Here is a 72089-nt window from a genome sequence, read left to right on the forward strand (position 1 = left end):
CCACCACCCTCTTAGCAACAGGATGTGGATCTTCGGAGGACCTAACCCTCTTAACGCATTCCTGCGCAGATGTCCTCGAAGATCCACCCTGTTTTGAGGTCGATGGGCCATCCCTCGAACCCGCCACATGTAACTTCGCCGTGTCAGCCCTGTGCCACGCTCCATCTTTCCTTCCTCCAGAAGAATGAGGTCTGACAGTTGCAGACGATTTTGCAATGGTCTGTTGACCAGACCTTTGCACAACTAGTTCGTTCCGAAACTACACAACTCTACTTCCAGCAACCACAGAATATTTTGTGGTTGCCTGATGACTGGCAAAAATGAGCGGCCACACTATGAAGCATCCGATTATTTTTTTTTTTTTTTTTTTGGATTTGTCTGCTGCTGCAGTTGTCAAGTGGTTGGTTGACTACCCGAAGTAATCATATCCACGACTGGTTATTTGGTAACTTGTCTATTTATACAGACTAAAGTGTGTTGTGACTGGGTTGATAGATCAGATGTTTTAGAGTGTGATTTTTGCGTGATGTATGAATTTGCATAGTTCTTCTAATTCAGTAGTTGATCTGTTGAGGAGTAACTCAGTTAGGTTGTCATATTTGTTGAAGATGGAAAAGTTGTTCCTTTCAGTGTTGTGTTTGCTGCATTGGAAGATTACGTGGTTATCCGTTTCAGTGGTGTTGCACGATTCACAAAGATTTGACGAGGCAACTTTTATTCTATGCAGGTAAGTTTTTCCATAAGTGTGGCCTGTAAGTAGCCTGTTTATTAACTTTATATTTTCAGGTGACAGTGATAATCCTGAGTGCCAGTGGGATTTTGGAAGCTCAGGGAAAAATTTATTGAAAAAAATTCCTTTGGATCTCGATATTTCTTTGTAGCTGGTTTCCCATTCTCTCCAGAGCTCTTGATAGATGGCAGTCAGACCGTCCTTTACTGCTAGATGTGACGGTATTGTGCAGCCAAAGTCTGCGGCAAATTTGGCATAGTAGTCAGCCCGTTCGTTAGCAGTTATGCCTATGTGAGATGGAATCCAAATAAATGTAAGTGAAGTAACTGAAGAATTATTGATTTTGTGAACAATTTCATTAGCTAGATAGTTGTGTGTTGTGTTGTTCTTAAGCAGAAGTAGGGCATTTTTACTGTCCGTTAGAATCACGGCTTTTTCAATGCCATCATCTATAATGATTTCAATTGATTTGTATATTGCATGCAGTTCACCCATGAGTGATGATAGTTTGGAGTTGATTTTAAATAAAAAGTTGTTATTGCTTGAGATATTGCATACAGCACACCCCGTGCTTCTTGAGGAGACAGAGGCATCTGTGGCCCAAATGGAAGTTCCATCGCATCTGAAATCGTGTAGCTTTTCTTGAACGATGCTTCTAAAGTACTCGTTGGGATACGAGTTTTTTTTACTATCAAAGATATCCAATAGGAATGTTATTTTGTTGGTTGGTACTGCAGCTTGATTGATGACAATGTCATCAAACAGATGTTTAAATTTAATGTATACTTTTCCCAGACTAGTTTTCGATGAGGGATTCGATGTAATTTTCCTGTATATACAATTGTGATTTTGAATTTTATCAGCTCCTTGGAGGCCAGGTATTGTGATCTTTGCTCAGGAGGCAATGTTAGCGATAGCGCATATATGATGTGGACTGGTGTAGACGGAGTCAAACCCAAGCTTCTTCTTAATGTTTAATTTTGGAAACTTGTGATTTTGCGGTTGATGTATGTAGGCATGTGAGCCATGGATGATATTGAATACTCTGTTTTGGAGAATACTAGCGACTTTGATAACGAAATTGCGGTTTTTGGATGGATTCCTTGTTTGATTGAATTGATCATTTTGAGTGCATTTAAAGTTGTGCTGCATGATGAAAGAACTTCTTGATAGTGATCTTTAACGGTTAAACTATTTTTGATGTGTCTGCCGAGAAATTTAACTGTATTTACGGCTTGAATTGTGATGCCTTGAATACTAATTTGTGGAATTTTCCTTGCACCTTTTGCAACGTACATTACAGCGGTCTTCTCTGTGTTTGGCTTAAGATTTAGCTGCGATAAGACGCTATGAAATTTGTTGAGTTTCATTTGTAGATTATGGTTGGCAGAGTCAAAGTCTTTGTGTGTAGATATAATGATGAAATCATCAGCAAATTGAAAAGTGTAAGTTCTTTCGTCGTTAATTGCATGTAGACCTAGAGTGTATATGTTGAATAGAGTGGGACTCAAACAGCTTCCTTGAGGTAGCCCATTGTATATTTCCATTTGGTTAGTTCCCATAACCAGAACACACCGACTTAAAAAATTTATGATCCACTGCACTAAATCATTTGGACATCCAAGTTCTTGCATTATTTTGTGTAAAGTGTCTATTCTGACGCAGTCATACGCCTTGGCTACATCCAGGGACAGAAGAATAACTTTTTCTCCCTTTTCTTTGTGGAAGTTTATTGTGTGCAAAATGTCGTTAATACACATCGAAGCCGAGAGGTGTTTTCGGTAGGCATACGTGTTGGAAGGTAGTATATGATTTTCATCTAAGAATATTTGTAGACGATCTTTTATCATAAGGTTGATAATTTTTGCAAAAACAGAAATCAATGCTATTGGTCTGAAATTTGATATTACATCAAGGTTCTTGTTTTTCTTTGGAATGGGAACAATTTTGATTCTGCGCCATTCCTCTTTAATGTTGCAATTCATCCATTCAGCATTTATGGCTTTGAGAAGGTTGGTTTTAGAGAAGTCTGAGAGGTGACTTACCATTTCATAGGTTACCCCATCAATACCGGCAGCAGATGCTTTAGTTTTATGTTTTAAGACCTTAGAGAATTCTCCATATGTAAATTCCTTGGTAACTTGAAAGGGTGACAGGTCGATATTCACTGGTGTGTTGTCTGGAACCTGATCTCTGAGGTGTACTAGAAAATCGTTGTCATTATCAGATGACCATTTACCTTGCGTTGAGCAGGAGAGTGAGTTTTTACACCCGCGAACAATTCTAAAGAGCGATTTTGAACTCGGAGCGTTACTTAGGGTTGAAATGGTATTTTTAAAAGAATGTTTTTTTGCATATTTTACCGCGTTTCTAAAGTTTTTAATAGCATCGCTCAATTTTTTGGCATTTGTTCTATTATTATCGCGATCGAAAGTCTTCTGAGCGGCAAGTTGTAACCTGTAGGTTTTTTCTACAAACGGGTCCCACCAGTCCTTTGGTATTGCATTGTCAGTAATTGTGTAAGTAGAGTTTCTAAGCTCATCTTTAAAGATGGCATTAATGCTCTCAAAAGATGGCCCCAGATAAACACTGTTTAGGTTGGACAATAGCTTTTTCTTCGCCAGAAATTTCCTTGGTTTTATCGAGACAGAGGATACATTTATAATGATCGGGTAGTGATGGCTTCCACCAATCGTAGTTGGATGGACACTCCATGTTACATTGAGAGCTGTATTGCTAAAGGTTAGATCTAGTACTGAGCCTGTAGATTCACTAAGACATTTCTTAAATGTCAGTTGACCGTTGTTCAAACATCGAAAGGGTGAAATATCAAAAACAGTTTTTATGAGTTTGCCACGTTGCGAGTCAAACACGTCTCCGTAGGAAGAGTGACGAGCATTGAAATCTCCACATATTAATACATTTTGTTTTGTTTCAAGAAATGAAAAAAGCTTTTCAAGTTTTATTTTTATGTCTTTACACTTAAGTGAGTGTGGGAGATAAACGGATACTAAGGTAATATTTGACGAAAGGCCCGTAGTTTCACATATTAAAATGTCAAATTGGGTAGAAAACGATATTTTTTTGAATTTTATACTTTTATGTATGACAAAGGCAACACCGCCATAGTTGTCTTGTCGTTTTTTTGAGATAACGTTGTAATTTTGTATGGAGCTTGAGTTTTTGCTTTCATCGATGTTGAATATTTCACTTAAAACACATATATCGATGTTTAGTTTTTTTAAGTAAATTTCTAAAAAACTTTTGTTTTTGTTGAGACTTTGGATATTATATTGTAAAATGTTCATTGATTATTTATTAAAAAGAAAATTAATTATTTTTATTTATGTGATTCTGTTTTGTTTTTGATTAGTATTATGTTGGAGCTTCAGAATGTTCTGGTTCACTAGCTGGTTCGTTGTTGTTTTGACTTGGATTATTGCTGGAACTGACTGATTGCTGGAACTTTTGAAGGATATCAAGGCCTTCCTGTAGTGCGATTCTCTAACTCATTTTTTGAGTTACCGACAAATATCGGTAAAATTAAAACGCAAAATTATGAATGAAAAGTTTAAATAAAAGTTGACAGCACTCTTGTTACCGGTAGAACTTTACGACTGCTTTTTATTGGTCGCTAACTTATAGAAAAACATTGGTAATTACCGAAATTATAAGCATTTTAATTTTACCGACAATTGTCGGTAACTCAAAAAATGAGTTAGAGAATCGCACTACTGAGAATTTAAAGAGGTAAGTAGATTGGACATTTGTTTTGCAAATAATGACATGGCTTTTTCCAGATCTGATACTTTTGAGAAACGAGGGTACTGATAGACAGGTTTTGGAGTAATCTGCATTGGACTTGCTATGGGCAAATTGTTTTTGATCTGCTGTGCTGCCACCTTGCTGTATTTCGTTTTTGTAATTCGCTTATTTATTTCTTCATGTATATTTCTTTTTGTTGTTGTAGAAGTATTCTTGTTATTTTTGTTAATTTGTGGAAATGAATTGCTATATTCATCATCCGCCAGGATTTGGTAATAATTTTGTACACCTGTGTATTTTTCTATAACTTCTTTCTTCGAAAGATTGGATAAAGCCATTATGCTTTTAATATTTCTTTCTTCTTCCCAAACAGGGCATTTGTTGGTTTCAGATGAGGTGTGCCCTCCACTGTTGCAGAGAATGCATCTCGGGATGCCACACCCAGTTTTGCATGATGTTGTTGACAGGCAGTCTACGCATTTTTCCATTTTACACTGTTATGTAACTAGCTTGGAGTGTAAAGGGGGAATGAGGCATACCAAGATGTCGCTGGTATACACTTGCCATTGAAGAAATTCGGCCTAGCTCAGTGGCCACTCCTGACTAGCCATAAACAAAATTGATTCATTATTAATCCACAATCACAAACAGGATGCTTTATTTAAAAAATGATATGATGTTGTTGTTGTTGATTTGGGTACCCAAGGTGTTTGTTGGGTTACCTTGCCCTCCCAATGGATTTCTACACAAATCCCCAATGAGCCTCATCAATGATGATGACTCCCAAAAATTTCCGTAGGCTGACCCTTTCCTTCTACCTTACCTTTACCGGAAGCTTTTTAGCACATCATAATGCTCAAGAATTATTTTCGTATAACATTTCACTTATCCATTTATTCAGAGGATAATAACAAAGCATAAGAGAAAATTTCTTACATATAAGAAACTAGATCAACAATAAATTCTGAGAATATTGATTACTTAAGTACGACGTAAATAGCTGACAATTTGTTTGTTAGGTGTAAATATGCATACACCGGATAACTAAAAATGATTCAAAATGAACGGATGTCCATCCCAGTTTGTTGTGCCATTGTGCACTATTCTTTTAGAAAATCGAAAGGTATTAATAAGTATATCTATAATTTTGAATCCTGATGTCTAATTGAGCTTAACCTAGATTTCAGAATACTAGATCAATTCAGTTAAAAATTCAGGAAAAAGTATTATTAATAGTCTGGGATAGACATTAACAAATTTAAAAAAAAAAAAATCATATGGAATGATAAACTAGTATATAGCTAATAATAAAAGGATTGGGGGTAACAGAGGTGGTTTATATACATTTATCAAATATTGAATTTGTTGGAAAACAATTACCTCGTCTCCAAAATTCTTAAAAAAATGAGATTTTGAAAACAGGTGCTACTGTTTGATCAGTACAATTATGATTAACAAAATTCAGTCAGATGCGTAGAAAATTCGGAATTTGAAATATGTAAAATTAATCACCCATATGGTGATCCCATCTCTGCATTTGAGTGCCACTATGCACATAAAAGATGAATAACTTTTAACCCTTCCCTTCCTAACGAGCTCGTTTGAATGCGGGGTCTGTTATGAAAACACTACTGTTATTAAGCAGATGGGACTAACATCGGATGTTAACAGAAATTTGATAGTTATCCACTGCTTAATACTAGATAACAAAAATTATCTAATATGCCTAGAAATATGCTTCAGTTCTTATCTGAACGGAATGGTGAATAAAATCGAGTTTATCTGAACTATTCACAATGATATTTGCACACAGTGCAGAAATTTAATAATTAAAGGCAATATGACTTATGACGTATTGGATATAATTAATGCGTTAATAAATTCGGTAGTATAAATGGCAAAAAAAAAATTATTATCTCTTATAATTGTCAACAATTTTAAATAAAGCTGAAATAGAATTGATTAGCATGATAACATATTTGGGTTATGAGGCAAAACGAATACTGAGCTACAATTCTATTTAATCTCTACAATCTTTGACTTACTGTCTGAATGCCCTCTCATGGGGTTTGTCTACTTGCAAGGTATTTTGTCTTGTCAGCTGTTGATGACTAATTTCATTTTTTGTGATGATGAGAATGTTCTGATGATAATTCCTTAAATACTGAAGTGACGTAGACAAAGACTGGAATAAAATCAGGTTCCTAGCTGCAAATGGTGATGGTGGATGTCGTCGATAGGCCATGAGGTGGGTTGAGATTGGTAAAAGAGAATTCGGTGCTATTGGCAGGTGATTATGACGATACCAGGCTGAAAAATCCCGGTCTGCTACAATAGAATGATGATGTTGAAAAGTTCAGTACTATTATTGAAGGGATGATTGATAAAATGATGATGGTTGGTGATGATAAGTTTCGGCTATTGAGGGATGATGATTGAGGCTGAAAAGTTGCGGTCTTTTGTCAGGTGATGATGTTGGAGGTCACGGACTATGAGAGTATAATGATGGTAGTTGATGATATTCACTGATTTGGGCAGATGTTTAATAACCTGGACGGCGTTGAAGGCTATTAAATGTGAGGCTATTGTGGTGTAGAGGGCTGCCGAGTACGGACTATTGACAGATGGTATCTGGTGGTTGGGGCTGAAAAGTTTCGGACTTCTCACAGGTTTATCGGCACTGTCGATTCAAAAATTGATATACGCATCCATGGTGATGTCTCTGAACAGATGAGTGCGATGGTATAGGCTGAACCGTTCCGGGCCTGCGGTAGATTTCATCACAGAGGATTTTATATGATTTCGATGGCTTTGATAGGATGGTATCACTCGTTTGGTACAGACGAACTATCAAGGGTTGTTGCGTGGCGAACGTTTTGCTGAGGTCACTTGTGAAGCAGCGCGGTACAGCTGGACACATGGGCAGTTAAGGCACGTTTCCGTACGGATTTTTATCCGATCACGCGTAATGATTTTTTCGCAAAATTATTGTAGATGATTGATATGGGGCTATTTCGTTTGTTTGAGGCGTATTGTGCAATATTGCGGATGGTGGTGTAACCTGGCTATGGACAGCGTTAGGTGGAGGTTATGTGGCGTAAGTTTATGATGACATCATTGTATGGCAGCAGTCGATCTTTGTGGCCATTTTGGATTTACTGGAAACTGTCATGGATAAACGTTGTTGCACTTCTTGGACCTTAACTGCATGTCCATTGACGGGTACCAATGATGATGGTGACACGAGGGAGTACCGTTATCATTCCCTCGTGCTATGGTCTGCAATGGAAATTTCCATAAATTTCTGTTTTTTTTTTCCAATTGCAATTTTCTTGTTTGCAGCAAAGGAAAACTTACCCCGATGTAATTTATGGTTTGTTTTATTTAATCCAAAGAGCAAAACAAGCAATTACTTGCAAAAATAAAATTGCACTCGCACGTGACTCGGCGGTTTGTTAAAACGGGCAGTGCTAGTTGTTATGTCCAGATTACAATTTTTTTTGCAAGTTTCTTTTGTTGTCTATTCGCTGCTACTGCATCCACAAGAAAAGATCGTGTTCCCTTCGGTTGCAACTGAAGTTGGTTGCAGTTCATGTGCCACGTCATTTAGCAACAATGTTGCCACCTTGCAGAAAACGTTTGTCAATTTAAGGGTGAAATAGATGTAATGCGTCGCATGGATTGTAGAGGGCGCAACGAGGGTGACATAACAAACCCGAACATGTTGTCGGAGGCCTGCCGAAGACTACTGATTCGGGAAGTCAACCGTATTAGTCGTGGGGAAGAACCGCGACCCTGATATACATGTTCATCAGTTATGGTATATATAAGTATATATATAAAAATCACAAATAAAAGCCGGGCAGTTACTTTGTTGGCACCATGTGCTGTAAATCTTTCGCGTGATAAACGCCTATTTTCCTTCCCTGAAGGTCTTCAATTTCATACAAGGAGTTTCCTACACATCTGGCAACTCTGCACTTTACAAACTTTTGACATAACTTAGAGTTAAGATGGCGCGAAGCGTCACTCAAAATGAAGTTTCTTCTAAGTATTTCCTGTCCCGGTTTGAAACTGACGTCGCGAGTCCTAGTGTTATACCGAGCCGCAGATTTTTCAAAAGAATCGTGGATTTTCGTTTTAATCTTCTCGCGGACTAAATTCAAAATATCGTGTTTCGGAACTATTTCAACCAAACCGTCTTCTAAAACTCCTAGTTTGTGTGCCAAATCATATGTGCTCGCGTGTGTAACCATGTGGGTGCCGAATAATGCGAAATACGGTGAACAACCAAGTGTCGTGTGAAAAGTGGACCTCAAAGAACATTCTATGGACGATATATTTCGGTCCCAATCGCGTTGATCTTCCGAAACATAAGTCCGGATCGCCGCGATTATGGTCCTATTTACGCGTTCCGATGCATTCGCCTGTGGCGAATACACGGCATTTCTAATCGGTCGACATCCATATTTATTTAAGAATGAAGAAAATTCTGAGGAAGTGAATTGCTTTCCGTTATCGGAATGAACAATCTGTGGCACGCCGTATTTGTGAAATACCTCGGATTCTAAGAATTTGATAACGTTTTTCGAGTTCGCCTTGGCTAGTGGTTTCAACAGAACAAATTTTGTCAAGTGATCTAACACAATAAAGATATACGTGTTTCCTAACCTTGACCTCGGAAAAGGTCCAATGAAATCGATAAAAATCTTTTGGAAAGGCCTATCGGTTACGGTTTCGTTTCCCATCTTGGGTCTTAAAATGTGATTTGGGGCCTTGGTTTGTCTACAAACAATGCAGTGATTAATAAAATTTCGGACTTGTTGAGCCATCTTAGGCCAGTAAAAATATTGCCTCAGTGCCGCGATCGTACGTCCTATACCACAATGACAATTTACAGCAGAAGTGTGTGTTTTTTCGATAAGTGAATCGGTTAAAGAACTCGGAACCCATAGCTTCCAAATAAAATTTTCATGTACCGGAGTACCATCTGACGGGAGTGTCTTTTTGTAAACAAACGAATCGCTAATTTTCAAATCCGGTAAACTGTCCTGATTTTCCTGCACCATGGAGACTAATTGTGTATATTCTTCACCTTTAAACTCGGGTGAATCTAAGTCAACAAGAGGCCTTTCGTCAACAAACATATTGACTTCGTCCAGGTGAACGCGAGAAAGAGTATCGGCTACGACATTTTGTGATCCCTTGCGGTGCTGGATTTCAAAATTAAAGGCTTGGAGTTTTAAACTCCATCTTGCCAACCGACCACTGAGGTCCTTCTGCCCCATCAGCCATTTCAACGCGCTGTGATCCGTCACGACAGTGAATGGCATCATTTCGATAAACGGGCGAAATTTCTTTATCGCACTGATGACTGCCAAACACTCCCGCTCCGTCACACTATAGTTCTGCTCAGCCTTGGAGAGCTGCGCAGAATGAAAGGCGATGGGGCGTTCCAGACCAACAGCGTCCAGTTGGTACAAGACCGCACCTAGGCCAATGTTTGAGGCGTCACACTGGACGTAGAAACGTTTGTCAAAAACCGGATGGTGAAGAACCGGGCTAGTAGTCAATGCTACTTTCAATTTATTAAAAGCTTCTATCGCCTGATCATCAAAGGAGAATGGTTTACCTTTCTTTAAAGTCCTAGTGAGAGGTGCTGTAATTTCGGCATAGTTCTGAATGAACCGCCTGAACCATGAAGCCATTCCTAAAAATCGTCTAACTTCCCGAGCTGTCTTGGGGATTGGTATGTCGGTGATCGAATCTATTTTGGACGGATCCGGCTTAAGTTTTCCTTCACCCACTATATATCCGAGGTACCTTAATTGACGCCTGCAGAATTTTGACTTTTTCAAGTTGATCGTGAGATTGGCCCTAGACAGCATTTCCCCTACTTGACGAAGCAGTACCACATGAGATTCAAAGTCGGGTGAGACTACCAAAAGATCGTCAAGATAAACGAAGACTTTGTTTTTCAGTTCCGGTGAGATCACACTATCCATTAACCGACATAACCGTTGGGCTGCATTGCACAACCCGAACGGCATGACGGTAAATTGATAGTGTGGTCTCCCCGGCACTGTAAACGCGGTCTTCGGACGACTGTCTACCGATAAGGGCACCTGCCAAAAGGCGTCTTTAAGATCAATACTAGAAATAAAATAGGTGTCTTGGAGACGACCCAGTAATGCGTCTATAAACGGCAGAGGATACGCGTCTTTGATGGTGACCTCATTCAACTTGCGTGCATCTAGGCACAACCTATTCTTTTCACCCCTACGGACCAAGGTGACTGGAGAGTTCCACGGTGACGTACTGGGCTCAATAACCCCCAAACTCAGCATGCGATCGAGTTCTTTATAGATGAGAGATTCTATGGCGGGAGACACGGGATAATGACGCTGTTTAATCGGGACCGCATCCCCGGTATCAATCACGTGCTCCTCTAAATGCGTCTTCCCAAGACCATGCTTCTCGAAATCCATAAAACTCTCTTTAGCTTTCTCAAGCTGGACTACCTGATCATCCGATAAAATGTGCATATCAGAATCTTCACCTATAGAACCGATCTCGAGACTGCTTATGAGTTTGGGTGCTACGCTAAACTCTTTCCAAAAATCGACGCCGCAGTACATCAAATTTTCAAGGCCCGGAATCAAGTAAACCTCCATAGATCTGGTTAAACCATTAAAACTAAGCTGAACTTTAACTTTGCCTGCACAAGATACACGCTGTCCGCTCGCAGTACCAACGCTGCACTTAAAAACTGGAATAATTTTCAACTTCAATTTGTCAACAAAGGATAAACAATCTTTGCCTAAGCACGTCACCGTAGCTCCACTATCAAACAAGGCTAATACAGACATACCATTCACTAAGACTTCTCGAAAAGGACGAGGGTCTTTGGATCTAAAATCCGAAAAAGTGGAAGAAGAAACAGAAAGTCTATTAAGGCGTCTCAATTTATAACGTGCGCGAGCTTTAAGGATTCGTCTGGAAACAAAAACATCAGATTTGCAAGAAATTTCGGAGTTGAAAATGCGCTCTCTAGTCTTCAAGTAATTGGCCATGCGGATATGAAAAGGCAAAGTCAAATCAGGTTTGGTTTTGACTAAGTCATTGGAAAGTCTGGGTATTACTCTACATGGATCAGAAAGAAATGGATCTGTAGAAGTGGAAACATCAGTAGAGGCTAGTCAATCCACAGTCTGAGTAGCTATGGATTCTGATTTAGAAGGATTAGAAGGACGACTAACTTGTTTGCATTGGTTGCATTGTGGAGTAGTAACCCCTGGTGATCCACAACGGAAACAAAAGACTGAACGATGAGAACTAGTGCAATTCTTAAAAATGTGGCCATTGCTACCGCAATTCCAACATCTTGAAGTCTCATTTTTGGAAACACCAGGTGCCTTCGGCCGAAGCCTCAGCTCCTCAACATCATGTACAAAATCATCAAAATCAGAATCGTTAATTTCATTTATCATTCGAGAGGGTTGGCCAGTCCTAAATCTCAATGACGATTCCCTTTCAAGAAACTCTTCAGCTTTCCTAACTTCATTTCGGAATTGTTCAACAGAATAAAAGGTGCCACTGAAAGTTAAATGGGCAAGTCGGGGTTTTAATCCCGCTTTGAGAATGTCTATAACTTCAAAATCTTTCAAAGGTTCCCTTAATTGAGTACGCAGATTATTTATAGCATCTATATATTGTGTAGCAGACTCATCTCTCCCCTGCTTCCTGTCCATAATCTGCCTCATCACATCAAGATTTGATTGAAAACGCTGGAATTCCCTAATTATACACAGCTTTAACATCTCCCAGTTCAAATTTGGATATTGACGGATCAGACCCCAGTACCACTGACAAGGACGGCCTTCCAGTAAATGATGAAATTCATCAACCAATTCTTGTTCTGGGCAGCCATAACTATTTCGAAGCCTTTCTACTCGAAAGATGAAATCTTCGACATTTGGTGTCTTTGGGGTAGCATCAAACTTGATGCCCCACTTACTAAGATATGGATACCTGGGCCTACTAAAATCTTCCCTATTTCGATTTGGAACTTCCTGGTTTCTACTACCCGAACCTGCATGTCTGGTATCGGTTTGTGGTGGTGGCAAATCATGAGGCCAATCAATGCTTTGAGAATGTGGTTCTTGTCTGTTAATAGGATTAGCTGGAGGAACGGAAGATTGAGAAAAAGCAGCTTGAACTGCAGCAGCAACCGCTTTCTGCATTTCCTTTTTCATGGTTTCAACCATTGATGCTTGGGTGGACTCTAAGGCGGACTGAACTACCTCAAGAACTCCTGTGCTACTAAGCCTGTCAACCTGATCTTCATCATTGCCGCGAATAGTCAAAGGGCTAAAAGAAGGTCTAGTAATTGTGCTTGGTTGCTCATTTACTTGCGAAAGAGTAGGTGGACTTGCAAATTCGTTTGGTGTAGGCAGATCATTGCCATCAGCGCTAGCGGGGATGCCCGATTCGGTACCTGGTTCTGTTCCAGCAGCTTCTCCTACTGCTTGGCTTGTCGACCTGGTAATAATGCCGTAAGTTTTAGGCTTAGCCCCCGTAGCAGGCTGCATGTTGTCCCACAAATCAACAAAATTTACAACAAAAAAAAAAGTCCTTGTACTACTCAGTCTAACCAGAAATTTCAATAAAAAGCTCAAAATCCAAAAATGTCTTCTCTAATGACCGACAGGTTTTCAAAAAGGTAGGTATGATACCATAAATTAAAAAAAAATACCAAAGATATATAGATGAAACAGTCAATCACGGTCACTGCCTTAAGGTTCCGAAAAGTCCAATATTGAAAATTTCATACGCAACAAAACTCGATATGAAAATTGAATGGTTCCAACGGGTCAGGTATTTTCGAAATGAATCGAATCAAAAATCAAAAAATCTTACAAAATATCTCGAAACCAGAACAAATGCTCAGAAATTCTGTAAAACAGAATAAATCGAGGTAATAGATTATTTTCTCTAGGCTGTGGTAGATCAGTATAAATATTTGTAAGTCCGGGTAAAATTAATTCGAAAAATATTCGAATCAGAAAAAGAAAGGTCTTAGCTGGTGAAAAAAAAATAATAATAGGACTTCGATAGGCTCTTCAGTCCTCTTCGCCTACCCCTATTGTTCTATGGGGTAAACTGTTCAAAACGTAGGAGTGATTGTTGCCGGTTAGAATTTCCTCAAAGAGTTTCTCGAGGTCTCTTCAGTGTATCTTTAGTTAAGCATAGAACGGCTTTCTAAAGATACACTGGGAAATCGACAACCAGACAACAAGCAGTCCTACGGAAAATGCTCCAACTCAAGGTTGAGCGCTGCCGTCCGAAGGCTCTCCAGACTAACCGCCCCTACAACCTTAAGGTACTTCAGCTGACCTCGAGTCGAACTGAAGACCAGTCTTCGGAAACAGTTAGTCCAGTTCTGTGTACACCCTGTGTGTACGTGAAACCAAAACAAAAATATATTACTACTTACCCCCAGTTTTTGTAAAAATTTTTATTCTTCTCACACGAATTGTCAAATTTTGTAGATTGATTTACTCGCTTTAACGCAAATGTAGAGCGCTGATTTTTAGATGAGGAATTCTTAACGATATGTGGAACGGGTATACAAAAAATTCTATGTGTATGTTTTCTGGGGGCTGTGCTATGGATGCCTAAATTCTTACGAATATAGACGAACGAACAAAAATAAGTTACAAAAACAGGGGGTAAAAGCTTATATATTTTAAAAGTAAGAACTAGCAATCAGTAGTTTGAGCCTATCAAACCCCTCCTGCAGTCTTTTAATAGAAATAAAAAAAAACAACAAATGTCTTGAGGGCGACGACCCTATGCCTCACGCAATCGGAAATAGAATGGTAACTACCACGGAAAATGTAAGCAAAGTGAATAGTAATTAACTATCGCAAAGTAACAAAAAAAACCGGAAAAAACTAACACCCAAAGAATCTCAACTAAAATCCGAAAGGTTTCAGCACCTTCCACGACGACGCTCTATATTCAAATCTCAAACCAGAAACAGGAAAAAAATGCCAAAAGAAACTCTTAAGTCCTTATCAGTGCAGGTGCCAGATAATTACGAAAACTAATATGTCTTAAATGTGCCAACAATCGAACAAAAATCAATAATTTAATTTCCAAAAAAACAAATTCCAGAAAAATTTCCAATAATCTCGGGTCAAAATTATTTCATAAAATGTATAAGGTAATTGGTAGAAGGTTAAGGTATCAGCCAGGATAAAAAAAAAAAAATAATCAACAACAACAAACAATCTTCATACTCTTCCAAAAGCGTGGTCAAAATTTTCCCCAAAAATTTCAATTCTAATAAATCAATATATTAAAGCATCTATAATATCGCAAATCATGCAAATGATCATAAATAATCAACTGCCGATGACAATATATTATAAAGCTTTAAAGAAAGTCGAAGTATGAATCTCGAAATGTAGAAGCTTTGTCACAAATTGCAGCTTGACATAAACTCAGGCTTGCAAGACGACTAAAACACTTTTCCTTTAAGATGACATTCAAGAAATGATGTTAAAATTTAATTGACCTTAAGTCGCAATTGGTATGTTGTAATATAACAACAACTCAAGACATACTGAAAACCAATCAAACAAAAATTCATACACCTAATGTTCAGGAACAGTTCCCATTGATGGGAGTTGAACCCAAGACATTGGCTTATACGTTGGGCGCCATTGTTATGTAACTAGCTTGGAGTGTAAAGGGGGAATGAGGCATACCAAGATGTCGCTGGTATACACTTGCCATTGAAGAAATTCGGCCTAGCTCAGTGGCCACTCCTGACTAGCCATAAACAAAATTGATTCATTATTAATCCACAATCACAAACAGGATGCTTTATTTAAAAAATGATATGATGTTGTTGTTGTTGTTGATTTGGGTACCCAAGGTGTTTGTTGGGTTACCTTGCCCTCCCAATGGATTTCTACACAAATCCCCAATGAGCCTCATCAATGATGATGACTCCCAAAAATTTCCGTAGGCTGACCCTTTCCTTCTACCTTACCTTTACCGGAAGCTTTTTAGCACATCATAATGCTCAAGAATTATTTTCGTATAACATTTCACTTATCCATTTATTCAGAGGATAATAACAAAGCATAAGAGAAAATTTCTTACATATAAGAAACTAGATCAACAATAAATTCTGAGAATATTGATTACTTAAGTACGACGTAAATAGCTGACAATTTGTTTGTTAGGTGTAAATATGCATACACCGGATAACTAAAAATGATTCAAAATGAACGGATGTCCATCCCAGTTTGTTGTGCCATTGTGCACTATTCTTTTAGAAAATCGAAAGGTATTAATAAGTATATCTATAATTTTGAATCCTGATGTCTAATTGAGCTTAACCTAGATTTCAGAATACTAGATCAATTCAGTTAAAAATTCAGGAAAAAGTATTATTAATAGTCTGGGATAGACATTAACAAATTTAAAAAAAAAAAAATCATATGGAATGATAAACTAGTATATAGCTAATAATAAAAGGATTGGGGGTAACAGAGGTGGTTTATATACATTTATCAAATATTGAATTTGTTGGAAAACAATTACCTCGTCTCCAAAATTCTTAAAAAAATGAGATTTTGAAAACAGGTGCTACTGTTTGATCAGTACAATTATGATTAACAAAATTCAGTCAGATGCGTAGAAAATTCGGAATTTGAAATATGTAAAATTAATCACCCATATGGTGATCCCATCTCTGCATTTGAGTGCCACTATGCACATAAAAGATGAATAACTTTTAACCCTTCCCTTCCTAACGAGCTCGTTTGAATGCGGGGTCTGTTATGAAAACACTACTGTTATTAAGCAGATGGGACTAACATCGGATGTTAACAGAAATTTGATAGTTATCCACTGCTTAATACTAGATAACAAAAATTATCTAATATGCCTAGAAATATGCTTCAGTTCTTATCTGAACGGAATGGTGAATAAAATCGAGTTTATCTGAACTATTCACAATGATATTTGCACACAGTGCAGAAATTTAATAATTAAAGGCAATATGACTTATGACGTATTGGATATAATTAATGCGTTAATAAATTCGGTAGTATAAATGGCAAAAAAAAAATTATTATCTCTTATAATTGTCAACAATTTTAAATAAAGCTGAAATAGAATTGATTAGCATGATAACATATTTGGGTTATGAGGCAAAACGAATACTGAGCTACAATTCTATTTAATCTCTACAATCTTTGACTTACTGTCTGAATGCCCTCTCATGGGGTTTGTCTACTTGCAAGGTATTTTGTCTTGTCAGCTGTTGATGACTAATTTCATTTTTTGTGATGATGAGAATGTTCTGATGATAATTCCTTAAATACTGAAGTGACGTAGACAAAGACTGGAATAAAATCAGGTTCCTAGCTGCAAATGGTGATGGTGGATGTCGTCGATAGGCCATGAGGTGGGTTGAGATTGGTAAAAGAAAATTCGGTGCTATTGGCAGGTGATTATGACGATACCAGGCTGAAAAATCCCGGTCTGCTACAATAGAATGATGATGTTGAAAAGTTCAGTACTATTATTGAAGGGATGATTGATAAAATGATGATGGTTGGTGATGATAAGTTTCGGCTATTGAGGGATGATGATTGAGGCTGAAAAGTTGCGGTCTTTTGTCAGGTGATGATGTTGGAGGTCACGGACTATGAGAGTATAATGATGGTAGTTGATGATATTCACTGATTTGGGCAGATGTTTAATAACCTGGACGGCGTTGAAGGCTATTAAATGTGAGGCTATTGTGGTGTAGAGGGCTGCCGAGTACGGACTATTGACAGATGGTATCTGGTGGTTGGGGCTGAAAAGTTTCGGACTTCTCACAGGTTTATCGGCACTGTCGATTCAAAAATTGATATACGCATCCATGGTGATGTCTCTGAACAGATGAGTGCGATGGTATAGGCTGAACCGTTCCGGGCCTGCGGTAGATTTCATCACAGAGGATTTTATATGATTTCGATGGCTTTGATAGGATGGTATCACTCGTTTGGTACAGACGAACTATCAAGGGTTGTTGCGTGGCGAACGTTTTGCTGAGGTCACTTGTGAAGCAGCGCGGTACAGCTGGACACATGGGCAGTTAAGGCACGTTTCCGTACGGATTTTTATCCGATCACGCGTAATGATTTTTTCGCAAAATTATTGTAGATGATTGATATGGGGCTATTTCGTTTGTTTGAGGCGTATTGTGCAATATTGCGGATGGTGGTGTAACCTGGCTATGGACAGCGTTAGGTGGAGGTTATGTGGCGTAAGTTTATGATGACATCATTGTATGGCAGCAGTCGATCTTTGTGGCCATTTTGGATTTACTGGAAACTGTCATGGATAAACGTTGTTGCACTTCTTGGACCTTAACTGCATGTCCATTGACGGGTACCAATGATGATGGTGACACGAGGGAGTACCGTTATCATTCCCTCGTGCTATGGTCTGCAATGGAAATTTCCATAAATTTCTGTTTTTTTTTTCCAATTGCAATTTTCTTGTTTGCAGCAAAGGAAAACTTACCCCGATGTAATTTATGGTTTGTTTCATTTAATCCAAAGAGCAAAACAAGCAATTACTTGCAAAAATAAAATTGCACTCGCACGTGACTCGGCGGTTTGTTAAAACGGGCAGTGCTAGTTGTTATGTCCAGATTACAATTTTTTTTCGCAAGTTTCTTTTGTTGTCTATTCGGTGCTACTGCATCCACAAGAAAAGATCGTGTTCCCTTCGGTTGCAACTGAAGTTGGTTGCAGTTCATGTGCCACGTCATTTAACAACAATGTTGCCACCTTGCAGAAAACGTTTGTCAATTTAAGGGTGAAATAGATGTAATGCGTCGCATGGATTGTAGAGGGCGCAACGAGGGTGACATAACAACACTCATTTGGACAAATAAGAGTTTTGCCACATTTTAAGCATCGTTTTTTCGATCTACAGCGCATTGCAATGTGGCCAAGACGACCACAGTTTTTGCATTGGCGGATTGGAGGGATATACAGGTCGGGGATAATTCTAGCACCACACATCAAAATTTCTTGTGGTACACCATCACATATAATACCTATTTTCACCGTTTCAGTCGGTACGCTTTGACCTTGTTCATTTTTCCTCAGGAAGCGGTATACTGAAATGACATCAATGTCATTGTTGCTTGTAATGGATTCTTTTATAGTAAGACCCATAATCGATGTTGGAACATTTTTAATGACATAATATTTTTGAACAAATCTTTCAGGAATTTCGGCTTTCAAACCGATAGTCGAAAGATTTTGGTTTTGTGAGAAACTATTGGCAGAGCCATAGTTGTTGAATGTTAGGCGAAAGGTGTTAAAACCAATGCATTTACATACATAATTGTCCTCAATATTTATTGATTCCAATTTGGCAAAAACATGAAGTTCGCAGTTTTTCCTGCGTGAGCTGACTGGGGTTTCCGATGTTACCAGTACATGGAAAGGTCCCGGATGATGTTTTGGATATTGCAATGCAGTATTACTTTGTGCATTGTAGTTATAGCGATCTAGAGTGGGGCTATTATTAATTTTTTCTTTTGGAGCAGATGAAGGTTCTTGTTCTGCCGTTCCTGAGGCTTGCGGAATGTCTATAATCGATAGCGGTTGAGATTCAGTTGAGTTCTGGTTTGCAAAGTAGGATGGTATAAGATATGAGGCAGGTGCCAACCGAGGAGTTGTCTGTGTAGCCGGAATTGATGGTGGAAATGTTAAAGTGGAAGCATTTTCTTGAGTTGCCAATGGGGCAGGTTGCGAAGGCACTGCAGCTGAGAATTTAAAAGATTTATTATTATTGGGTGCTTCATGACTTGTTTTGAATGACTTTTTATCACTGGATAATCGTGGTGCTTTCCTTTTGTTTGAATCCCCAGGAAGGGGAGGAGGAGGTGGAAGCGGGGGTGGTTTGTCGACCCCGCTCATTTTTTTTAAGCGGAACACAATCCAAGATATAATAATATCCCTTTGTAAAAAAAAAAAATTCAGCAAAAGAATAATTAAAGAGACATGCAAAACAAAAGAATTGCCGGTTTGCAGTTTGTTTATGTTTTGCTCTATATGTTTGTTGTTGTTTGCTAAAAAGAATACGAAAGAAAACGCAGTCGAAAAGAGCGGTCTAATATCAACCAGGGTTGAGTAGCGACTGGCATCCGATTATTTGAGCAAAGCTGTTAGTCAAAACTGATCGTGTGTACCCCGCTTTACTTTCTTACACACATAACCGAAAAAGCAGCGAAATTTCTATTTATTTCTATGGATTTCAGGTTAGAGGGCCATCCCTCGAACCCGCCACATGTAACTTCGCCGTGTCAGCCCTGTGCCACGCTCCATCTTTCCTTCCTCCAGAAGAATGAGGTCTGACAGTTGCAGACGATTTTGCAATGGTCTGTTGACCAGACCTTTGCACAACTAGTTCGTTTCGAAACTACACAACTCTACTTCCAACAACCACAGAATATTTTGTGGTTGCCTGATGACTGGCAAAAATGAGCGGCCACACTATCAAGCATCCGATTATCTGAGCAAAGCTGTTAGTCAAAACTCATCGTGTGTACCCCGCTTTACTTTCTTACACACATAACCGAAAAGCAGCGAAATTTCTATTTATTTCTATGGATTTCAGGTTAGAGGTTTTTATTCCGGTAATATCGATAGGCAAAACTATCTATCGATATTGAATTTTTAAATAATAATCGATAGTGGCATCTAGAGTAGAGCTGGCAAAAAATCGATGGCACTATCGATAATATCGATTGTTATTTAAAAATTCAATATCGATAGATAGTTTTGCCATAGCTCAAACGTCAAATGAAATCTCATCTGGATTTCATTTGACGTTTAACGTATGGATTTGACAGTTGAAATCGAGTGGATTTCGTAAATGTAAACCAAGCATAAGTCCGTAGTCACACGTACACATTTTTCGGTAAAATAAAATGTATTTTTTTACATTTTTTTTAAAATAAAAGCAGTTCTTTATTCTCTGCGAACTACTATTGCATAATTTCAAGAAAATCATTTAATGGCGATGGCAATTTAAAGATAATATCGATAGCAGTCCATATTTTAAAACATTATATCGCAAATATCTAATGTTGGGAATATCGATGGTTTGCCAGCTCTAGTGTGTACCCAGCCTAAATTGTTGTTGTTGGGAAATTGTTAAAATCTATAGATCCTTCTGGCACCGTCATTTTCGACCTACAGACCCATCTGCCATCCTCATTCTGTTTGTTTTGGTTACTGATTTTTATCGGTGATTTTCTTTTATCGTCTTGTTTGTATCTCATCTCCAACAACGTAAACGTTTTCTGCCGGCGTGTTCTCCCAGTAAATACCCCCAAACCAAACTAAAGTAAAGTAAAACTTGTTCATTGGCATTTAGTTTAATCCACCATTAAGTATCCAGGAAGTTATATAGTGAACATAAACGATAACATCCAAATTAAAATCTCGAATGATTAAATAAAGTATTTTGAGGAGTTCTGTCTGTAAACGATTTGGTACTTAGTTGGTTTCGTTTGGCTGAATTCCACTTGTCCCATTGCTATTAAATTGTATAAAAGATAAATGTATATAGAATATAACTGATATAAATATAAATAAATATAACCGTCAAAATGTCCAATGACAAACGTACTGTTTACGTCGGTTCATTGGCTGATGAAGTCAATGAGAAACTTTTGAATGATGCCTTCATACCGTTTGGAGACATTGCTGACATACAAATGCCAGTAGATTATGAAACACAGAAGCACAGAGGCTTTGCTTTCATAGAATACGAATCTCCAGAAGATGCAGCTGCGGCGATTGACAATATGGTACGTCGTAAAATATGTATTTTGTAGACCAGTAATTATACTTTTCTGTATCTGTTCTAATTTAGAATGATGCCGAGCTTTGTGGACGAACAATTCGTGTTAATTTGGCTAAACCTGTACGCATTAAAGAAGGTAGTTTCAAACCAGTTTGGGCTGATGATGATTGGCTACAGAAGCATGCCGGAGCAACATTAGCAGAAAAGACCGAGGCGGAAAACGGTAATGGAGAAACAAACACAGAAGAACCACAAACACCATCCAGCGCTCCTGCTGTCATTGAAAAAAGTGAAAAGCGCAATCCACAAGTATATTTTGATATACGGATAGCAGGCAATGATGTGGGTCGCATTGTCATGTTGCTTAGAGCCGATGTGGTTCCCAAAACAGCTGAGAATTTCCGTGCTTTATGTACACATGAACATGGGTTTGGCTATAAAGGAAGTTCTTTCCATCGGATTATACCAGAATTTGTAAGTAGGCTATTTACATATTGCAGAAATTTATTCAAAATATTTGTTTTATTTCAGATGTGCCAGGGAGGAGATTTCACAAACAATAATGGCACGGGTGGCAAATCGATATACGGTAAAAAGTTTGCCGATGAAAATTTTACTTTAAAACATAACGGCTTTGGAACATTATCTATGGCAAATTCGGGTCCAAACACAAATGGTTCACAATTCTTTATCTGCACTACAAAGTAAGTTATCTAAATGTTTATAAATTGTGTAGACATTTATGCAATTGTGCTTCGCGTGGAGAGTCATATACTTATGCATTTTACGTTCTCACTTGAGAAAATAACTTACTGCAATGTTTCGTATTTTTAGAACAGATTGGCTGGACAATAAGCATGTGGTATTTGGACATGTTATAAGTGGCGCAGATGTAGTAAGGAAAATTGAACGAGTCGGTTCAAAAACTGGTGCGACATCCAGCAAAGTTGTAATATATGCATGTGGTGAATTGAAATAACTTAAAGGAAGGTACAAAATATACATACATATGTAAATATATGGTTGGTTTAATTTATTAATAAGTACTCATTATATAGGCGGCTGTCTTTCTTACTTAAGTCATTTCTGTAGGCCTATTCTGTAAGTTTTGTCGATTGAAAAGTTGTTAAAATTTCTTTTGCTTTTGTAACAACTACAAAACAAACAAATGAAATTGTTGTAAAATAAACAATGAGTAAAGTTGTTAAAAAATTACAGAATAGGCCCCCAGGGTACCTATTCTGTAAGTTTTTAACAACTTTACTCATTGTTTATTTTACAACAATTTCATTTGTTTGTTTTGTAGTTGTTACAAAAACAAAAGAAATTTTAACAACTTTTCAATCGATAAAAGTTACAGAATAGGCCTACTGGTAAGACTATAAAGTCTCGCGGGCTGATTTTCTTGCTCCGCTTAATTTCTGATAAAAGGAGGCCCTCTTGCATGTCTTTTTGTAGGAACTATTCCGGACAAATAACTATTGGAACTATATCCCGCCCTTGCATTCATATAATCCGTGTTTATTCGTCCAAATTGGAATGGAAAATTTTCTTCTCAATTTCTTTTAAAATTTCCTTGTAGTTTAGACCAGTGCCGCTGGTTACGAAGATTATCGGCAATTCACACACATACGATCCGAACGCAAAGAAAGAGCATGCAAAAAATAGCAAATGTTTTTATTTTTTCTTGTTTTGTAGCTTGCGGGCGTACAATCTTATTAACACACTGTCATAAATTTTAAATACACTAATAGCTCGATTTGCGTTAATAATTGGTTCCGGCAAACTTCAAAGCAATGCGAAACAACGCAAATCGAAACACATGTTTGTGTGAAGAATTTTTTAATTGGTTCCAAAATTGTTTTCTAGAATCTTTTTTCTAAATTTTGCACTAAAAATTCATGCGAATGTGGTTTTTAATCTTTAATGATACCAATGCCATTATTGCTCTGTTCCAGAACCTGCATGAATCTACTATTTTTTACTACGATAACAATTTTTCCTTTATGTTATCGAAGAAAATAGTAAAAAATTGTAGATTCTTGCAGTTCTGGAACAGACCAAAAAATTATATTATTATTTGCTCTGTTCCAGAACCTGCAAGAAGTTACTATTTTTTACTACGATAACAATTTTCTCTTTATGTTATCGAAAAAAATAGTACAAATTAGTAGATTCTTGCAATTCTGGAACAGACCAATTACTAGCATGTAAGGAACATCAACATTAGTCCATTTACGAAAAACTTAACTAAAGCGGGCCATAAACTATCAAATTGGCTTGTCCATCCGATGAACTCCTTCTGTACGTGTGTGCTTGATAAGTGTGTAGGAAAGCATTCAATCAGCCTTCAACCAGCAACCGAAATCTTCAAATTTTCCTCTAAAAAACGAATGAACTCAATTTTTTTATTTCTTCCCAAACACAATGTTTTCTTTTTTCAAAATTTCTTTTTGACAATTTTGAAAATAAACCATATTCATCGGATTGATTGGGTTTCATTTTGAAAAGCAAAACTGTTTTGATTTTCCTCAATCCATAAAATACACACACACATTCTCACATTTTGAAAAATGTACACATACTACTACGAATGTTGACATCAAAATTTTATAGTGTATGGGGCGCTTAAAATAGTTTGTTTGTTTATTTATTTGACATTTCGAGTACAATCAGTGTTACAAATAAGAATACAAAGAGTTTAGAAAATACTATTTCCTTTTCTGCTTAAATCATGGTAGAATAAGGAAGGTAGAACAGGTTCGAAAAAATCATAGAAAATCAACCCTACACGTATGCCCGCTTTCTTTCAAAATTGGCAGTGGTGACAAACTTCAACTTTTGTTTATGTTTGTTTCATATAATATTCAATTTTCAAAATTAATAAAATGTTGAAAAAATAAATAGAACGTTGTACAAAAGAGCAAATATGTTTTATGCGGATCTGCAAACAACGTTACTGCAAAAGATGCAGTTGTAGCAACGCAAATATGCTGGTTCGGGTATTATTTCAGTTATCTGGTTCCGGTTCCTCTGTATCCACACTCAAAAATTCTGCAACTTGGTCTGGTTGCGTCCATAAAGAATCATGAGACAGGTGAGGGAGTTCTTGACAGCTAAACAAATGAATGTGATGGGTATCGTGGCGTCAATTCGGACCCAATACGAATTTAGGCGCCTGCATCGTCCAAATCTTAACTCACTTAAAACTACTCGTGTTTGTCTTGGCAGATGACGTTCTTCTGCTGTGATGGTTGGGGAATTGTCCCCAAGTTCGGCATTTACACTGTATCAAGGGTTTGCCTGCGCGACTGCATCAGTGTGAATGCTATTCAAACCTGCCTGATAAGTTCGTTAATCTAGGGGTTCTCGACTATACCTTTGGTCCTCATGAATATCTCTCCTGACGTGCCCGGGTTCTTGTAGACTGTCCACTAGATCGTAGCAGGGATTCTAACGGCGGTAGCAATCAAGCAGGCACTACAACAACATCATGTTGTTCTGATGCAACAGAAAAACTTCCACTTCCGGCAGGTTTTAATATTCTTCTACTGCGTAGTACTAACATTTGCATACCACGCTGGCGCCGCATAGCTTACCAAAGACCGGCCTATTGCTTTATAAGAGGAAGTATCAAGACACATTCTTGTGGACGAGTCTGAATCTAACCAAATACACAGAAATGTGGCTTACAGGCGTGCTTAACATTGTACCGCGGTAAGGACTACGTAAATCTTAAGCATGGGCTTACCCATGAATAAAATAATATCGCTATAAACAGAAGCACAATGAGTAGCATCAAAAAATTGCAAAGAATCTTCGAACAATCTTGAACTTCACTTAACAAAAATGCCTTAGTTGTGTCGGGGAGTTACCGGAAGGTGGGGACCGATAAGTACCATCTTCCAACTTTATCTAAGATTGTCAGAAATATTATGATATGCAAAGTTTGCATCAACTCAGTATCTTGTTCCAACTACATATGATGACCGTAGGGGTTTTTACGGTTTCGACCTATTTTCTCAGGATCAAAACGATACGAGAGCAGGTCTTAATATACATAGTCCATATTCGAAACTGATGTATGTATGTATGTACTTCTTGTAGAAATATTACGATACAAAAAGTATGGACCAAATTGGTTACTTTCTTCGACAGATCCGTGACAGTGATGCGCACCATTTTTGCGAAAATTTTTGAAGTTTTGTGGTGCAGGTACCCGAGGGGGTGCATCAATATTTTTAAACGTGATCTAAATTTGGACAAAAACGAGCGCCAATTTTTTTACCGAATTGGTTGATCTGTTCGAGATTTATCGCGCGCTAGTAGCCTTTTCGTCATTACTTTCATGAAATGTTCTCGGTCCATTTCACTTTTAATATATTATTGAACTCATTTCTCGCTCGTTAACATCATCTTTTGTGTTAAATTTATTTTTATTTCGACTACAATTTGTTTTGTTTCAAATGAAAATTCTGTTATGTATGTATGTGTGTATATATTTACTCTTTGAAATTTGTCACAATGTGAACAATCCAAACAAAACATATCAAAATCGGTTTGACACAAGTCGGTCACTAACGAAAAAAAAAATGTAATCAGCTGTGAGCTCTGTCATACCTTTCTTATTATACCATGTGCTTAAATATTATATTTATGGGCCGATTCCGTACAGCGAGGCGAGTCATGTCGCGTCGTCTATCGTCTCTGTGACAAAATTTAAAAAATGCACTACGTACAGCGATAGAAAATAATCGTCAATAACAAGTTATTTTTATTTTTTTTTTATTTTATTTTTATTCGTTAGTAAAAATGAACGGCGACAGCTAATTTGTTGTCGCCGGAAAATGAACATTACAGCGACAAAATTTGACGGCGTCAGGCGAATATTGCCGTACGGAATCTAAAAATTGCATTTGGCAACGCGACACGACTCGCCTCGCTGTACGGAATCGGCCCATTAGTTAATAACATAATGAGCAATGATTTTTCATAATGTAATTTTTATGTAAGGAAAAAAAATAAAACCTTAAATTTAGTTGACTAGAAGGCGTGGATATAAATCCATTTATGAAACAAGTTCATTAATATGGACAAAACACGAAGAAATACATCGATATCAATGTTAGTTCTGTATATTTCGATTTTGTCTTTGACGAGATGGAATCCATACAGTGCATGGAGCCGTTGTGTTGAATAATGCCATGGGAGATTGAAAATTAATTTCAGTAACTTGTTTTGAATCACTTGTAATTTCTTTATGTGATTATTTGCCGCTGGTGAGAAAAGAGGTGCGCAATAGAAAATTATTGGCAAAAATATTGATTTCAAAATAAGTTTTTTGTTTTCAATATTTAGGTCCGATTTACGATTTATTAATGGGTACATAATTCGTATGATTTTATTTATTTTATTGACGATATAAGATATATGTTCAGCAAAGATTAGTTTTCTGTCAAGAATGAATCCCAAATATTTCACATTGACTTTCCATTCTATGTTGTGACCGAGGAAAAGAAGTGGAGATTTTGGCAAAAAGAATGGTTTTCGTTTGCGGGAAAAATAAATAAAAAAATAAAAAATAAATTGCTTGAGTTTTTTCTGGATTTACCATGATTTTCCATTTTTTAAAATAGTCATTTAATGTATTTAGTCCTTGTTGGAGATGACGAGATATGATATTTGAATAAAGCCCAGCACTTAATAATGAAGTGTCATCAGCAAATACAGAAACAGTGCAGTTTTCTATATGGGGTATATCGGCAGTAAATATACATATTATATAAAATTGGGGATATACAGGAACCTTGGGGGCAACCATTAGGTATATGCACAATTCTAGATTTAGTTTTTCCAATATGTACGCAAAATCGTCGACGATCAAGGTAACTGCTTACAATTTTAATGAGTTGAAGAGGAAACCCAAATTTCTTCATCTTATATATAAAGCCGTTATGCCAAACTCCGTCAAAAGCCGCTTTTATATCTAACAGTACCATGCCTGTAGACAATGACTCATTGAAATTGTTTTTAACCATGTTTCTGATTTGTACAAGTGGTTGGCAAGTGTTATGCTGCTTTCGAAAACCGAATTGTGGATGTGGTAAAATATCATTTCTTTCGATAAACTCATTCAGCATTTCTTGTATAATTTTTTCGTATATCTTACTGACGGGTGATAGCAAACTTATTGGTCTGTATGATTTAGGATCGTCACAAGATTTGTTTACTTTTCGGATTGGTATAACTTTAGAAAGTTTCCATTCTCGAGGAAAATAGCAGTGTTTTAGACAGGCATTGAGAATTTTTGTCAGATATTTGATTGCATTCCTAGGAAGCATTTTTAAGCATTTATTGCTAATTTCGTCAATTCCTGGTGCTTTCTTGTTCTTTGGTTTTTTAATTAATTTTTTTACTTTATCTATTGTTGTGAACTTTAATCTTGATGGTTCAGGTATCGAAATATTTATATCATGTACATCGTTCATTACCTCTCTGATAGTATTACTATCACTAGTATTACTATCACTAAACGATGTAGATACTGTTCAATCCCACGGCAGTGGGTTCTTACGTACCGGATTGACCCGAAACCAAAAGTGTTTCGGCCAGCGGCTGCCAACCCAGCATTATATGCTGTTACAACAACAACATGTAGATACTGTATGATTTTTAAGAAAAGTTTCTGCAAAAACTTCACACTTTTCTTCCTAAGTAAAAAATACTTCATTTTACATTCTAAGGGCTGGAATAACGTTGGTCTTTTTCTTCAGCACCTGAGATATTTTCCAAAAAGGCGAAGATGCTTTATCCAAATTAGATAGCATTTGGTTCCAATTTTTGTTACGATAATCAGTTAACTCTGCATTTATTCTTCTGTTTAGAACATTCATTTGATGCCTATCAATTGGGTCTCTAAAGCGTTTCCGATTTCGTTTGTAGATATTTCGAAATAGAATCATTTCTTTTACGTTTCTGGGAATTTCATTACTCTTACTTTTAAAGTAACATTTGGGGACACTGAATTCAACAGCTTCTTTGATGCTGTTGGTTAGATTGGTTACCAGTAGTGCGATTCTGTAACTTTTTTTAATATCGAACCGACATCGGTAGTTAACGAAAATATTCGGTTGAGTTAACGAATGTGCTATTCTGTAACTTTATGTTACCGATTGTAGAAATCGTTAGCACATACCGACGAATATCGATGGAAAGCAAAAATGTCAAATATTATATTTTAATATTTATTAATGAATTTTTGTGTTAAAAAGATAATTCCTTCGCAACTACTGAACATAAATCGCATAAATCTGGAAAAAGGACTGCTGTTTGGAGGAATGTGCCGAAAATAAGTATCCGCATGTACTCCAACAATGCGTTAAACAAGGGTAAAGCATCAAATGTTGTTGTTGTAACAACATTTGCTGTTGAAGCATAGAAACCTACGTAGAAGCACAGGTTTGATGCTGGGTTGGCAGCCGCTAGCTATAGTTTCGGGTCGATCCGGTACGAAAGAACCCGCGGCCGTGGGATTGGAAGCATCAAATGTTTATGTGAGTAAAGTAAGGAGGAAAATGAACAATACATGATTGACACAGACTTTGGTGGTTTTATTCCAGGATATGTTATCAGTTATGTAATAGCTCGGCAAGCCAAAAATGCAGAATATCTCTATTTAATGGATTTATAGTGGACCAATAAATTTGCCAACAATCTAAGGAAGTGTGCATCTATCTATACACCGTGTGTGGTGTAGCAACAGAAGCTGCATGATTTATGTTTAATAGATGTAATGAGTGTGTGTGTGTGATATAGAAATATAAATGTGGTAGATCCTATATGTATGTATTTAAGTCGCTGTTTTATTTTGTCTAATTACAAAGGTAGGATCATATTTTCGGTTTTGGCGCTTGTAATGGAATTCTGAATAGCGCAATTAAAAGAAGAACTAGACAAAGATTGAGGTTTAAAATTTGAAATGAGATCGTGGATCCACGATACCTCCCGACTTTCGGTATGTTGAGGATTTTAGCTACAATTTTTAACCGAACTACCTGTAATTTGCCATTTGAATGTCCTAGCGGTCACAACACGTCTCCACTAAACATTTTCAATATACAGTCAGGGACAAAAGTTTACATACACCCCATAAATCTCGGGTTTTATGACATGTAATGACTTTTACGAAATTCCAAGTATGCAGTTTTATTTCTTCTCACTAATAAACAATATTTGAAACAACAAAAGTATAATCCATAATACAAATAACGGTAAATTTTACAAAAACCAAAAAATGGTGGGGACAAAAGTTTACATACACCCCAAGGAAATTATGTATTACCGTAGTATTTATGGAATTAGCGGCAAATTTTATGCATTTTATTGTTTCAGGGAACGTCTCTGGGTGTCCAAGATATATTTTAGAGAAACAAAAATTATTTTTGGGGCTTAAATGACGTTATTTAAGGTCAGAATTCTGGTATTCCTCATCTTTGTGTTTTAAGGTATAGTACTTTATAAAAAGCATAAAATTAGTGTCAGATGGCAAATTTTGAGACTCAAGAAAGCTTTGAAGTTGTTCTTGCTCATAATATACCTTCCTGGACGTGGATACGGCACGTTTTCCCTGTGATTTCGCTAGAAGTTAATAGATTCCGCCGAATTCTTTGCGCAAATTGCATACCGTAGACCTTGAATTGCCTTGTAATATGGTCTGATACAATCCTTGGACATCAGTTGAACCAGAAATGTGAAATATTCTGTTACAAACCTGCTCCCAAAGCTTCCATAGCATCAAAATATAAACACTACCAAAAAAGCTTGAAATTTGTACCGTGAACAATGTCGTTTTTGTATTATGATAATTACCGTCACTATAGGGGCGAAAACTTTCGGATAATTGTACATTTCTGAGTCAATTGATGTCCAAGGATTGTATCAGACCATATTACAAGGCACTTCAAAGCCTTCTGGATGTAATTTGCGCAAAGAATTCTTCAGAATCTATTAACTTCAAGCAAAATCTGAGAAAAAACGTGCATTATCGACTTCCAGGAAGGTATATTATGAACAGGAACAATTTCAAAGCTTTCTAGGGTCTCAAGATTTGCCATCTGACACTAATTTTATGATTTTTATAAAGTACAATACCTTAAAACGCAAAGAATTAAGCAAGGGTCAGCTTTGATGAGGAATACAAGAATTCTGACCTTAAATAACGTCATTTAACCCGCAAAAATTATTTTTGTTTCTCTAAAATATATCTTGGACACCCAGAGTCGTTCGCTGAAACAATAAAATGTTGAAATTTTGCCGCTAATTCCATAAATTCTACGGCAATACACAATTTCCTTGGGGTGTATGTAAACTTTTGTCCCCACCATTTTTTGGTTTTTGTAAAATTTACCGTTATTTGTATTATGGATTATACTTTTGCTTTTTCAAATATTGTTTATTAGTGAGAAGAAATAAAACTGCATACTTGGAATTTCGTAAAAATCATCACTTGTCCTAAAACCTGAGATTTATGGGGTGTATGTAAACTTTTGTCCCTGACTGTAGGTATTTTGAGAATTTGAACTACTTTTTGAACCAACCACCTGGGGCCTAATTATGTGAGTCGATTCGATCGAGAAATTACTCGTGAATTTGTTTTCGACACGATAAAGAAACGGCATTATAAGTCTCGGTCGAAAACGTTTAAGCATTGTTATCGATTTTTTCGATAGTAACCGGTAATCGAACTGTGAAAACCGGTAATCGAACTGTGAAAGCCTGAATTTTCTTTAAGGAACATAATTATAGGTAGATGCCGAAAAAGTATTTATTTTAAAACAAAAACGAAAAAAAGCATTATTATGAATGAAAAAATGTAAATTTTTGTGAAATTTTTTGAAAAATACTTTGAATAATAATTTCGGAATAAAGTTGTGGTAAGAAAATAAGAACATTATTAATGTTTGGAAATCCTTTTTTAAATTGTTGTGACATATTGATAATGCATCTACCTTAATAAACGTACGGTTGTTTTGGCAGAATTATTAGAAACATTCTTGATTGGCGCAATTTTTATAAGAAATGAACATAAAATAATAAAATGGATCTATCTGTGTTATTCTTGTTATCTTCTTCTGACGAAGAAGATGACAACATTAATTTAATTCGTAAACAAATTCGTTCACACAGTGAACCTTTATCTTTACCGGAAGCTGCGTATGTGTTTTAAAGTATAAATCATAAATTGATCAATTTAAAATGTATATTATATTTCTTCGCAGATTTCTACAGAGATTCAGGCTGACAAAAGAGGCTTTCCGTTATGTACTTTCTTGTTTGGAATTTTCGTGCCAAAGTTCAAAATCTGTCCCCCCAATTTTGCAGTTGGCAGCAACGTTGTCCCTTTTGGGAAGTGGCGGTTTCCAATATACTATAGGGAATGATTTAATTTTAGGTCTGTGTCAGAGTGTTACATCAAAAATTGTTAAACATGTTGTAAATGAAATGGAGCGAAAACTATGCCCACAACATATACGATTTTCTCCAGAGCAATCTACTATATGTAAGGAATCATTTTATACCAAATATGGAATTCCTGGAGGTTCGTATATAATATTTAATATATCATGCAATAATTAACAAAATTATATTAGTAATTGGATGTGTTGGCGGAACCCATTTTGGCCTACAAAAACCAACGGAAAATGAGCATATGTTCTTTAACAGAAAAGGCTATCACAACCTTAACTCTATGATAGTAAGTTTTGTTTATAGAAAATGTTATTTTCATCAAATTTTATTTACATGACTATAGATTTGCGATCATGAATATACAATTTTGGCTATATGTTCCAAATATGGCGGTGCGGCGCACGACTTATTATTATTCTTACTTTGTTCAGAAATCTTCACATTTATTAACTAATTTATCTGTATTTTGCATAAACGAAAGCAAGATTCAATTTGCACATTACTTTTCTTGCATTTTCTTTCCTTTTGCTTGTTTACGATTGGTAATGTAGCAACGAGAAATGTCTCGCAGAAAATTGATCGATAACTCGATAATTTTACTCGATACCGAATGTTATCATACCAACTTTGGGTACTCGGTAGAGCTGGCAAACCATCGATATTCCCAACATTAGATATTTTCGATATAATGTTTTAAAATATCGATTGCTATCGATATTATCGTTAAGTTGTCGTCGCCATTAATTTGGAGATAAAAATGGCGGAAATGTCAATGATTTTCTTGAAATTATGCAAAAGTAGTTCACAGAAATGTAAAGGAGAATAAACAAATGCTTTTATTTTATTAAAAACGTAAAAAAATACATTTTATTTTACCGAAAAATTTGTACGTGTGACTACGGACTTACTTTCATACACACACATAAGCGAAAAGTAGCGAAATTTCTATTTATTTCAATGGATTACAGGTTAGGGGTTTTTATTCCGATAATATCGATAGGCAAAACTATCTATCGATATTGAATTTTTAAAAACCAATCGATATTATCGATAGTGCCATCGATTTTTTGCCAGCTCTAGTACTCGGTTCGAAAAAACTCGATATCGACTCACATAATTATGGCCATATGAGTTCGTGGTCACGAAATTTATCCACCGAAAGTTGTCAACATAGATCAATAATGCGGAATTTGTATATTTACCTCATTAACATACATATTTTTAAATGAAAACGCCTTTTTTTAAAAGAAATCAGCAAAATATTGCAATAATATACTGTCGTTAAGACCTAACAACTACTTTTTTTGGTTGTTAACTTAACAATAATTTTCGGTAATTAACGACAAAATTTACCGACAAAAATCGTTAAAATTTGTTACAGAATAGCACTTACCGAAAATTATCGTTAACTACCGACAATCGTCGTTAATTCTGTCGTTAAGGAGTTACAGAATCGCACTACAGATGGTCAATATGATCAGTATCAATGTTAGACGTATCGGCATCATGATTTATAGATGGATTTCTATTAATATGTGATTTGAATCGATTCCAATTGGCTTTACTGAAATCATAAAATAAATTTTCAGACTGATCAACATTTCTATTGACTTCGATTAAAATTGGTAGATGATCTGATCCCAAATTATTGACGGCCTTAACTGTTTGTATATACATATGTATGTGGGCACATCGGTCAACAATAAATCAAGAGTAGAAGGCAGTCGCCTTGCGTCTACCGAACTAAAATAGTATAAATTCATCCTATAAATTTATTTTTTCATTATTATTTTTTTAAACAGTCGTCATATTATGCCAATTTCTCTGAGAAAAGCTGTTTATTTTTGGTAAAATAAATTTTTTGGTAAAAATATTTCTTTATAACAATTACCGCTGTATTTTCTGAATCGTTGTCCACAAACATTTCAAATGCTTTGTTTATAAGTTGCTTAGCTTTGATATTCGTTGCTAATGTGCCGTTTCCACGGTACGTCGTTCGTTCTCTATTCGTTGTTCGACCCATAACTACGAATAAATTACTTATTTCCCCACATAAAATTCTATGGACGAACGACGATTTTTCTACGTTGTTAGAGTAGAAATACTCTCTGAACGACGAATAAAAAGTCCCATCCCTAACAAATGAGAGAATTTATCGAAAAAATTAATTTTGACATGTCTAAATTCAAAATAGAAAAATTTGTTGAAAACACAAAAATTTTTAGAAAAAAAGAAAAGAGATGAATGAAAATTAATGAACTAAATATTTTATATAGAAGCAGAAGGAAGAAGGATGTGTTTCCTTCTTAAGGCCTGCGTACATAAGCTGCTCCGCCTGATTGCCTTGCTTTCCTGCTTCATTTTTGACATAATAAAAATAAAAGAATAAAGAAGGCCGAGGAAATTTCGACTGGGTTGCCCTTATCTTTTTTATTCTTTTATCAGAAGTAAGCAAGGTAAGCAGGCAAGGCAGCTTATGTACGCAGGCCTTTAATTCAGTGTTAATCACCACTGGGCTCGTGAGCCGTGTCTGTGTGAACACACACAATCTCAATTGTGGTGAGTTTGAACGTTGCTCTCACCACCGATCATCTTCTTTGTTTTAGCAATGAATTAACGCACACGATGTTTATCTAGAGAGGGATAGATAACCTCGTGTGTGTCCACAACACAAATGCAGCGGTTGAATTTGTTGTTGCTGTGAACACTGCTTTAATTCCACACACACAGGCCTTTAATTCCACACACATTTAGTTGAAAATCGCGTAAAAAATCAGAAACAAAAAGGAAACAAATAACTGAAAGTCTGTATACACAAACATTGTTCTGACACGTCTCTCTCTCTCTTTAATTTTGAAAATTTAAACAAATAAAAATATATTGAAAATACAAAATTATTCAGAATTTATGGAAAAAATTAATGAAAAGTGCGTAGTTAAATATAGAAGATACATTTGAAGGAAAGTCTATTGCTTTTCCTGTTCATTTATGTGTTTTCGGTTCAAATTTACGTGAAAACAAGGAAACAAAAATGGAAGACATTTTGTTTACGTTTCTGTTAATTACGAATGGTGTCGTGGAAACGGGTTAATTCGTGTACGTCGTTAGACAGGCGAACAACGTAATTGAAACGCTCGTGTGAACATGTCATAATTTTGTTATCTTGTGACGTTAAGAACCCATGAATATCATCTTCACGATATTCATAGCCAAATACATACATATATTATTTTTTTATACAACGCAAATCGCAGATCGAAACAAAATCTATTATTTTTTTGTTAACGCAAATCGAAACAACGCAAATCGACTTACATTTGTGGCTTCGCTCTTCTTGTTCGGCACTGTCGATTTTCGAGTAAAAGCCTGGGTACATAAGCTGCCTCACCTGCTTACCTTGCTTGCTTCTGATAAAAGAATAAAAAAGAAAAGGGCGACCTAGTTCGAAATTGGTTCGGCCTTCTTTATTCTTTTATTTTTGTTATGTCAGAAATGAAGCAGGAAAGCAAGGCAAGTAGGCGAGGTTGCTTATGTATCCAGGCCTTGATCGATTTCTCAATTTTTTGATTGGAAGAATCTAAAAATCGAAGTCGACTTTTGACTTCATAGAAAATCAAAAGATCGATTTTCTATTATGATTCTTATGGGCCAAATACATACGGTCCGTTGTGTGACGCGTTGCGCGTTGAAAACAACAACCACATGAAAAATGTGTAAGTGATGCCAAGTTTGTTCTTGAAGTTTTCATGTGGTTGTTGTATCGCAACGCTCAACGCGCCGTATGTGCAGCGGTCTTTAGATTCTTGCAGTGGAAATCAAAAGATCAATTCTGTTTTGACTTTTTGATGTACTACGAAAATGAAATATACAGATTTCATTGGTGAGAAGCAAGACAACAATATTATTTATTTATTTATTATAATATTAACAATGTAGTTAATACACTGTTAATAACAGATGAAATAGCATTGGCTACAATGGCCATCAGCTAAAACTGGTAAAAAATTCAAAACTTAAAATTATGTTATAAGGTTATTTTGATTTGCTTTATGTAGTTATATATTTTGTTGATGTTTGCTGCTGTGGGGTATTTGAGGATATTCAGTCCATCATTGTTGAGGTAGGTGAGGCGGGCATTATTGAAAGAGGTGCATCCTTCTAAAATATGTTGAACGGTGCAGATGCTATTGCAATTTGGACATTTGTTGTCTACATTTTTGTTTAATAGGTGTTGATGTGTAGCTATACTATGTCCCATTCGAAGACGTGAAAATATGCGTATTTCATTTTTATGAACGTTGGTAGGATATACAGGTTTTATATTGTTGGGATTGACTTGGTTGTAGTGGATATGATTATATAACAGTTGCTACTGTTTGCATTGTTCCTTTAGTTCATGTTTGAAATAAGTTTTTAAATCAATTTTTTTCGATTATGCTATCGAACATCAAAGTTGCTGAGCATGCATATTTAGCAGCTTTGTCAGCAAATTCGTTTCCTTTAATACCGACGTGACCAGGTATCCAGTATAGTTTTATATTATTGTTGTTGGATAAGCATGTCACGAATTTTGTTTACTGAGGCCCAGTTGTTGTTTGATATACACGACACAGCCTTGAGAACGGATAAGCTATCAGTGAAAATAATAGTTTCATGTTTGGAAGAAGCTGCTATGTTAATGGCTTCCAAAATCCCAGCAGCTTCGGCAGTAAAGATGGATGTAAAATCAACAAGGGTTTTAACGGAAAGGATATCTCCTTTGGAATTGACAACAGCGTATGAAGTAGTGCAGATTGTTTTTGAAGCATCGGTGTATAAAAACTGGTAAGTAGAGTGTTTGGAGGAGAAATGTTGAAAATGTTGTGCGTAAATTTCATTAGGAGTTTTACTTTTCTCTAGAGTACTGAGAGATGTGTCACATGCATTAACTGTTGGGAACTTGGTTTTGAAGCATGTAACCTGCTTCTTAAAATTTACTACATTGTATTTTATTGAATTATAAATGGCCGATAGCTTTTTAGGTTTCCTTTTTGCTGACATAACTTTAGAGACATTGGAGTAAATAACAGAAGACTTAGACGATAGAACTTTCGGCAACAACATATTTCTTGACTCGAGAATCCTTTGCTCAAGAGAAGGTAAACCAGTTTCAATAAGTAGTGTTTTGATGGGTGTTGTTCTGTATGCATAGATACTGGATCTAAGGCTATCATGGTATACTGTTTTTATTTGTTTTAAAGTAGAAGTGGGACTATCGCCAAAAAGGAACAAACCGTAGTCAATCTTGCTAAGTACACGAGTTTTTACTAAGTAAGTGAGGGTATTGATATGTACAAAACTCCTGGATGAAAGATATTTTATAATATTTGACCGAGGTATGAGGTCCTTCTTCAATTTGAATATGTGCTCTTTCCATCGATAGTTTTTTTCAAAGATAATTCCCAAAATTTTTTGTTTGTTTACGTATGGTATGTTCATACCATTAGTGGAAATGTCTGTAGGTTTACAGTTGTGCTTCCGACATATATGTAAAATTGAAGTCTTAGACGGTGATATTTTGGCGCCAGATGTCTTGGCCCAAGTACTTATGTCATTTATAATATTAGAGAATTGATTGTTAATAACATTGTTGTCTGTATTGGAGCTAAGAACATAAAGGTCGTCAGCGTACAGGCAATGATAAATTCTGGGATGTTTGCTTATGATTTTGCTGATTTCATTAAAGGCTATTTGGAAGAGTAAGACTGACAGCGGGGATCCTTGCGGTATGCCATTTTCCATTGCAAATTGGTTCGAATAAAAGTTGTTGATTCTGACTACAAAATTGCGACCAGTTAAAAAAGCCTTAATGAAGTTCAACATTTTGTGACCAACACCCCATAATTTTAAGGCATCTAAAATTATATGTATTCCTATACGATCGAATGCTTTTTCGAAGTCGATTGAAAGAACTGAAGTGTGACTCCTGGTAGAAATAGCTTTGGAAGCATAGTAGTCAATGTGCAGAAGCACGTCGGTGCAGCCTTGGTTAGCTTTATATGCAACTTGGTTGGTTGAAATCAGGTTACGAGCATTCATAAACCATGATAAGCGGTTGGAAATTATACGCTCCAACAGTTTTGAGAGGCAGGACAATAAAGATATTGGCCGATATGAGGAAAACTCTGATCTGCTGTTATTTGGTTTAGGTATCGGAATAATAACTGCTGATTTCCATGAATGAGGAATTATATCAGTGTCAAATATTGTGTTGTAAAGGTGGAGTAATTTATATTTGCTATGTTAATGGCTTCCAAAATCCCAGCAGCTTCGGCAGTAAAGATGGATGTAAAATCAACAAGGGTTTTAACGGAAAGGATATCTCCTTTGGAATTGACAACAGCGTATGAAGTAGTGCAGATTGTTTTTGAAGCATCGGTGTATAAAAACTGGTAAGTAGAGTGTTTGGAGGAGAAATGTTGAAAATGTTGTGCGTAAATTTCATTAGGAGTTTTACTTTTCTCTAGAGTACTGAGAGATGTGTCACATGCATTAACTGTTGGGAACTTGGTTTTGAAGCATGTAACCTGCTTCTTAAAATTTACTACATTGTCTTCTATTGAATTATAAATGGCCGATAGCTTTTTAGGTTTCCTTTTTGCTGACATAACTTTAGAGACATCGGAGTAAATAACAGAAGACTTAGACGATAGAACTTTCGGCAACAACATATTTCTTGACTCGAGAATCCTTTGCTCAAGAGAAGGTAAACCAGTTTCAATAAGTAGTGTTTTGATGGGTGTTGTTCTGTATGCATAGATACTGGATCTAAGGCTATCATGGTATACTGCTTTTATTTGTTTTAAAGTAGAAGTGGGACTATCGCCAAAAAGGAACAAACCGTAGTCAATCTTGCTAAGTACAAGAGTTTTTACTTAGTAAGTGAGGGTATTGATATGTACAAAACTCCTGGATGAAAGATATTTTATAATATTTGACCGAGGTATGAGGTCCTTCTTCAATTTGAATATGTGCTCTTTCCATCGATAGTTTTTTTCAAAGATAATTCCCAAAATTTTTTGTTTGTTTACGTATGGTATGTTCATACCATTAGTGGAAATGTCTGTAGGTTTACAGTTGTGCTTCCGACATATATGTAAAATTGAAGTCTTAGACGGTGATATTTTGGCGCCAGATGTCTTGGCCCAAGTACTTATGTCATTTATAATATTAGAGAATTGATTGTTAATAACATTGTTGTCTGTATTGGAGCTAAGAACATAAAGGTCGTCAGCGTACAGGCAATGATAAATTCTGGGATGTTTGCTTATGATTTTGCTGATTTCATTAAAGGCTATTTGGAAGAGTACGACTGACAGCGGGGATCCTTGCGGTATGCCATTTTCCATTGCAAATTGGTTCGAATAAAAGTTGTTGATTCTGACTACAAAATTGCGACCAGTTAAAAAAGCCTTAATGAAGTTCAACATTTTGTGACCAACACCCCATAATTTTAAGGCATCTAAAATTATATGCATTCCTATACGATCGAATGCTTTTTCGAAGTCGATTGAAAGAACTGAAGTGTGACTCCTGGTAGAAATAGCTTTGGAAGCATAGTAGTCAATGTGCAGAAGCACGTCGGTGCAGCCTTGGTTATTAGCTTTATATGCAACTTGGTTGGTTGAAATCAGGTTACGAGCATTCATAAACCATGATAAGCGGTTGGAAATTATACGCTCCAACAGTTTTGAGAGGCAGGACAATAAAGATATTGGCCGATATGAGGAAAACTCTGATCTGCTCTTATTTGGTTTAGGTATCGGAATAATAACTGCTGATTTCCATGAATGAGGAATTATATCAGTGTCAAATATTGTGTTGTAAAGGTGGAGTAATTTATATTTGCTCTTGCTGGATATATTCTTAAGCATAGAATATGGTATTTTATCGCGTCCTGGTGTGGTTCCTTTCACCTTACCAAAAGCTAATTGTAGTTCAGAAAATGTAAGTTCCTTTTCAATTATTGACGCTTGTTTATTAGACGGATTATTAGAGAAAGAAGTTGGTATGTTAGATTTAGCAGCACAGAACTTTGGGGCGAAGTTTTCATTTGATGATTCGTAGGACCATTTGTTGCCAAACCCAGCAAAATTTGACGGAAGGGGTTCTTTGCGATGACGTGATTTCATGTCATCTTTTGCATTGGTTCAAAGGAAGTCGTGGAAGATCCGATCTTTTCATTAGGATTTGAACCAATGCAAAGGAAGTCGTGAAAGATCCGATCTTTTCATCAGCATTTGTACCCATTCCATCGATCCAATAGAGATGATGTTTGTGTTTTTATTTACACACCTGTTTATTTTCATTTTGGTATGTTCCAGTACTGCAAAAATCTACTAATTTTTACTATTTTTTCCGATAACATAAAGGAAACATTGTTATCGTAGTAAAAATAAGTAGATTCTTGCAGTTTCTGGAACAGACCAAAGTTGTTAGAACTGTCGTCGTGATGTTGTCTTACATTTCCTGCATATCAAACAACTAAAACTTCTAAACCATTGGTATTATATGAAGTCCCAACCATCGAGCTAAAAATAGAATCGGACTGCACACATTGCTATTTTAAAAGTTCCCTTGTCTGTTCTAAATCTGACATAGAATGAAATCAATCAAATCTCGCTTCTTGGAATTTGCAAAAAAGTCCGAAACGAAAAGGAACAAGAATCTGAAAATAAAGAAGAAACTACTTTTGGAAAGAAACAATTAAAAATAAATTAATTAAGCATAAATGGTATTTTCCGTAAAAAGTCTCTCCTCCCCGTTCGTTACATTTTGTTCTTAGAGATCCCTAAAGCAAGCCGGGTTGTAGATCCCTACATATTTCCGTCACTAAACAAAAGAGTATAAATTACCAAAATGTTGTTATAAAATAACAAAATTATAAAATAAAAGTAATTTACGAAATAAAAATACTTAAAGGAGTGCATTTGGAGTCCATGTCGCAATCTGAACTGGTGATGGGAAGATAATTGAAAAAACCTTTTGTAAGATGAAAGAATATCAGTTGCGGAGAACGGAGAAAGTAATCTTTGGCGTTGCAGCGGTGGTGATTACATTGCAAATTTTGATGTAAACTTTTGAAAAACTAAACTGATAAATTAATTGTAGTTATTTCATGAATTCGTTTGAATTAATAAAGAGTTTTGTTTTTCATGAAAACCATATTTCAATACAGCATTTCCATTTTCCAAACAATACATGAAAATTTCATGCCAAGGGGTTGGTGGAAATGACATGCCAAAGCATTGGTTAAAATGACATGTCAAAGCATGGGTGAAAATGACGTGTCAAAGCATTGGTGAAAATGACATGTCAAACCATTGGTGGAAATGACATGCCAAAGCATTGGCGGAAATGACATGTCAACGCATTGGTTAAAATGACATGCTTAGGATCCAGAAAAGAACGTTATCTTTTGGGGTCCACGCTCATATAAAATTCATCGATGAAGATGCTAAAAAGATGACATGCTAGATCACTTGCACCCATGATTGAATGTCATCTTTGGCATCGAACATTTTGCTGGGAAGTGGTTTGCGATATCGATAGGTTCTTTGATGCATATGTCGTTTGATTTCATAGATGTAAATAAGCTGTAGTTGCTTGTTTTTGTCATTGTGTTGATTTTATGCCACACAATGTTAAGGGGCGAATCACGACTGATGGTTTTTGTGAAATTGTAGAAACATAAGGCTTTTCCTTTTTTAGATTCAAATCTAAATTTGGCGTTAGATTTTTTGTACAATAATATATTTTCTGGAAGGAGCTTTCCTTGAAATACGATAGAGCTTTACCTTATTGTTCCGCAGAATATTTAACTCCTTATTCCACCACGGTACGGAAGTTTTGGAAGTAGGTCTTGTAAGTGGGATATTTTTGTGAGCAGATTTTCTGACTGCTTTGGTAAAGATTGCATTTACTTTGTTTGGATTGCCGAAAAATGTTTTGCTATCAAGTAAAGTGTCAATATCCGTCCTGAAGGAGTCCCAATTCGCCTTTTTTAAATTATATTTAAAAGATGGTTTAACTTTTGTAACTGGCGTACCAAAATTAATATTGGTGATTATCGGGAAGTGGTCACTACCATACATGTCATCAAGGGTGCAACTGCTAGCTATCGAAAGAAGAGAAGATGGGCAACATGTTATATCAATGTTGGTATATGTTCCAAACGTAGAAAGATGTGTTGGTTTCCCATCGTTCAATACGCATAGGTTTTGAGCATTTAGAGCATTTTCCAAAATGAGACCACGGGGATTGTTTTTGTTGGATCCCCAGATAATGTTCCAGCTGTTTACATCGCCGACGAGAATTACTGGGGTTTTTATATTGATGAAAAGGTCTAGTATATCGGAAACTGTGAACGATTCGTTGGGATGGATGTAAATTGAAACGATTGTGAATTTTATATGGAGGGAAACCTCTATGGCAATGTTCAATAGTTTCGAATTATTTACAATTTGTTTATGTGGTATATTATTTTTTTATAAATATTGCTATGCCGCCTTTTGCCGTGACGTTCTCCGGCTTATTGGCAGAGTAGGACGTGAAATTTTGGGGTGCTATAGGTTGTGAGTTGTTTGATATGTGGGTTTCTTGTAGTGATATAAAGTGGGGATTGTGGTCTTTCAATAAAAGTTGAAGATCGATGTAATTGTTGATTAGACCTTTTAAGTTCCACTGGATTAACTTAAAATAATCCATGGAAATATATTTTAAAAGGAAGTATCTCATAGTACGTAGTACAATATTATATTATTTGTTGTACTGATGAAAAAAGTTAACCTAACGGTACGGCAGTGTTAAACGCGAAGCATTGTACACTAAAACGTTACACATTTTCAACGAAGGAGTCTTCTCGATCGAACGATTCTTTTCTCCAAGTGAGTTCTAATTAAGAATCAAAAGATCGAAAGATCGGTTTTTGAGTTCTGAGTAAGAATCAAAAGATCGATTTTTGAGTTCTAACTAGGCGTTTACAAACAGACTGTATTGGCAAGACAATAGCAAAGTTACAAACCATTTGAATTAAAAAGGGAGTACACACCATCATTTAAAACTGACAGTCAACGTACTTTTACCACAATTTTCTGCCAAATAAAAGCTTCATTTTACCTAAAAATGTTTGAAATACATGGCCTGTTCCCGTACTTTATAAAGTGGTAAAAGTCGTAAAAGTTGTAAAAGTCGTAAACGATTTTCATATAAATTTTGTGTACGGGAACGCAAAATGTGTAAAAGTGGTAAAAATTGTAAAAACTTTTTAGTTCTGGAACAGAGCTACAATATGTAAAGTATTAAGCTGAAAACAAATTGTTATGTTAACCGTTTACATTGAAACCCAATGAGTTTCGGTTATGTAAACGTACGCTAAGCGGCGGCAGCGTAAGGAACGCCGTCAATTAAATTCGGCCAACTAAATGTTGACATTTAGTTTTCGGGCAATATGGCATCACTGTGAAATGCAAATGGCGAGAATTCGCGGCCATCAAATTTCTGCCATTCAAATCTGGCGTCATTGCAAAAAAATTACTGAAGTGAAAACATCTCCTCGAAATAGTGCAAGGATTAGTGATTGCAAGAAGAAAACCAGAAATTACTTCTTCTGGAATAATCCAACAAGGCAGCAAACCGCCATAATAGTGTCCCTGCAATAATTTCCTGCAATATAGTTGGAATTTTCTTCCACCTAATTGGAATTCACTGCATCTTGCTGGATTTTTATTAATAGAAAGTGGTGAGTTACAGTGAAGTGGATATTTACAGAATTTATTTTAAAATAAATTCTTTTTCTATTTGTGAAAGGTGTTTCTTATAAGAAAAAGGCACATGCTAAACATGATGTCTGTGTGTGGCCGTACCCGTGCTCATTCTTTTTTTAACCTTAGCCTAAGGCCAATAACAACCATGTTCCGGCTTTGAGGTTAGGTATTTTTAAACAAAAGGAAAAGTGTAGCATGACTCCATTGGCTACATAACGCTGTTTGCATCAACCATCCTGTTTTAAAGTACAGTGCGCTCCACAATACGACACTTCACCACCAGTCGCATTACTCACATCCACCGCTATCAGATAGGATAAAATCAAACTCCTAGTAATAGCGATTCCATCCCATCACCATCAGTCTGAGTGCAACAGCTAAAATTAACATCATCAACCAACTCAAACCAATATCATCAGTCCATGGCACTTACCTTCCAACAGAAAGGAAGCCACATCATAAGAACCACCATTACATGAATACATCCGTCACCACCATTGTGTTTGCCGTTTTTTCCATCCACATTTTTGCAAGTAACGCTAGTCAAGAGGAGATGTCAGTCCGTGTCAAGGGTAAGGCCTGCCCTCCAACTGTAAGTAATTGATATATGAACATAGTACAGTCGGTGCATATTTCCTGTGTCTTTGTGGTACCCCATTACTAACCGGTCACAGACCGGGAGGTATTGGGACCAGTCTTTTCGTATCCCTCGACGGTGAAGCCTAGTAGTCATCTTTATATTTTGGAAACCAGTTCCTACATCCAGCCCTCGACGTCAGCAGAGCAAATTATTTATTTCTTTCTCTTTTTAAGTATTCTCTTGGCATTGCACTTTGTATGCACACATACATAGTCATAGCCCTGTATGTATGTATATAAGAAATTAATGTTGTTGTTGGACCTGTAACGGTTCGTCTCCACGTGCAAAAAGAAGATGAAGATAATCATGAAAGCTTTGCAATAACGGTTTAACAGAAACGTTTTATGTACGTTGTTGTTGTATTATTCTCATTTCCATTTTCGAATAAGAAATTTACAACAAAAACATCTTTCTGTTTCTTTCTATCAACGATAAATCCAACTCACTTTAGTGAGAGAAAACAGATTCTTGCTCTCTTTGATGATTTTTTTTTATCTCTTTTTTGGGAAAGAGAAATAGTCGGCTAAACCAACAACTGTTGTAGTTTCTTTCTATTAGCATTTCTCGTGCTTTTCAAATTTCATCTTCATTTTGTTCTGCGCTCGAGATTGTTTCTTTTTTTTCAAATTTATGGGTATATTCGGCGTATGCCTGTTAACTTGTTGTCCATTGCTTATTGTAGGAAAATAACCCGTGATTACCCAGTGTAGTCCGGTCAGAAAATTTAGGTCCCTGAGAACATGATACGTGATATAGTACAATTTTCATCCGAATTTTGTTGAACAAATCTAGTATTCGATATTTTACTGACGGTTATTTCCTACAATAGTGATTCTTGTGGATGGATATTTCGAAGTTTTTCTTTTTGTTATTTGGTTAAATAATTTCGAGTGCGACTTTTCTGAAAAAAAAGAACCTACAACAGATTTATCCTATCTTTGGAAACTTCGTTTAAAATTCCGCGCCTTCTGATAAAAAGCATTTAAGAAATTTTTATACGTCGAGACTACGTTGCAGGTCGACAGATTGTGATTACCTTATACCGTACCTATTTATTGGATGTTTTATTGAATTTCGACCTTCATAAAATTATGTTTACAATTCACGAACATCATCTTTATTTATAAATCATATCAGGCGCATACCTCGGTTAAAATATATGCATATATAGACATATAAATACACCCAATTTTAAGAATCTTTTCGACGTTAAATTGACTTGCGGTCAACCAAAACAGTAAATGATACTTTTTTTTTGTTGATGCGGACATTTCCGATTTTTTTAGTTTATACATACATATAGTGTATATGCATATGTTTTAATTGATCATTTTACCTGATAATTATATAATGTCAATCCCATTATTTATGATCTCCGTCCATCTATCCTTATTGGATATTCACCCTCATAATTTTATCTACTGAGCTCATTAGGTAAAAAAAATTGAGGGTAGTATTGAATATTTTGGTGCACAGTGGCACGAATGGGAATGACATGCAAAAACAAATTTGAATTTTGTATGTATTTCTGAACTGAATATAAATTGAATTGTTCTTTTTACTGATTTTGGGAACCTAATATCAGTTATAGTACGTTTATATATAACCGGATTTAACAAACCCACTGGGTTTCAAATGTCAATTCCTTTGTGCATACGTCAAATAAATCTTCATTAAGAAGGTTAACCCTGCAAAAGGCTATAATATAAACATGGCCTTAGATAATAATCGAATAGTGATTAATTATAAGATTACCCCTAAGCATTTATTGATTGTTCTTATTATAACGAATAGTTATAAATAAACATGTTTTGAATTCTGAAATTAATCATCATGAGGTTCTAATTGAACAATATAAGGTAAGGTAAAGGTAAGGGTCAGCCAAGCCAAATTTTTGGGAGTCATCATCATCGATGAGACTCATTGGGGATTTTGTAGAAAATCCATTGGGAGGGCAAGGTAACCCAGCAAACATCTTGGGTACCATCAACAACAACAACAACTTTAATTCTTTTTAATTTAAATAAGCGTTTCTTTTATGAATATGTGTATTGATAATGAATCGATATTTTTTTTTGTTTATGGCTGGTCAGGAGTGGCCACTGAGCTAGGCCGAATTTCTTCAATGGCAAGTGTATACCAGCGACATCTTGGTATGCCTCATTCCCCCTTTACACTCCGACATAGTTACATAACAAAATTCAACGTTTGAGTAAAGTTTTGAGTCATTTCTGGTAGAAGAATAAAGAAAAATTGAAACTTGACGGACTTGACAGCACTTTGTATTTTATTCATCTAACAGAAATGACACAAAACTTTACTCAAACGTTGGATGTGTTTTCAGCTTTATTTAGAGATTAGGAAAGTAATTCTTCAGCTAGACTTTAATACTAACGAAATATAACTCCATGACTGTCAGTTTTGTTGGTCAGTGCCCAGCAAAATGTTCGATGCCAAGGATGCTATTCAAGAATGGGTGCAAGTGAAATGGAATGTCATTTTTTCAGCATCTTCACTCATTCTTTTTACAAGAGCGTGACCCCCAAAAGATGCAATTCATTTTCAGATCCTAAGCATGTCATCTTTACTAACTCGATGGAATGGCATCTTCAACAATTCTTTGGAATGGCATCTATACCAATCCTTTGGCATGTCATCTTAACCAATTCCCAAGAATAGCATTTTCACTAATCTTTGGCATGTCATTTTCACCAACCCTTTGGCATGTAATTTTCACGTCTTGTTCGGAAAATTGAAAATGTTGTATTGAAAAATGATTTTCATTTTTTATTTTATTAATTCCAAGGAATTAATGAAATAACTATAATTTATTTATCATCATAAAGTTTACATCTATAATTGCAGTTTGTTCTCGTTGTTGTAACAGTAGTTAATATGTTTGTATTCTCATTTTTCTGCTTAATCTGACTCTGGGTCTATCAGTCATAAGAATGGGGCTATTTCGCTATTTATATGGTTTGTAACCACAAAGCTGCAAACTTAAGTTTCTTAGCAGGATTGGTAGGGCAATTGAAAAGGAGCAGTGTGTCGTGGGGGCCTGTGCTGTATGCTGGGCAGATGTTTTCCACGGTGTCATCAGTACTTGCCCTATAGGAATTTTGACGTCTGCACCATCCCGAGCGTATTGACCCAAAACTACTCCGGTTTGTCCTGACAGCTGGCGCTTCTCAGCTGCGATAGATGGTGGATGTTCTCCAAGGACCGCATTCACACGATAACTGTTTACTGCATCTCCGACTGCATTCGTGTGAATGCTACTTAAACCTGGTTGAAAGGCTTGTTGATCTAGAGGTTCTCTCTTGTAACGTTAGACTTCTCTTATAGTTATTTATGAAGACCCCCTGGCTGCCTGGGCCTGTGGTCTGAAATCTGCTATCATCGACCATGACATTCAACTCTATTGTTCCCAACTCGGCCGCCCAGGTAGTGAACAGAGAGGCCGTAGATTTATTGGCTTGTATTTGCATATTCCTCGCGTGGAAAAAAATGGTAAGATCAGACAAAAAGGACCTCAGTCTTTCATAAATGTCGTCAGGGAAGGCACCTGACGCCAAGATAGTACAATCATTCGCATACGTTACGTTCTCAATGCCGTCTGCAGCGTTTGGAATTCAGAAGAGGTTTTCTTCACTCTACGGGTCTTGGACTTCTTGATCCTAAATTCTACGTACTACTGTCATCCACACTTAAAATTTATTATCCAACGTTTCAAACTTGGACAGTGCGTAGTCTGCTCGATGACATCAAACAACGAGGGTGCTTGACAATATCAAAGGGCTTTGCTAAATCAAGTGTCACTATCAATGTTCTATCACACGGCTTGCTCTCTGAGTGAATCCTCGGCTAATATGGAGATGGAGATGGCCTTCAGCGCAGTTGTTGTGCTGCTTATGGATCCTATGCTATTGATCGGCAACTGGAAAGTTATTTCTGATGGTGGAAGAACTAAAGCCACAAGGGTCCTTGCTACGGGCGACAAAATCGGCCTGTAAGATTCACCTTTGCTGGCATCCTTTTCGGGCTTCAGTAGCTGACCTATTTTCCAGACATCGGGAACGATGTGTTTGACAAGCGACAGGTTGTAAATTTAAGTGAGAAACTTGACTTCCGGCTGTCCCAGCTGTGGCAGTCTAAACACCGCCGCTGCACCGCAACAGAGTTTACTTCGTCCACTCTCAGCCACTGATTTTGTTTCATCTTACAAAAGCTTTTCTATTATCTTCTCATCACCAGTTCAGATTGTTATGTCACCCTCGTTGCGCCCTCTACAATCCATGCGACGCATTACATCTATTTCACCCTTAAATTGACAAACGTTTTCTGCAAGGTGGCAACATTGTTGTTAAATGACGTGGCACATGAACTGCAACCAACTTCAGTTGCAACCGAAGGGAACACGATCTTTTCTTGTGGATGCAGTAGCAGCGAATAGACAACAAAAGAAACTTGCGAAAAAAAATTGTAATCTGGACATAACAACTAGCACTGCCCGTTTTAACAAACCGCCGAGTCACGTGCGAGTGCAATTTTATTTTTGCAAATAATTGCTTATTTTGCTCTTTGGATTAAATAAAACAAACCATAAATTACATCGGGGTAAGTTTTCCTTTGCTGCAAACAAGAAAATTGCAATAGGAAAAAAAAAACAGAAATTTATGGAAATTTCCATTGCAGACCATAGCACGAGGGAATGATAACGGTACTCCCTCGTGTCACCATCATCATTGGTACCCGTCAATGGACATGCAGTTAAGGTCCAAGAAGCGCAACAACGTTTATCCATGACAGTTTCCAGTAAATCCAAAATGGCCACAAAGATCGACTGCTGCCACACAATGATGTCATCATAAGCTTACGCCACATAACCTCCACCTAACGCTGTCCATAGCCAGGTTACACCACCATCCGCAATATTGCACAATTTGCCTCAAACAAACGAAATAGCCCCATATCAATCATCTACAATAATTTTGCGAAAAATCATTACGCGTGATCGGATAAAAATCCGTACGGAAACGTGCCTTAACTGCCCATGTGTCCAGCTGTACCGCGCTGCTTCACAGGTGACCTCAGCAAAACGTTCGCCACGCAACAACCCTTGATAGTTCGTCTGTACCAAACGAGTGATACCATCCTATAAAAGCCATCGAAATCATATAAAATCCTCTGTGATGAAATCTACCGCAGGCCCGGAACGGTTCAGCCTATACCATCGCACTCATCTGTTCAGAGACATCACCATGGATGCGTATATCAATTTTTGAATCGACAGTGCCGATAACCTGTGAGAAGTCCGGAACTTTTCAGCCCCAACCTCCAGATACCATCTGTCAATAGTCCGTACTCGGCAGCCCTCTACACCACAATAGCCTCACATTTAATAGCCTTCAACGCCGTCCAGGTTATTAAACATCTGCCCAAATCAGTGAATATCATCAACTACCATCATTATACTCTCATAGTCCGTGACCTCCAACATCATCACCTGACAAAAGACCGCAACTTTTCAGCCTCAATCATCATCCCTCAATAGCCGAAACTTATCATCACCAACCATCATCATTTTATCAATCATCCCTTCAATAATAGTACTGAACTTTTCAACATCATCATTCTATTGTAGCAGACCGGGATTTTTCAGCCTGGTATCGTCATAATCACCTGCCAATAGCACCGAATTTTCTTTTACCAATCTCAACCCACCTCATGGCCTATCGACGACCTCCACCATCACCATTTGCAGCTAGGAACCTGATTTTATTCCAGTCTTTGTCTACGTCACTTCAGTATTTAAGGAATTATCATCAGAACATTCTCATCATCACAAAAAAATGAAATTAGTCATCAACAGCTGACAAGACAAAATACCTTGCAAGTAGACAAACCCCATGAGAGGGCATTCAGACAGTAAGTCAAAGATTGTAGAGATTAAATAGAATTGTAGCTCAGTGTTTGTTTTGCCTCATAACCCAAATATGTTATCATGCTAATCAATTCTATTTCAGCTTTATTTAAAATTGTTGACAATTATTAGAGATAATAATTTTTTTTGCCATTTATACTACCGAATTTATTAACGCATTAATTATACCCAATACGTCATAAGTCATATTGCCTTTAATTATTAAATTTCTGCACTGTGTGCAAATATCATTGTGAATAGTTCAGATAAACGCGATTTTATTCACCATTCCGTTCAGATAAGAACTGAAGCATATTTCTAGGCATATTAGTTAATTTTTGTTATCTAGTATTAAGCAGTGGATAACTATCAAATTTCTGTTAACATCCGATGTTAGTCCCATCTGCTTAATAACAGTAGTGTTTTCATAACAGACCCCGCATTCAAACGAGCTCGTTAGGAAGGGAAGGGTTAAAAGTTATTCATCTTTTATGTGCATAGTGGCACTCAAATGCAGAGATGGGATCACCATATGGGTGATTAATTTTACATATTTCAAATTCCGAATTTTCTACGCATCTGACTGAATTTTGTTAATCATAATTGTACTGATCAAACAGTAGCACCTGTTTTCAAAATCTCATTTTTTTAAGAATTTTGGAGACGAGGTAATTGTTTTCCAACAAATTCAATATTTGATAAATGTATATAAACCACCTCTGTTACCCCCAATCCTTTTATTATTAGCTATATACTAGTTTATCATTCCATATGATTTTTTTTTTTAAATTTGTTAATGTCTATCCCAGACTATTAATAATACTTTTTCCTGAATTTTTAACTGAATTGATCTAGTATTCTGAAATCTACGTTAAGCTCAATTAGACATCAGGATTCAAAATTATAGATATACTTATTAATACCTTTCGATTTTCTAAAAAAAAATAGTGCACAATGGCACAACAAACTGGGATGGACATCCGTTCATTTTGAATCATGTATAGTTATCCGGTGTATGCATATTTACACCTAACAAACAAATTGTCAGCTATTTACGTCGTACTTAAGTAATCAATATTCTCAGAATTTATTGTTGATCTAGTTTCTTATATGTAAGAAATTTTCTCTTATGCTTTGTTATTATCCTCTGAATAAATGGATAAGTGAAATGTTATACGAAAATAATTATTGAGCATTATGATGTGCTAAAAAGCTTCCGGTAAAGGTAAGGTAGAAGGAAAGGGTCAGCCTACGGCAATTTTTGGGAGTCATCATCATCGATGAGACTCATTGGGGATTTTGTAGAAAATCCATTGGGAGGGCATGGTATCCCAACAAACACCTAGGGTACCCATATCAACAACAGCAACATCATATCATTTTTCTTCTTTAAATAAAGCATCCTGTTTGTGATTGTGAATTAATAATGAATCAATTTTGTTTATGGCTAGTCAGGAGTGGCCACTGAGCTAGACCGAATTTCTTCAATGGCAAGTGTATACCAGCGACATCTTGGTATGCCTTATTCCCCTTTACACTCCAAGCTAGTTACATAACAATGGCGCCCAACGTATAAGCCAATGTCTTAGGTTCAACTCCCATCAATGGGAATTGTTCCTGAACATTAGGTGTATGAATTTTTGTTTGATTGGTTTTCAGTATGTCTTGAGTTGTTGTTATATTACAACATACCAATTGCGACTTAAGGTCAATTAAATTTTAACATCATTTCTTGAATGTCATCTTAAAGGAAAAGTGTTTTAGTCGTCTTGCAAGCCTGAGTTTATGTCAAGCTGCAATTTGTGACAAAGCTTCTACATTTCGAGATTCATACTTCGACTTTCTTTAAAGCTTTATAATATATTGTCATCGGCAGTTGATTATTTATGATCATTTGCATGATTTGCGATATTATAGATGCTTTAATATATTGATTTATTAGAATTGAAATTTTTGGGGAAAATTTTGACCACGCTTTTGGAAGAGTATGAAGATTGTTTGTTGTTGTTGATTATTTTTTTTTTTATCCTGGCTGATACCTTAACCTTCTACCAATTACCTTATACATTTTATGAAATAATTTTGACCCGAGATTATTGGAAATTTTTCTGGAATTTGTTTTTTTGGAAATTAAATTATTGATTTTTGTTCGATTGTTGGCACATTTAAGACATATTAGTTTTCGTAATTATCTGGCACCTGCACTGATAAGGACTTAAGAGTTTCTATTGACAATTTTTTTCCTGTTTCCGGTTTGAGAATTGAATGTGAAGCATCGTCGTGGAACCTGGGGAAACCTTTCGAGATTTCAATTGGAATCGGTGGTGCATTAGTTTTTGTTACATTTTTCAGAAGTGATAGTAATTTACTATTCACTTTGCTGGAATTTTCTACCGTGGTACTAATTATCATTCTTTTTCCGATTGCGTGAGGCATAGGGTCGTCGCCCTCAAGACATTTGTTTTTCTCTTTTTGATTATAAGACTGCAGGAGGGGTTTGATAGGCTCAAACTACTGATTGCTAGTTCTTACTTTTAAAATATATAAGCTTTAAGTAGTAATATATTTTTGTTTTGGTTTCACGTACACACAGGGTGTACACAGAACTGGACTAACTGTTTCCGAAGACTGGTCTTCAGTTCGACTCGAGGTCTGCTGAAGTACTTTAAGGTTGTAGGGGCGGTTAGTCTGGAGAGCCTTCGGACGGCAGCGCTCAACCTTGAGTTGGAGCATTTTCCGTAGGACTGCTTGTTGTCTGGTTGTCGATTTCCCAGTGTATCTTTAGAAAGCCGTTCTATGCTTAACTAAAGATACACTGAAGAGACCTCGAGAAACTCTTTGAGGAAATTCTAACCGGCAACAATCACTTCTACGTTTTGAACAGTTTACCCCATAGAACAATAGGGGTAGGCGAAGAGGACTGAAGAGCCTATCGAAGTCCTATTATTATTTTTTTTTCACCAGCTAAGACCTTTCTTTTTCTGATTCGAATATTTTTCGAATTAATTTTACCCGGACTTACAAATATTTATACTGATCTACCACAGCCTAGAGAAAATAATCTATTACCTCGATTTATTCTGTTTTACAGAATTTCTGAGCATTTGTTCTGGTTTCGAGATATTTTGTAAGATTTTTTGATTTTTGATTCGATTCATTTCGAAAATACCTGACCCGTTGGAACCATTCAATTTTCATATCGAGTTTTGTTGCGTATGAGATTTTCAATATTGGACTTTTCGGAACCTAAAGGCAGTGGCCGTGATTGACTGTTTCATCAATATATCTTTGGTATTTTGTTGAATTTATGGTATCATACCTACCTTTTTGAAAACCTGTCGGTCATTAGAGAAGACATTTTTGGATTTTGAGCTTTTTATTGAAATTTCTTGTTGGACTGAGTAGTACAAGGACATTTTTTTTTTTGTAACTTTTGTTGATTTGTGGGACATCATGCAGCCAGCTACAGGGGCCAAGCCAAAAACTTACGGCATTATTACCAGGTCGACAAGCCAAGCAGTAGGAGAAGCTGCTGGAACAGAACCAGGTACCGAATCGGGCATCCCCGCTAGCGCTGATGGCAATGATCTGCCTACACCAAACGAATTTGCAAGTCCACCTACTCTTTCGCAAGTAAATGAGCAACCAAGCACAATTACTAGACCTTCTTTTAGCCCTTTGACTATTCGCGGCAATGATGAAGATCAGGTTGACAGGCTTAGTAGCACAGGAGTTCTTGAGGTAGTTCAGTCCGCCTTAGAGTCCACCCAAGCATCAATGGTTGAAACCATGAAAAAGGAAATGCAGAAAGCGGTTGCTGCTGCAGTTCAAGCTGCTTTTTCTCAATCTTCCGTTCCTCCAGCTAATCCTATTAACAGACAAGAACCACATTCTCAAAGCATTGATTGGCCTCATGATTTGCCACCACCACAAACCGATACCAGACATGCAGGTTCGGGTAGTAGAAACCAGGAAGTTCCAAATCGTTATAGGGAAGATTTTAGTAGGCCCAGGTACCCATATCTCAGTAAGTGGGGCATCAAGTTTGATGCTACCCCAAAGACACCAAATGTCGAAGATTTCATCTTTCGAGTAGAAAGGCTTCGAAATAGTTATGGCTGCCCAGAACAAGAATTGGTTGATGAATTTCATCATTTACTGGAAGGCCGTCCTTGTCAGTGGTACTGGGGTCTGATCCGTCAATATCCAAATTTGAACTGGGAGATGTTAAAGCTGTGTATAATTAGGGAATTCCAGCGTTTTCAATCAAATCTTGATGTGATGAGGCAGATTATGGACAGGAAGCAGGGGAGAGATGAGTCTGCTACACAATATATAGATGCTATAAATAATCTGCGTACTCAATTAAGGGAACCTTTGAAAGATTTTGAAGTTATAGACATTCTCAAAGCGGGATTAAAACCCCGACTTGCCCATTTAACTTTCAGTGGCACCTTTTATTCTGTTGAACAATTCCGAAATGAAGTTAGAAAAGCTGAAGAGTTTCTTGAAAGGGAATCGTCGATGAGATTTAGAACAGGCCAACCCCCTCGAATGATAAATGAAATTAACGATTCTGATTTTGATGATTTAGTCCATGATGTTGAGGAGTTTGGCAGATGGGGCAGAAGGACCTCAGTGGTCGGTTGGCAAGATGGAGTTTAAAACTCCAAGCCTTTAATTTTGAAATCCAGCACCGCAAGGGATCACAAAATGTCGTAGCCGATACTCTTTCTCGCGTTCACCTGGACGAAGTCAATATGTTTGTTGACGAAAGGCCTCTTGTTGACTTAGATTCACCCGAGTTTAAAGGTGAAGAATATACACAATTAGTCTCCATGGTGCAGGAAAATCAGGACAGTTTACCGGATTTGAAAATTAGCGATTCGTTTGTTTACAAAAAGACACTCCCGTCAGATGGTACTCCGGTACATGAAAATTTTATTTGGAAGCTATGGGTTCCGAGTTCTTTAACCGATTCACTTATCGAAAAAACACACACTTCTGCTGTAAATTGTCATTGTGGTATAGGACGTACGATCGCGGCACTGAGGCAATATTTTTACTGGCCTAAGATGGCTCAACAAGTCCGAAATTTTATTAATCACTGCATTGTTTGTAGACAAACCAAGGCCCCAAATCACATTTTAAGACCCAAGATGGGAAACGAAACCGTAACCGATAGGCCTTTCCAAAAGATTTTTATCGATTTCATTGGACCTTTTCCGAGGTCAAGGTTAGGAAACACGTATATCTTTATTGTGTTAGATCACTTGACAAAATTTGTTCTGTTGAAACCACTAGCCAAGGCGAACTCGAAAAACGTTATCAAATTCTTAGAATCCGAGGTATTTCACAAATACGGCGTGCCACAGATTGTTCATTCCGATAACGGAAAGCAATTCACTTCCTCAGAATTTTCTTCATTCTTAAATAAATATGGATGTCGACCGATTAGAAATGCCGTGTATTCGCCACAGGCGAATGCATCGGAACGCGTAAATAGGACCATAATCGCGGCGATCCGGACTTATGTTTCGGAAGATCAACGCGATTGGGACCGAAATATATCGTCCATAGAATGTTCTTTGAGGTCCACTTTTCACACGACACTTGGTTGTTCACCGTATTTCGCATTATTCGGCACCCACATGGTTACACACGCGAGCACATATGATTTGGCACACAAACTAGGAGTTTTAGAAGACGGTTTGGTTGAAATAGTTCCGAAACACGATATTTTGAATTTAGTCCGCGAGAAGATTAAAACGAAAATCCACGATTCTTTTGAAAAATCTGCGGCTCGGTATAACACTAGGACTCGCGACGTCAGTTTCAAACCGGGACAGGAAATACTTAGAAGAAACTTCATTTTGAGTGACGCTTCGCGCCATCTTAACTCTAAGTTATGTCAAAAGTTTGTAAAGTGCAGAGTTGCCAGATGTGTAGGAAACTCCTTGTATGAAATTGAAGACCTTCAGGGAAGGAAAATAGGCGTTTATCACGCGAAAGATTTACAGCACATGGTGCCAACAAAGTAACTGCCCGGCTTTTATTTGTGATTTTTATATATATACTTATATATACCATAACTGATGAACATGTATATCAGGGTCGCGGTTCTTCCCCACGACTAATACGGTTGACTTCCCGAATCAGTAGTCTTCGGCAGGCCTCCGACAACATGTTCGGGTTTGTTATGTCACCCTCGTTGCGCCCTCTACAATCCATGCGACGCATTACATCTATTTCACCCTTAAATTGACAAACGTTTTCTGCAAGGTGGCAACATTGTTGTTAAATGACGTGGCACATGAACTGCAACCAACTTCAGTTGCAACCGAAGGGAACACGATCTTTTCTTGTGGATGCAGTAGCAGCGAATAGACAACAAAAGAAACTTGCGAAAAAAAATTGTAATCTGGACATAACAACTAGCACTGCCCGTTTTAACAAACCGCCGAGTCACGTGCGAGTGCAATTTTATTTTTGCAAATAATTGCTTATTTTGCTCTTTGGATTAAATAAAACAAACCATAAATTACATCGGGGTAAGTTTTCCTTTGCTGCAAACAAGAAAATTGCAATAGGAAAAAAAAACAGAAATTTATGGAAATTTCCATTGCAGACCATAGCACGAGGGAATGATAACGGTACTCCCTCGTGTCACCATCATCATTGGTACCCGTCAATGGACATGCAGTTAAGGTCCAAGAAGCGCAACAACGTTTATCCATGACAGTTTCCAGTAAATCCAAAATGGCCACAAAGATCGACTGCTGCCACACAATGATGTCATCATAAGCTTACGCCACATAACCTCCACCTAACGCTGTCCATAGCCAGGTTACACCACCATCCGCAATATTGCACAATTTGCCTCAAACAAACGAAATAGCCCCATATCAATCATCTACAATAATTTTGCGAAAAATCATTACGCGTTTTTTTTTTTTTTTTTTTTATTTTTTTTTTTTTTTTTTTATTTATTTAATACTGCAACTAGTTATACAACTAACAAGCAATTTACAACTAATTAGATAATTCACATGTTTATGTAAAAATACATATACTCAAAGGAATATTTTAATTTCGAACTAGGTCGAACGGCTTCTTCCTTCTTAACCGCCGCTCTATTCCATCTTGATCAGCAAGAGTTGATGCTTCAGTGTTTTTATGGCCTCTCAATCTAATGTTGTGTTTTGTTGCAATGGATCTAATTTCATCAGTAACATAATTGACTTTGAGATCTCGATGTAAATCGGTCATTCGGATATACCATGGTGCGTTTACGATGCACCTGAGAACTTTATTTTGGAAAAGTTGGATTGTATTAATATTTTGTTTACTCGTGCACCCCCACAGTTGTGCACCATACGACCATATTGGTTTCAATGTTTGATTGTATATCAATAGCTTATTTTGTGTGGAAAGTTTGGATTTTCTTCCAATCAACCAATTTAGTTTTTTCCATTTAAGTTGCATTTCTTTTACTTTAATTTTGACATGTTCACTCCAGCGTAATTTTGCGTCAAGCGTCATACCCAAATATTTTGCTGTGTTCGAATAGGGGATTTGTATGTCATCTATAAATATAGGATCATGTGACAAGGTTAGATTCGAAAAGTCTACATGAGTTGATTTTGTGCTGTTCAGGTTTATACGCCATTTTTTGGTCCATTCTCTGACCGAGTTTACTGCTTCTTGAAGTTTCTGTTTGGCTTCTTTCTCTGTACTGGCCACAGACAAAATTGCAGTGTCATCTGCAAAGGTGGCCAACGTAGTATGCGGATATTCTGGAACGTCAAAGGTATATAAAAGATACAAGAGCGGACCCAGGATGCTACCCTGCGGAACTCCTGCTTGTATTTTTCTTAGTTGTGAATACTCGTTCTCGTATTTGACACGAAACAATCTATCTTCTAGATATGATCTTAATATAGTGCAATAAGAGCTGGGCAATATTGTGCGAAGCTTTAATAGCAGACATGTGTGACATACCTTGTCAAAAGCTTGCGAAACATCCAAAAATACTGCGGAGCAAACCTTTTTTTCTTCAAAAGCTTTTTCAATTACATCTGTTATTCGGTGTACCTGATCAATCGTTGAGTGCGCATTCCTAAATCCAAACTGATGGTTAGGTATTATATTGTGTTGATCTATTATTGGTTTAATGCGAGTATATAGTAATTTTTCATATAATTTTGATAAAATCGGTAAAAGCGATATTGGCCTGTATGATTTTATTTCCGTTGGAGGTTTTCCAGGTTTTGCTATCATTATCATCCGATCGCGTGATCGGATAAAAATCCGTACGGAAACGTGCCTTAACTGCCCATGTGTCCAGCTGTACCGCGCTGCTTCACAGGTGACCTCAGCAAAACGTTCGCCACGCAACAACCCTTGATAGTTCGTCTGTACCAAACGAGTGATACCATCCTATAAAAGCCATCGAAATCATATAAAATCCTCTGTGATGAAATCTACCGCAGGCCCGGAACGGTTCAGCCTATACCATCGCACTCATCTGTTCAGAGACATCACCATGGATGCGTATATCAATTTTTGAATCGACAGTGCCGATAACCTGTGAGAAGTCCGGAACTTTTCAGCCCCAACCTCCAGATACCATCTGTCAATAGTCCGTACTCGGCAGCCCTCTACACCACAATAGCCTCACATTTAATAGCCTTCAACGCCGTCCAGGTTATTAAACATCTGCCCAAATCAGTGAATATCATCAACTACCATCATTATACTCTCATAGTCCGTGACCTCCAACATCATCACCTGACAAAAGACCGCAACTTTTCAGCCTCAATCATCATCCCTCAATAGCCGAAACTTATCATCACCAACCATCATCATTTTATCAATCATCCCTTCAATAATAGTACTGAACTTTTCAACATCATCATTCTATTGTAGCAGACCGGGATTTTTCAGCCTGGTATCGTCATAATCACCTGCCAATAGCACCGAATTTTCTTTTACCAATCTCAACCCACCTCATGGCCTATCGACGACATCCACCATCACCATTTGCAGCTAGGAACCTGATTTTATTCCAGTCTTTGTCTACGTCACTTCAGTATTTAAGGAATTATCATCAGAACATTCTCATCATCACAAAAAAATGAAATTAGTCATCAACAGCTGACAAGACAAAATACCTTGCAAGTAGACAAACCCCATGAGAGGGCATTCAGACAGTAAGTCAAAGATTGTAGAGATTAAATAGAATTGTAGCTCAGTGTTTGTTTTGCCTCATAACCCAAATATGTTATCATGCTAATCAATTCTATTTCAGCTTTATTTAAAATTGTTGACAATTATTAGAGATAATAATTTTTTTTGCCATTTATACTACCGAATTTATTAACGCATTAATTATACCCAATACGTCATAAGTCATATTGCCTTTAATTATTAAATTTCTGCACTGTGTGCAAATATCATTGTGAATAGTTCAGATAAACGCGATTTTATTCACCATTCCGTTCAGATAAGAACTGAAGCATATTTCTAGGCATATTAGTTAATTTTTGTTATCTAGTATTAAGCAGTGGATAACTATCAAATTTCTGTTAACATCCGATGTTAGTCCCATCTGCTTAATAACAGTAGTGTTTTCATAACAGACCCCGCATTCAAACGAGCTCGTTAGGAAGGGAAGGGTTAAAAGTTATTCATCTTTTATGTGCATAGTGGCACTCAAATGCAGAGATGGGATCACCATATGGGTGATTAATTTTACATATTTCAAATTCCGAATTTTCTACGCATCTGACTGAATTTTGTTAATCATAATTGTACTGATCAAACAGTAGCACCTGTTTTCAAAATCTCATTTTTTTAAGAATTTTGGAGACGAGGTAATTGTTTTCCAACAAATTCAATATTTGATAAATGTATATAAACCACCTCTGTTACCCCCAATCCTTTTATTATTAGCTATATACTAGTTTATCATTCCATATGATTTTTTTTTTAAATTTGTTAATGTCTATCCCAGACTATTAATAATACTTTTTCCTGAATTTTTAACTGAATTGATCTAGTATTCTGAAATCTACGTTAAGCTCAATTAGACATCAGGATTCAAAATTATAGATATACTTATTAATACCTTTCGATTTTCTAAAAAAAAATAGTGCACAATGGCACAACAAACTGGGATGGACATCCGTTCATTTTGAATCATGTATAGTTATCCGGTGTATGCATATTTACACCTAACAAACAAATTGTCAGCTATTTACGTCGTACTTAAGTAATCAATATTCTCAGAATTTATTGTTGATCTAGTTTCTTATATGTAAGAAATTTTCTCTTATGCTTTGTTATTATCCTCTGAATAAATGGATAAGTGAAATGTTATACGAAAATAATTATTGAGCATTATGATGTGCTAAAAAGCTTCCGGTAAAGGTAAGGTAGAAGGAAAGGGTCAGCCTACGGCAATTTTTGGGAGTCATCATCATCGATGAGACTCATTGGGGATTTTGTAGAAAATCCATTGGGAGGGCATGGTATCCCAACAAACACCTAGGGTACCCATATCAACAACAGCAACATCATATCATTTTTCTTCTTTAAATAAAGCATCCTGTTTGTGATTGTGAATTAATAATGAATCAATTTTGTTTATGGCTAGTCAGGAGTGGCCACTGAGCTAGACCGAATTTCTTCAATGGCAAGTGTATACCAGCGACATCTTGGTATGCCTTATTCCCCTTTACACTCCGACTTAGTTACATAACAAGATTTCGACATGGACTCCAACAGCACTCCTTTAAGAATTTCTAGTTCGTGAATCTACATTTAACTTGTAATTTTATAACAAAATTTTTGGAAATGTATACTCTTTTGTTTTGATGTCGCTACATGTAGGGATGTACAAATCGACTTGTTTTTTTTTGTAGTGATCTGTAAAAATGATTCAAATGCTGATGAAAAGATCGGATCTTTCACGACTTCCTTTGCATGGGTTTAAATGCTAATGAAAAGATCGGATCTTTCACGACTTCATTTGAACCAATGCAAAAGATCCAGTGAAATCATGGCATCTCATGGAACCACTTCCATAAAATTTTGCTGGGTGTGTACTATGTCTAAGAAAAATGTACGAAATTATTTATTTTTGTAAAACTTTTTGACTTTATTGATAAGTAGCTGTCAATTGTTTGTTATTGTGAATAAATTGTATGAAAAACATTTTGACATATTGAAGAAATTTTGGCCAAACCAAAGGCCCCCGCACATACAGTCCGTTGAGCGTCGCGTTACTACAAGAACAAACTTGGCATCACTTACACTTTTTTCATGTGTTTGTTGTCTTTAACTCGTGACGCGACTCAGAGGACTTAATAAAAGAATAATGGCCCCGGCACATACCGTGGTAGAACAAACCAGTAGTGGGATTCTGTAAGTCCCTGTTTATACAGGGAAAGTTAATGGGAAAGAAAATTGAGTTTATTGGCGAGGGAGTAGAGGGGAATAAGAGGGGGTACACACACCTCTGTACTGGCAAATTCTGTTTTGTTTCGTTTTTCTTCGTATACAACCTGAAGTTGGCTGCAGATTTGTTTTTGCATTTTCTTTCATTTTATTTTCTCTGTCGAGAAACAAACAAAAGCGGAGACAATTGAAAAACAAACCCATTTGGAGGAAAAACTATTTTGTAAGCAAAAACAATTCGAAATAAGTGGAAATATCAAAATCAAAATGCAATTCAAGGATTCCTTTAATAATAAATTGTTTATCACACACGTCCATTTTTACTTTTCATTACAATTTTGCCTTGGCTTTGTTTTTGAACGGCGCAATGAGAAAATGAGTGTGAAGAAGAATAAGAAAAATTATAAAATTGACACAAACGCAAGATCTATTTATAAGGTCACGTAAGGAGAAAAAGTACAACTCTGATTTGACCGAAAATTCTTCAATCTGTCAAAATGTTTGTTTACGTTTTCATACAATTAATTCACAATAACAAAAAAATTGACAGATTGAAAACAATCAGCTGGTCGTTTTACGCCACCTTTTTATTTCATCATGACACAAACGTGATTTCCGTGTCTAAACAACAAGGAAATTTTAAAAGCAATTGAGAAGAAAAATTTTCTTTCCAGTTTGAATGTCTAAACACGGTCTAACTCATTTTTGCTGTTATCGATAATTGTCGGTAAAATTAAAATGCTTTTAATTTCGATAATTAAAGCTGGGTACACATTGTCAGTTTTGAATGACAGCTTTGTTGTTGCTTGCTAGTGTGGCCGTTCATTTTTGTCATTCATCATGCAACCACAAAATGTTTTGTGGTTGCTGGACGGTTGGACAGTTATCGATAATTGCGAAATATCGACATTCAAAACTGACAATGTGTACCCAGCTTTACGAAATTTTTCGGTAAGTTAAAGCATAGTACACACGGTCCAACAAAACTGACAGTCATCGAGGTCTATTTCGTTAATATCAAAGTCTAGCTGAATAATTACTTTCCTAATCACTAAATTATACCTTAAATGTTGTATTTCAATCATTTTTAGCTAACAAAAAGTTTTTATTTGCCAGAAAATTGCTGTAAAAGTACGTTGACTGTCAGTTTTGTTGGACCGTGTGTACCATGGTTAACGATGAATAAAAAGTAGTCGCTAGCCTCTACCGACACAAGCAGTGATGCCAACTTTTCTTTATGTTTTTAGTCATAATTTTGCGATTTAATTTTACCGATTTTTTCAGAATCCCACTACAGGTAAAGTAAATACTACACAAATAGTATAGTCGGACTTGGAGGAGGTTACATGTCAATGATATGAAGAAGTCTTTATGGGAAACAGTTCTTTTTCTGATGAATAAATGTTTTCTTCAAAAAAATATATATCCCTAATATACAAATTTTCTTCTCAATTTCTTTCAAAATTTCCTTGTAGTTTAGACACGCAAATAATGTTTGTGTCAATTTTCTGATTCTTCTTCACACTCATTTTCTCGTTTGATCATGCAAAGGCAATACTAACCCCCTGGTTTTGTAACTTATTTTTGTCCGTTAATCTATATCATGATACAATAAGAAGGTAGCATTATCAGCCCAGCTGAAGCCCAGTTGGTGGTAACATAATATGTCAATTGCATTGAATTTATGTCAAATTTTGACATCTTATGTTACCAAAAACGGCAGTTGCTGTTACCTTCTTATTGTATCATGGTCTATATTCGTAATAATTTAGACATCTATAGCTTAGCCCCCAGAAGACATACATACCTAATTTTTCGTATACCCGTTCCATATACAGCTAAGAATTCCTCATTTAAAAATCAGCGCTCTACATTTGCGCTAAAGCGAGTAAATCAATCTACAAAATTTGACAATTCGTGTGAGAAGAATAAATTGTTTTACAAAAACAGGGGGTAAGGCGATATTGCTTATAGAAATTAAATTAAAGATCATTAAAAATTAAATAAATACATATGTATATTGCTCTGTTCCAGAACCTGCAAGAAGCTACTACTTTTTACTACGATAACAATTTTTCCTTTATGTTATCGACAAAACTAGTAAAAATTAGTAGATTCTTGCAGTACTGGAACAGACCATATGTTTACTATTAATTTTTACAAATAATTTTTCGTTCAATTTATTTTTGATCAAAAAAGTTTTTAATTCAAATGTATGCGTTGTTGTTTATTTGTGGCGGAGAACATAAAGTGAAAGAAAATGCAAAAAAAAATCTGCAAAGAATAAAGAAACAAAACAGAATTTGCGAGTACAGGGGTGTGTGTACCCCCTCTTATTCCTCTCTACTCCCTCGCCCATAAACTTACAGCCCAATCATGAATGAAAATTCCGTGCGGAATTTCTCTCTTTTCCCTTCTTTGCTATCACAAACAAAAAATCCGCACGGAAAAAAATTCCGATGGAGAAAAAGTAGGTATCATGAACGCTCTCAAACATGTGTTTTCCTCCAAAAAAATCTCCCTTTCAAAACTGAAGGGAGTTTACAAAAAATCTTAGTATTTCCCACAAACTTTATACAAAACATGCAAAATAAACACTTTTGTTGGGTTTTTATACTAAAATCTTCAATTCGCGATGGAAATTTATTAAAAAATTAACATATTTCACAAAATAACATTAGTTTGCAAACTCGGTCACTCTCAACTTTATCAACGAAGGATGGCAGAATTTTGCACATACAAAACTCCGCTTCGATATTGTTGAAAAACACTGGATAAATGCATATTTGCAATTATTTTTACTTCAAAATTTATATTTTTTCAATTTTTGCCATCTTTTTATTAAAAACACTCGTTTTTTATACATTCATGATAGTGGCAGTTCGACAGCACAATGCACTGTTTCCTTGGAATTTTACAATCTTATTTGATGATTTTCATAACAAGTAACATCTTCTGAATTTCTTTGATGTGTAAAAGCGTAATTTATTTGATTAAATTTGTTTATTTTGTCTAAAAACACAAACACTTGACATTTTCTCTTTGTTTTCACAACAATTAGGGCACACAAGGTATGAAAACGACCCTTCAGTGCTGCCAAATTCAATGATTATTTTTCCACAGCTATTCATGATAGGAGGAATGTTCTCTCGAGAAAAAACTATTCCGCGAGAACTGCATTCCGCAAGTATATTCATGATTGGGCTGTTAATTTTCTTCCCCATTAACTTTGAACGTCTAAACATCAACTATGAAATTTGACACTAACATTATAGCCCAGTTCAGTCAGCTGGGTATTGCTGTTACCCTTTCTTGTTCTGCCATGGGCACATACGGTCCGTTGTGCGTCGCGCGTTAGAAACAACAACCACATGAAAAAAGCGTAAGTGATGCCAAGTTTGTTCTTAAAGTTTTCATGTGAGATTTTCAATATGATTTTATTACTATTTTAATATATTCCCAATATGTGTTTCGTAATTTTATAATTGAATCTTTTTGGAAATGTCCATTTTAATAATCAACAGGAACGCCTTTTAATAAAGTTTTATCTAGTTTAATATATTGGTAGCACTGCCAACCATACTCTTTCCAAACACTTCCTGAAATCTTGACAAATAAACATTAATGGCTGCCCAATCTCGAACGAAGCAGTGGATTTTTTCATTTTCCATTTTCGCTCCAATTTGCAAACCTTAACAAATAAAGATTAAAGTAAACAGGACAATTTATAAAGTGCAAGTTTCTTAAGGGAAACAATTACCGAATATAGCCATTATGTGGCCGCAAGCACTGCAAATGACCAGAGACGAATGTCGAGGCATTTTACGGAGACTTGGTAGGTTGTCGTTCGTGTGCTGTACACTGCATGAGAAAAAGTGGTACTGTAACAAAACTAAGTGAACTGCCATCAATGATAACTTGGGAAGAAATGTGGTTATGGAATAATTAAGTGTTAAACAATGTTCAGCCCATTGAATGGAATTTAATGCTGTGCATTTTTCATCTCTTTTTAGAGCTGGAATCGTATTCTCAAGTAATAAGTGTGTTTCGCGCTCAAGGAGGTCTGAGTGAAGCCAAGGCTAAATTATTAGAGGAATTGCGTGGTATATTTCACATATCAACTGAGCGACACCGTGCAGAAGCCAGACGTGTGGCCAATGATGAACAGTTGGCCACAATTGCTGAGGCGTAAGTTTAGCTAATAAATAGAATTTTGCTTTCTAACAGATTTATATACACGTTTATTGTTTCTGTGATTTATAGTATATCTGGACCAAATACCTGGCAAGAATGGTCGCGTGAAGGTAGACGTCCTTATCCAATGCTGCCACGTGTGGCACCCCAAACAGCCTTAGCCCTAATTGCCAATAATGTAGCCGATGAAACGGCTAGTGAGAATCAAAAACTACCATATCCCGCCGAAACTGGCGAGACCATTAAGGAAGAACAGCAACACATGGAAACACAAAGGCCAACAGAAACTGTGGAGCGCAATAACTACATAGTAACCAGTGATCCGGTGAGTACTTGGACATATATGTGTAGTACACCTGTCACATTGATTGGTGGTTACCCATTTGTTAATGTTATATAAGTTGATATAAACAATCAATGAAGGATCGTCCCAGAGGAATAATTTGCATTTGTGCATTCTCTTACGTTTTCTTTATGTATTGCATTATGGCAATATTTTGTTAGGAAATGTTGATGTACATTAGTGAGCGAAGGCTAATATGTATTGTATTTTGCTTATGTGATAATCATTCACAATAATTTGTGTTTACTTGTTGACAGGGTTGTATTTGTGTACTTGAAAAGTAGTTAACGGGTAAGTATCAGTGATGCCAGATGTTTAAGAAATGACTAAACGAATGAAATTGGTGTATTTGTAAAAATAATATGCAAAAGAGCAATTTGTAATTGCAAAACAAAAAATAAATAAATAACCAAATGACATTGAAGGCAACACCAGAAATTAAGTTCTCCAAATGCTATGTGGTTATAAATTTTATAAACTGTAATGCTGCAATCATAATGAACAAAACCAACTGTCTTAACAATTTTTAATTTGTTTTAGCATCGCTATTAATATATAAATATAAAACTAACAGAAACGCACTATAAGCAACATCGTGTGGCTTTAAGTATGTTTTTTACGTATAAAAAATAATGTAAAGTTTTTGTGTTGGTATTGCAAATAGTTTAAGGTCGAAACTCTTTTGTTTCGTGTCAAAGAACCCGTTGGCGTCAAATTGGACTAGAAATGTATTTTGGTCAAATAGTCAAGGATGGAGGGGACATCCTTTCAATTGTCCTTGTATTGAACACTGAGACTGATTTAGCGGTGGTTGTTAATTTTACTCTCAGATGGAAGATCAATTCTTCCTATGTTGAGCCCATAGGTCTGGCTGAATTCCGTATCGTCAGATGCTTTGCAAATGTCCCAAGTATTGTATTTCATAGCGCCGCAATACTTAACAAATGCGAAGATATGTACTTCAAAAGACACATATGCGCATTTAGCCTATGTAACTGAAATATTTTGACGAAGTTTAAAAAGGCCGACTTCCATATTGTCAGTTGCTTTGTATTTGTGTATGAAACTAGGGGTTCTTAAATCGAGTTCCTTACTAGAGTAATTTTATGAATTGCAGTAGTGGGGAAATCGATTTAAGAACCCCTAGTTTCATGCACGAATACAAAGCAACTAACAATACGGAAGTCGGCCAAACCGCAAAGCATCTAACGATTCGAAAGTCGGCCATGTTATCGCCATAGGATCCAATATTATAACCCGAAATCGGAATGAAGTGTTACTTCCACATCTTCTTTTTTTAAATAGTCCACAGAGAAGCACTCTTTTGGAAGGGCACATTATTACATTTGTTGTATTTGTAAGATTTATTGATTTTTATACAAAAACGTTTAAATCGTAAAAAATCTATTAATTTTTAATAATAAATAATAATTTAACAATATTTTTTTAATTATATTATTTTTTCTATTCCTTATATATTTTTCAGTTCAAAGTGCCAGAAATACCTTCTGGTACGGGTAAAAAGAACTTAAAACGCAATATTAATGATCAAAATCAGAATGTAAGTGGTGCAGGTTCTGGTAAAAAGCGTGCTATAAGTGAGAATTCTCCTACAAAGAATCATCAACACTCTGCGTATCGGCAACAATATCCACATATTACGGCAAATTCGCCTCAAGTGAATAACAATGTATCAGTGTCCACCAGCCATGAACAGAAAACAAAACAGCAACAACAAGCTGCAGCTGCTGCGGCAGCTCAACATCAACATTTACAGAAGCAACGTTATTTTCACCACCAACAACAATTGACCAAACAAAAAATGGCTAAAAAGGCTGCGGCGGCAGCAGCCAGTGGTGGCGGTCACAAAAGACAGGCTACTCCTGCCAAAAGTGGTAGAAGAGCTCAGCAGAAATTATTGGAACAGCAGAAGCAGCAACAAGCGACTCTAAAGCAAATGGGTGAACAGCAAACACAAAATATACCATTTAGTGGTGGAGCAATGCATATCGATCTGACATCACCACACCAACCAATAGCAGTAAATTCGGTTTTGTCCCAACAACACAACGATTTACAATTCTTGACCTATGCTACTCAGAATGTGCCACCACAACAAATACTTATGGATGAACAGCAGCAATCAACAGCAGCTCAAACTCAAATACATGTATTGTCTGCGAATCAACCGTCATCTGTAACCCCTTTAATGGCGGCATCTACGTCGTCGTTATTGCCACAGTCGTCGTCGTTGTCGCCATCAACTACACCCCAAATTGCAGCTTCAAAACGTGATGTCTCGAAAAATCTTAATAAATTGCAACAAATGCAGCAGAATCAACATCAACCTGCCCCCGTTTCCTTCCCCTCCGCCGCCAATCCACCAATAATGTCCTCGCATGATATACAGCAAAGTAGTATGGGCACGATGTTAACTTCTCAACCGTCTGCGACTAAATCATCTACAGAAAAATCATTGATCTCCACCACGCCAGTGCAAAAATATATTGTTGAAGAACGTCAACCAGGAATTAGTACGGCTCCCGGTTCTATTGTTAGTATGCAAAACGCTCAAAATCCACCATCGGCCAATGCTTCAGGTTCTGCACACCTAATACAGGTCTCGAATGCCAACTCCGGCCAGGCTTCTCAAATCATGGCATTACCACAGTTCTCTGCAGCAGCTACAAAGTTGCGAGCGGTAAATACTACGCTCATAGCTCCGGGAGCAAAAATTTCGCCTACGACCAACAAGAAGATAACGACCATAACTTCGCCCCTATCACCCATAAATGCAGGGGCATTGCATGAATTGGCAAATGTGGCCAGCACCCAGAGTCAAGTTTTGCACATTGTGGAAACATCACAAGGTGGTAGCTCAAATCCGACAAATAGTACATCATTTGCCTCATCCCTGCAAACGCCACCAGCAGTAATACAGATACAGAGTAATACAACAGGTGTTAGTGGTGCTGCATCCACCTCCGATGTTACTGCTCCTACTACACCTATGCCGGCCCCAACATCACAGAGCAAGGTGTTGACAACAACAATTTTACCTTTAGTTTTATCTGGTTCTGGCAACAATGTTGTTGGTAGCTCCGGCAGCTCTCCATCCATTACCGGTAGTACACCAATCATAATCGGATCATCGTGTTCAACACCTGGCAGCACAACCACAGCATCCACCACCACAACAACTGCTACCACCACCTTTATTAAGAATCTTCCCTCAACAGTGGTATTGAATACTAACACGAACACTTTGACGCCAGTTACCGTTACGGGCACATTATTCTCCACGCTGGGCGCCGGAGCTACAGTGTTTCGTAAGCCACAAAATTTAATTAAAACATCAGTAGCCACAGTTACGTCCACTTCTAAATCTACGACTTCTGTATCGGGTGCTCCACATATCATTAGCAATGTTAAATTAACTCCCATGAATGTTAATACATCCAACACCGTGGTAACGCCTCTCTGCTCAGCCAATTCAACGTTTAAGAATGTGTTGCCCACGACTTCGGGTATGATGCGAACAAGTGTTAAAATTTGCCAATCGCCCAATGGAAAAGTGGTAATACATCCTGCAGGTTTGGTAGACGGATCCAAAATGAAGTTGAATACATCCACCTTGTCACATAAGTTGCTGACGAGTACTGCCGCCAATTCAACAACAGGCACCTCGGTTGCCAGTGGACCAGGAGGTCAGCGAATTGCCATACAAAAAGTACAAATTATTCCGGCACCATTGGGATCTCCAGCTGGTACGGCCACAATTCAAGCTGGAGCCACCACATTGGCGACCAAGACAACAACATTGACGGGCAAAAGCAATATGATATTTATGCCATCTTCAGCCAGTGGAAATGTTCGACCAGTTACACTCTCTAAAATGGGAAATAACATATTGTTAAAGTCCACAGCAAGTGGGCAACTCACCACGTCACCGGATGGCAACAATGCACCAAAAACAAATATAGTTGTTTTGGGACAATCCTCCTCAATACAGGCGACGGCACAGAACACAAATCCTAGCACTTCTACCGGCTCCCTAAAAGATACCCTTAACCAGAATAAAATTGAAATGGACAGCAGTACGGCATCATTCATGAACGAAGATGCACCATTGGATATTTTGAATATGCCTATAGTAATGGATCCAGGTGTGGGTGGAGTATCATCTGGATCAGGAGATACTGTAACAGTATTATCCGGAGCAAATATAATTGAAAGCAATACGACAAACACATCCACAACTCCAATCATAGTAGAACAGTCGAGCTCCACCCATTTACCGCTGCCGTCGCCATCCACAACAACACAGCAAACAGTTATTTTGGGTGCAACGGATTGGGAAATGGAATTGGACCAGGCCATAACAACGGCGGCACACAACAACAGCAATGCTACAATTCAGTACCAAAAATCAAGCACAAGTAAACAGAAGAGAACCATATCAACATCCTCCTCTTCGAACTCAACTTCATCTTTGAGTGGCGGTGGTGGGGGTACGTTGGCGAACAGGGCAAAACGTCTAAACAATGAATTAATTTCTATTGAATTGAAATCGAATAGGCCACCTGCAACAAGTGGCCACATGAAAGGCATGTCTTCCTCGAATAATAGTGCCAACAACATTATTGTTGTTGACAGTTTTGATGATGTCATTGTGGAAGAACATGAGGATGATTTGTCCTCGTCCTGTTCAACTAATGTGGAACAAGTTGTAACCACCACTGAATCAACAGTCACTCCTCGAACCAATGAAGATGGTGACCAGCCTAAAATATTAGATATGCAAATATATCAACAACACGATGGTAGTGTTGATGGTGGTAAATCGCAGATATCCATTGTTGCCGACAGTGTGGATAAACAACAGTTGCAGTCGGAACATAAGCAAAAGAAAGTTAATACAAATGTTACCACGTTATCACAGCAGTCAGCACGACAACGTCACCAGCACATGGAAAGTGAAGTCGATGCCGGTTTTGATGAAACAATAGGTGAGCTTAGTGAATAGTGTCCCACTCCTTAATATGTATCTTACGCCTAATTTTTTAAAGTTTCAGAAATCGATGAAAATACTGCAATAGAATACATTGAAGAAGATGGAGCTGTAGCCACAACATCATCATCATCCTTGTCAACTGTAACAACAACATATGGGTCTATGCAGTCTACAGCTAAGGAATCATCATCAACCGACTTAACTAATATAACCAAAGCCCTTAGTAGTGGCGCAAGCACCACAACTACTAAATTAACTTTAAATACCAGCAATAGTGTAGCAACTCCAGCTATGACAGCGGCCACCAAACACAATAAAGAGCAAGCAAATACAACAGAAATAACAGTGAATAATTCAAACACGCAACTACAGCAGCAGCAGCAAGAAACACAAGCCAACAACAGTGGTAGTACCCAGGTTGAACCTTAAAACATGTTTTGCTATAATTTTTCTTCTATAATCTAAGGTATAATATTAAGGTTTGTTTTGTTTTTGTTTTCATTTGTATAAATATTCGCATATATAAGTTCTTTTTTATAATGTATAACATTTTTACATTTACAACAACACATACATACGTTTTAAACATTTGTTAAATTGTTTATTATCATCTGCATTGACATTGCAATACCGTAACATAACGCACATTTAGTTGTTTACTTTTCATATAGACAGACATGCCACTTTATCACTTTGTTGTATATGCACTTTCATCCATCAACTCCATTACAAATTAACACATACATATATGTATGTATTTACTACTACTTAACCTTGGTCACCAAAACCCAAACACCCACCCACCACCATTCATTCATCTAATGTTATGATTTGAACATTTTTTGCT

The 72089-nt window shown here is 36.7% G+C and overlaps 3 protein-coding genes and 2 long non-coding RNA genes across 6 annotated transcripts in view; 3 read left to right on the forward strand and 2 right to left on the reverse strand.

Annotated features, from left to right (window-relative positions):
* Positions 1-5361: 5361 nt before the first annotated feature.
* On the reverse strand, positions 5362-10942 carry LOC141394528 (uncharacterized). Its single transcript, XR_012410449.1, has 2 exons — positions 7853-10942; positions 5362-7774 (listed from the first exon to the last, which is right to left on the reverse strand). It is a non-coding gene; the product is annotated as an uncharacterized lncRNA (long non-coding RNA).
* Positions 10943-15600: 4658 nt separating this feature from the next.
* On the reverse strand, positions 15601-20233 carry LOC141394529 (uncharacterized). The gene is made up of 2 exons (XM_073969081.1): positions 18092-20233; positions 15601-18013 (listed from the first exon to the last, which is right to left on the reverse strand). Exon 1 carries the CDS (start codon positions 19501-19503, stop codon positions 18256-18258), a length of 1248 nt encoding a protein of 415 aa, XP_073825182.1. The 5' UTR covers positions 19504-20233; the 3' UTR covers positions 15601-18013; positions 18092-18255.
* A 470-nt stretch (positions 20234-20703) lies between these two features.
* On the forward strand, positions 20704-22415 carry cyp33 (peptidylprolyl isomerase cyclophilin-33). Its single transcript, XM_073969083.1, has 4 exons — positions 20704-21401; positions 21467-21871; positions 21929-22101; positions 22232-22415. Exons 1-4 carry the CDS (start codon positions 21201-21203, stop codon positions 22374-22376), a joined length of 924 nt encoding a protein of 307 aa, XP_073825184.1. The 5' UTR covers positions 20704-21200; the 3' UTR covers positions 22377-22415.
* A 26291-nt stretch (positions 22416-48706) lies between these two features.
* LOC141393058 (uncharacterized) lies at positions 48707-51413 on the forward strand. The gene is made up of 2 exons (XR_012409987.1): positions 48707-48925; positions 49004-51413. It is a non-coding gene; the product is annotated as an uncharacterized lncRNA (long non-coding RNA).
* Positions 51414-65275: 13862 nt separating this feature from the next.
* The window catches only part of LOC141394542 (uncharacterized), a 7477-nt gene continuing 663 nt past the window's right edge, over positions 65276-72089 (forward strand). Inside the window, exons 1-5 of one of the 2 annotated variants that reach the window (XM_073969098.1) lie at positions 65276-65526; positions 65705-65879; positions 65955-66210; positions 67715-71237; positions 71298-72089. The exon at positions 71298-72089 is cut by the window's right edge and continues 663 nt beyond it. In XM_073969098.1, coding sequence (XP_073825199.1) covers positions 65466-65526; positions 65705-65879; positions 65955-66210; positions 67715-71237; positions 71298-71671 — 4389 coding nt within the window. In that variant the 5' untranslated portion in view covers positions 65276-65465 and the 3' untranslated portion in view covers positions 71672-72089. The remainder of the gene's footprint in view (positions 65527-65704; positions 65880-65954; positions 66211-67714; positions 71238-71297) is intronic. The other variant, XM_073969097.1, reaches the window with a different exon arrangement.

This window comes from Musca autumnalis, unplaced genomic scaffold, assembly GCF_047663935.1.
Source record: "Musca autumnalis isolate F117 unplaced genomic scaffold, ASM4766393v1 scaffold_2, whole genome shotgun sequence".
NCBI lineage: Eukaryota > Metazoa > Arthropoda > Insecta > Diptera > Muscidae > Musca > Musca autumnalis.

Coding starts and splice junctions, on each gene's coding strand:
- LOC141394529 (XM_073969081.1), bottom strand. CDS start 19,503: ATGAGCGGGGTCGACAAACCACCCCCGCTTCCACCTCCTCCTCCCCTT.
- cyp33 (XM_073969083.1), top strand. CDS start 21,201: ATGTCCAATGACAAACGTACTGTTTACGTCGGTTCATTGGCTGATGAA. Junction 21,872..21,928: donor ATCGGATTATACCAGAATTT/GTAAGTAGGCTA, acceptor GTTTTATTTCAG/ATGTGCCAGGGAGGAGATTT. Junction 22,102..22,231: donor TTCTTTATCTGCACTACAAA/GTAAGTTATCTA, acceptor TCGTATTTTTAG/AACAGATTGGCTGGACAATA.